At 32.9% G+C, this 72,089-nt stretch overlaps 4 protein-coding genes across 5 annotated transcripts; 1 reads left to right on the forward strand and 3 right to left on the reverse strand.

Moving 5' to 3' along the window:
• Positions 1 to 7,932: 7,932 nt before the first annotated feature.
• Positions 7,933 to 10,447, reverse strand: LOC112005560 (ATP-dependent DNA helicase Q-like 2). Its single transcript, XM_065771701.1, has 4 exons — positions 10,427 to 10,447; positions 9,786 to 9,864; positions 8,911 to 9,128; positions 7,933 to 8,392 (listed from the first exon to the last, which is right to left on the reverse strand). Exons 1-4 carry the CDS (start codon positions 10,445 to 10,447, stop codon positions 8,129 to 8,131), a joined length of 582 nt encoding a protein of 193 aa, XP_065627773.1. The 3' UTR covers positions 7,933 to 8,128.
• Positions 10,448 to 14,675: 4,228 nt separating this feature from the next.
• On the reverse strand, positions 14,676 to 35,978 carry LOC112015664 (ATP-dependent DNA helicase Q-like 2). Of its 2 annotated transcripts, none has more exons than XM_065771659.1 (16): positions 35,821 to 35,978; positions 35,461 to 35,548; positions 33,518 to 33,738; positions 30,264 to 30,410; positions 29,945 to 30,160; positions 29,056 to 29,160; positions 28,832 to 28,936; positions 28,617 to 28,739; positions 23,954 to 24,042; positions 21,269 to 21,305; positions 21,156 to 21,189; positions 17,542 to 17,594; positions 17,383 to 17,460; positions 17,233 to 17,298; positions 14,945 to 15,011; positions 14,676 to 14,842 (listed from the first exon to the last, which is right to left on the reverse strand). In XM_065771659.1, exons 2-16 carry the CDS (start codon positions 35,522 to 35,524, stop codon positions 14,691 to 14,693), a joined length of 1,557 nt encoding a protein of 518 aa, XP_065627731.1. In that variant the 5' UTR covers positions 35,525 to 35,548; positions 35,821 to 35,978; the 3' UTR covers positions 14,676 to 14,690. The 2 variants fall into 2 exon arrangements, with proteins under 2 accessions (XP_065627731.1, XP_065627732.1); XM_065771660.1 differs by having other exon boundaries at positions 14,744 to 14,842; positions 17,387 to 17,460; positions 35,821 to 35,977.
• Positions 35,979 to 38,922: 2,944 nt separating this feature from the next.
• LOC112015663 (urea-proton symporter DUR3) lies at positions 38,923 to 45,366 on the forward strand. The gene is made up of 9 exons (XM_024048097.2): positions 38,923 to 39,222; positions 41,745 to 41,852; positions 41,937 to 42,032; positions 42,147 to 42,229; positions 42,368 to 42,588; positions 42,704 to 42,966; positions 43,075 to 43,313; positions 43,744 to 44,393; positions 44,824 to 45,366. Exons 1-9 carry the CDS (start codon positions 39,043 to 39,045, stop codon positions 45,093 to 45,095), a joined length of 2,112 nt encoding a protein of 703 aa, XP_023903865.2. The 5' UTR covers positions 38,923 to 39,042; the 3' UTR covers positions 45,096 to 45,366.
• Positions 45,367 to 47,382: 2,016 nt separating this feature from the next.
• On the reverse strand, positions 47,383 to 49,976 carry LOC112025219 (acyl-CoA-binding protein). Its single transcript, XM_024057878.2, has 4 exons — positions 49,844 to 49,976; positions 47,935 to 48,052; positions 47,767 to 47,829; positions 47,383 to 47,669 (listed from the first exon to the last, which is right to left on the reverse strand). The coding sequence occupies exons 1-4, from the start codon at positions 49,853 to 49,855 to the stop codon at positions 47,590 to 47,592; spliced, it is 273 nt and encodes a 90-aa protein (XP_023913646.1). The 5' UTR covers positions 49,856 to 49,976; the 3' UTR covers positions 47,383 to 47,589.
• Positions 49,977 to 72,089: the final 22,113 nt, after the last annotated feature.

Consider the following 72,089-nt stretch of genomic DNA (forward strand, 5'->3'; position numbering starts at 1 on the left):
AATATTTGCTTTTTTATTTAAATTTAAAAAAATTATTTGTGTGCATATTAGAGAAAGGCCACATTTCTACCATTTAATTATGCTAGAAGAAAGCATGCCCCAAATTAAAAAAAAAAAAAAAAAAAAAAAAAAAAAAAAAAAAAAAAAAAAGAGAGAGAAGCAAACTTGCCCCGTTTAAAGCAAAGCTCAATCATCCCCAGTTAAAAACAAACAGCAGTCATACACAATTTATTCAACCAAAAAAAAAAAAAATCATGCCCATTAAAAAAATAAATAAATAAAATAAGCAACCAAAAGGTAAGAAAATTGGTAGTTGACCCCTTTGACTTAAGCTATTCAATGTATTCATTTGAAGAGATCTAATTTTAGTGGGCTAGAGTAGAAAATTTTGGACCTACCTTTTCCTCCCACTTTTCATTATGAATTAAACAACGGAAAACATGTGTTTTCCATTAATCACATTTCCTCCCAACCAAGCATAGTGTAATGCTCCTTTTGGTGAATAAGAAAGGGGAAACCAAAAAAAGGGATGGAAGAAAAAAAGATGTAAAATCCTTAGAATGGATACAGTGGAAAAGAGGAGAAAATAGAAATTTGAGAGAGTTACTAAGGGACCACCACATCTTTCACATTTTGTTAAATTTAAAAAAAAAAATTGACAAATGAAATAAAAATATTTAAATCTTAAACGCCACTGTTAAAAACACAAATAAATGTTAGTTGAACTTCCATCTAATTTTTTAAAAATAATAAAGGAAAATGTTACCCTTTATGTAAAACTACTTTTATAGACTCATAATATATTGTTAGCTTATAATTAATAGGGATAAAAGGGAAAAATAATTTATTATAATTATTCTTTCTTTTTGTTTTATTTCCCTTTATGTACTGACTTTAGCAATTTGTTCAATAAAATTATACTTAGTCCCCTTTAACAATGGCATTGATCCTTTTAAATGCCATAAAAAAAAGAAGTCTAAAATCTAAAACATAATTAACAAGCTTAAAAAAATTAGCCCAACAACAAAAATGACGAATAGCAAAACTAAAAATAATTAAGCTCAATCAACTAATTTTACTCAAAATAAACAACCTGAACATTTAAAAATAAAAAAACAAAATAAATTTATATATATATATATATATATATATTTTCATCCTTCCATTTTTGTATCTTATATACCAACCAAATATAATACAAATGCTTTTTTAATCCTCCCAACTTTTTCTATTGTTCCATTTTTACTTTTCTCAATCAAACATAGCTTTATGATCACAAGGATAATGTGGACACATACATGTAAATTCAACTAACAGGGCTTGATATATAACAAAGATGGTTGGACGTCAGCACTAACTAACCCTATGTTTGGTTTGAAGGAAGAAAATGAAAGGGAAGAGAAAATAAATTAGGGGAAAGGAAAAAATGTGGGCCAAAGTGATAGTTTTCTTAACAAATTTAGTTCATTTCCTTTTCTATCATACTATCCAAACAGCAGAAAGAATTTAATTTCTCTTCCTTTCCCTCATTTTCCTCTCAAACCAAACAAGAGAGAAATATTTTGACAAAAGAATTCTACACTTACTGATATGTGAAATTGTTTAATACTAGTAAGTAAAAACTAATAATAATAAAAACTTAGAGAGAGAGAGAGAGAGAGAGAGAGTAAATGAGAAAAGTTGTAATATTGGGTTGGGCGGTTGACACTGACAAATAATAGCTTTGTAGTGGTTCTTAAAGGTAGCCTTTGCAGCACGCATTCCAGACTTTGTGAAAATGTCCCTTCAGCTATTCGAAAGTCACTTTCTATTTTCAGCAAGCCATCTGTTTTTGGTCTTTTTCCTAATATTTCTTTCTCATATATTCTCACCCCGAATTTGCTTATAATAATAACTAATTGCTAATTCGTGCAATGCACGGGAGCTTACATATTTATAAAGTAAACTAAAATAATTTTATAAAATTTTAAATTAGTTAAGAAACTACACTATTGCATGATTTGTTCTTGTATGACTTCAATTTGTGTTACAATTTGATGAATAAGTCATTGCTTAAACATGAAATTGCTTACAAAAATTTTTTTAGAAAATTTCAAATACTGCAAAAAAATAACTCAAAAATTCAGATATTAAAACTTCTAAAAGAATAAAAAATATTAAAGAATTAGATGATTTTTCACTTCTTAGAAATTATTGAAACAACACAATATATATATATATATAACTAAACAATAAAAAAATATAAAAGAAAGATGGGTTACATTCAAAAGAATAATTTCAATTATTGTAAATTTTTTTATTTTGTAAAAAATAGCTAAAAAGAGTTTGATGGTTTATGTATAAGGGTGGCAAAATAAGCTCAAACCCATTTGTCTGCCCACAAACCCACCCAATTATTAGTTGAGTTAAATAAGCATCAACCCAATTAGACTCAGTAATTATTGAATTTTAACTAAAAACTCATTGAAGCTCATTTAACCCAAAAACAGTATAACCAAATTCAACCCAGCCCTTCTCATAAAAAATATTTAAAAAAAAAAGAATAAAACATAATTTTTAATAATAAAAAATCTGGACTAAACAAATGAAAATTAAACATCCTGTGATTTTCTTGATAACCAAACAGAGTCCAACTATTTAAGAAATTTAAGAGAACATTTGAAACTCAAATATACAAATTCTCTTTCCCTTTTCTAGAATTTTCTCCCCAACCAAACAAAATATTACTCACAAATAAAAAATAATTAAAAAGAAGAAGAAGAAGAAGAATAAAACGTAGTTTATAATAATTAAAAAAAATTGGACTAAACGAATGAAAATTAACCATCCTATGATTTTCTCGATAACCAAACAGAGTCGAAATATTAAAGAAATACGTTAAGAGAACATTTGAAACTCAAAATCCAATTCTCTTCATCTTTTCCAGCATTTTCTCCATAGCCAAACAGAATATTATTCCATGGAATATGATGCGGTGTTCGGTACAATACACCGCCGGAGGCTAAATTGGATCCCAGTGCTCCAAATGCAGAAGTACCACTCCATTGCCAATGTTGCGGTCAAGCTCTGGTGAGTCGTGGCCCCGAAGAAAAAATACGATACGATCAATGAACAAGATCACGCGGACTCGACCGCCAAGGCCGAGACGAAGAAGAGCAAGGAGGTGAAGGTGGCGAAATTGGATGAGCAAGATCAGAAAGTCGAAGGGGAGGAGCAGAGTGAGAAAATTGACGAGAAAGTGACAGAAAATTAAAATGGTGATGTGTCATTAAAAAAATGCAAACTAAAATATTTTGGTACTTTGGTCCTTTTCACTTTAGGAGGCATTTTGGTAATTTTGATAATTGTGTGGATTGGGGTTTACCCATTATAATTGGGTTAGGTTGGGTTTGGGTTAGAAGCAATTAGTTAAATGGATTTTAATGGGTGAATGAGTTTTATATGCCCAACTTAATTATGCTCACCCCAAACCCACCCATTTGACACCCCTATTTATGTACGAAAATGACTATTTAAAGAAGTTGCAGTAGAATTGTTTTATCATCCAAAGAAGTTGAACTTATCAATAATTGATGATTTTTATATTTATCCAAATAAAGCCACGTGTAGGATAATCTTAATATAGGATTTATTCAATTTTTTTTTTTTAATCAATGTATGAGTTTGAGTTTAAGTTAGACTTGTTAGAGAGATAGAATTTCACTCTTTGTTAAGTTTGAACTAAACAAAAAAAAAAATTTTAAAAAAAATGATAATGATAAGTTTGAGTTTAAAATATTTAAATAAAATGATAATTTTATTTAAATATTATGCTGACGTGAAAAATTGTAAGAGATTTAGAGGCATTGGTTTTATACATAATATATATATATATATATATAGATAATAATAATAATAATTACCTCTTTATTATCTTATTTAATTATTTCTTTCTTTCTTATTAGTCCTCACGTGCATAGATTCCCATGCTAAGTTTTGAGTAACGAAGACTCTTCAACAGAGATTGGTGTAGTTGATGATGAGGGTTCCAACATTAAAGTTCAGAGTTGTACAAATATCAATGGCTTTGGGCCTACTTCTTCTTCTTCTTCTTCTTCTTCTTCGTAGTACTTTAATTTAAAGTTTTGGTCATTCTGTTTTGATATATTGGGTACCCCGTGAGAATTATTGTAACCTAGGATGCTTGTAAATTTATCCTCCTCAAATCTTATCACGTGGCAATGTCTTCCATCCTGATGCTTGGCTTGTGACTATTTGATTGCTTTTCTCTCTAGGTGGCTGAATTACAAATTGACATCACATGCAATTTTTAGGATATTGCACCAAATTGATTTACTCTTATTTCTCTTACCAAATATTTTACTTCTTCACTTTTTAATTTTAATTTTTCAACTTTTTCTATTTGAAGGTTGCGATTGAAAATTGTCTTTTTTTTTTTTTTTTTACTCTTAATTTCTATCATTAAAAATTATTACATATGGCGCAACACCTGGTAGTGTAAGTTATGATTAACCAACCTGCACGGCACACCTTTTGGTACTTCAGTAGGTCGAGTTCTTTGACAGTGACTTCTTTTGACTGAAATCTATTTCTTAAATAAATTATACTCATATCCTTTAACCTTTTTATGTTGCATTGCAAAACGCCTTGTTTTCTCCTGTCATGTGTTAACCGACTTGAAGTTAATTGTAGCTGGTCATTTGATTCTTTGGTCTGGCATAACAACGCATTGTAGAAAATTACTAGACCTCAATTTGCAATATATGTTTCCTGCATGTTTGATCTTTTAAGACTTGCAGTTGTGGTGGACATATGAAAGAGTCTTTATTCTTGTAGCATAATCTGTTGATGGCTTCTGTGTATCTGTTTGTCTGTGCAAAGAGATGTGCTTCAAAGGTTTGAGATTTTTTTGTTTTGTTTTTTTTCTAGCGTTGGGTATATGACATTACTAAATTTGCTAAAATGAAAATTCATGAGTGTAAGTCCCACTACCCTAAAGTTTAACAAGGTGTCAGGGTATTTTTTAAGGGATGACGAAATCTGACACGACCTGTGAACCCAACACGACTAACCCACTTATAAACAGGTCATGAGTTGAGGATAAATGGGTTCGGGTCATATTCGGGTTGACATGGCTAACTTGTTTAATAAATGAGTCATGTTCATATTCAACATGCGAACCCGTCTGACCTGTTTGACCCGTTTAGCTTATAAAGTTATTAGTCATTTTGATATTATTGCTTAATTTATGGTTGTTTTTATATGTTTATTACTATATTTATGATTGTAATTGTATTTTAATTTTAGATATATGGGAATTGATGAAAATTATATAAATTAGATATGACCTATTAATCAAATAGATTATTAAACAAATTATTAAACGGGTCATTTGTATTGATCTTTATATGACTTGTTAATTAAATGAATTAAACGTGTTAGGTCAGGTTGACTTGTTTAATAAATAGGCCGTATTCAGGTTGAGAGTTCCTAACACATTTACTAAACAAGTTGGATTGAGTCAACCCATATAAACGAATACTCATGACTCGATATGACACGAACTCAACTTGCGAACACGAATTGCCTCCCCTAATATTTTTCCCATACAAGCTACATGGATGCCCCTATGTGGATCTTACATGTTGGATGCTCTAAATTGATGCACTGTAAGCTCAAATTTTATTGCAGGCCCAATCCATTATAGTCTATCCTTTCTTGATTTGCAGGTTATTTCTTAGTCTATAGCCCACTTAGACCAGTTCTTTAATCACGTTCTCATCATTAGGAAGAAATTTAGTTAGGTTGTACTTATACTCAAACTTTAGATTTTGTTATATTTGATAACCCACCACCTATGGTGGTTCCTTTGCATGTTTTTAACATACTTATTTTTTNTGCCAAGTAGCTTTTTTTTTTTTCCTAATAAGCAAATCAATAAAGTCAAATTTTCTTTTCATGTATGTTACAATTTGTTTACTAAGAAATCACTTTTCCACGAGTTCACATATGAAAGGATAAATAATTCACTAGTTTGATATGTATATGCAACAACTTACTATTGATATAGTGATTTCTATCTCATAATATATATATATATATATATAACTTGAAATGATATATAACATACTCTCATGCGTGGTATCAAAAAAAAAAAAAAAAAAAAAAAAACACCACTCTCATGCATTGCAAACAGGTCTCTCGTTGCAAAGTATCTAGAGGAAGCAGACAAACTACAAAGATACAACAAGTATCAATTTGGCTTTCAAAAGGTAGACTTTGACTACTACTTACTCTGCTACTTAATCATTACATAAAGTAAAAAATTCATTTTAAAAGAAATCTACTGCAATGTGTTTCCCTGACATCTATATCTGAATACCATCATGGCAAAAATTGAAAAAATACTGTGTAAAGCAGCTTGCAATAGTCTGCATGTTTAGATTATTCATTGCTCCATCTCTAGTGTTGAAAATTTTTATTGTCCCTTCTGTAACTCCAATGGCAACTGAAATATTTGCATTTAATGGTATAACTATTAGCAAAAAAAAAAAAAAAAAAAAAGTTCAAAAGGAGAGAGAGAGAGAGAGAGAGAGAGAGAGAGAAATACCTAGGAGAGAAATGATCATTAGACCCTAGAGTAGACGAAACCAATTAGGACCCACCTCCGATATCAGTGCTTAGAAGTCAGAAGGGCACCATGAGATTGACGGCCCAAGCCTCTGGATCCAACAGCTAGAATGGAGTAGTTGTGAGGTTTGATTGGGATTTGACTCCAAAGGATGGGAGTAGGAGATGTTAGCTGTTTTGGTTTATCATTTAAAGGGTGAGATCGTGATGGTTATGGATGGTTGGGATTGGATTTGGGGGGGAGGAGTCAGTGTTGTTTTGTGATTGGATTGATTTCTCCACACCATACCCATGAAAGAGTTGCTCCTTGACTAATTGTGCGTTTGGCATTAGCTTAAAAAACCAGTTTTTTTTTTTTTTTTTTTTACTATTCACCTTTCCTAATCATAGGGATGCATGTTAATCATTTGAACTTGATTTGTCTATTAACTTTTAATCTGATGGTTCGAATGAATCACATGACACAGGTTTGATCATTATGGACTTCAAGATTTATTTTATATGAATGTTTAGGATATCTGACAATCAAAATTACAATTTTACCATCAAGATGTGCAACTACAGTTTTGCCCTTGATGAGGTCAAACAAATGTTGCAAAATGAAGTACCTACATAGCATTACAAATTGTAGTGAGGAATTATTAATTTTGGAAAAAAAAAGGATACATAATGATAAATACCAAAAATTATACATCATTAGACCAAATATTTTCACTAATTTAAGAACTTGAAGCCCCTTTTAAATAACTTTAACAAGATATATCAACTTATGAGTAATCACATTAAAACATAATAATATAATTCTATTTTTTTTAAACTGATTAGAAACTAATATTTATGTAATTTACTTCATAATTTAAAGAATTTCAATTATTCTCGCATATTTGCACAAGCAACAACTACTTGTTACCAAGAGCCTTGTAGTCTTGTAGATTAATTGACACCTCTAGCGGTTTTCATTGAAGACATTTAGGATTCAAATTCCTCAAACCTCATTGTAACTTTGAGCTTATAAATCATGATCTTCCCATAATTGTAAAATAATAAAATTAAATTAAACTATTTTTCCATATTCTAGATCGTTCGACCTGTCACACAATTGGCTGAAAACAATAAAAAAAGTAAAAGTAAAAACTTCCAATGGCTCTAGAAAATTTATTTTAAGAAGTGGAAAGTATATAACAGCTTTTCTTTTTCTTTTTTTTTTCATATAGTTTGTCAAACTCGACACCACATACCCATCTCCTCCCTTTCTAAATTATAAGTTAAAAATTAAATTAAATTTTCACCAAGGAACTCAACTTTAACAACAATCAAGATCACCTCACGGTCTCAAATAAATATTCAAGTTATAAACATCCATGAGAGAGTGTACATAGTCCTACGGTAGGACTCCTACCTCTCCAAAAGGGGTGGTGAAGGAATGAGGCAATGACAAAATCGCCACTTCAATTTCTAAATTATTGATCCTCTTTCAATTTATAAAATACTGATCCTATCATGCTTCGTCATCACTGCTTTCAATGACAACGAGATCCTTTTTGGTTTTCCTCCGTTTGGTGCCTCTATTTTGACTTCCTCGCCCTCCATTTAACTCATCAGTCTGATCCTTTTTGGTTTTCTGCCGTTTGGTGCCTCTATTTTGACTGCCTTGCCCTTCATTTAACTCATCAGTCTGAACACAATCGCGGTACTTCTCAATTTGTTCAAGAATTCTACTTCCATACTTCTCTGTCTTCAATTTCCCAATGATTTTCTCCAACTGTAAGAAAATTTTGATATGTTATGACTGTGATTTCAGTAGAAGAAAAGAAATGAACAATTCAGTTCCGAAGCTTGAGAATTCAAAATTGCTACAGGTTCCTATTAATACACATAATTTTTTTTTTTTTTTTTTAAAGTTTAGATTCACATTAATCCAAAAACTTTAGATTCACAAATATTTTCCCCAGACCTTAATTTTCACATTTGTGTCACATCACAGTTATCATATTTGTACTAAATTTTCACAATCAAGGGTGATGATCAAATTTTGAAAGATCTCTGAACAAAAAATATTGTGAAAATTGCATTTACATGATATTTCTGATACTACATATTTACATTTCGCACAATGCGTTTGAACCCCCACCCCCCTTTTCCTTAGTTCAAATGAATATGTTATTCTGGCTTTCATAACCATATTAGATGCACAAGCCACAAGATCAACAAACCAAGACATTATTGAAACAAACTCATAGAAGGATTAGTACTCAAAACCAATTGGACTAGTGAACTTGCCTGTTCCAATGAATTTGGCTTCTGCGCACTTATCATGCTGATTTGTTGAGTAGACAGGACAGAATGAGGGAATATTTTCCCATGGATCGCAGACACTTCTTTCCGAAGCTCATCAAGCTTGAACTCCAAAACAGAGGATGAAAGATTGCGTTTGGCTGATTTCAGACTAGCTGTATTCTTCTCTCCACTAGAAATTTCAAGTTTCACATTTTTCTTTCCTACATGCATTAGACAAAAAGTAAGCAATGCACTTAGGCCTATTATAAAAAATTTCCTTCTTTGAAAAATATTACTGAGACAAGTAGATAATGGTGGACTGAAAGAGAAAATAAGTTAAAAATAAACGACAGCAGTAATCCAATTGAGCTCATTCAGGAATGTAAGGAGAAACAGCAATATATATATATATATATGTTCAAGATGTATCATTTTAAGGGAATACGTCCATAAACAGCTCAGACAGGGAGCAATCCGATCTAATTATTATATTTTCAAGAGTCTACCTTGCTGAATGTTTCTCACAAATTGAAGAATCAATCCAAGAACGATAAATATAGCAACTCAATCTGAAGATTTATGATTTGAACCATTAGAAAGGCACCTACTGCCATGGAATATCCTATTAGTTCAGGTAAGTCCTGCTGACTTAAAAACATCAAGAGAGAGTGGAAGTACCAAATGGAGTACACAATGAAAAAGATGCTAACAGGTGAGGTTCATAACAAGAATACCCCCGTTGAACTTATGGCTACCTTCTGCAAATAACTGTTGTAAATATCATGAAAGGGGTTTGAAGTAACAGAATTCATAGTCTATCAATTCCAGAAATTTAACTGCTTATAAGCAAGCATTTTCTTTCAAAATGAAACCCTTACCATGTAAGACTTGCTTGGCAAATGGCCCTAATGTTACGTAAGCATTTGTGGCATAAGCTGTATGCTGAAATTCTTCTTTCTACATCAAGAATACATTGGTTCCATATAAAATACTGATAAATGCAGAGTTGAAATAAGAGCAAATTTTCAATTGGTCAACTGAAAGAACAGAGTTTTAAAGGCAGATTTTATCATATTACAGATCTTTTAGATACAGATAATTGGACAACAATTCTGTATTATAGACCAAAAATAGCCCAGTTTTTTTTCAATAAGTGATGTAAATTTTATTCAAATCATAAAAAAGAATCACTCAAGTATACACGACGTATACAGCTGGGGATCATAACAATCAAGTACATAAGTTACAAAAATCCATTAAATCATAGATTGAAAAAATAGAATGGCTTCCTACGATGGACATCCAATTAGACAGCATTACCAAAAATAGCCCAGTTACAAGTTAGCATTCCACACCGGCACACCCCTTTGATTTTTAAAAGACCAAGGTAGGAAGAATCTGGTTAAAAATGCAAAGCGCTCACAAGCTTGTCACAAACACTTGGCTTAAGGCTTGGCTATACTTGTTTAATATAGAAGTAGCCCAACCTAACCAAGGTTCAATTCAAAAGCTCACAAACCCAGATATCATTCAAACACATTTATTTTTGCATGTGTCTGTGTATTTGTGCACATCTGTGTCTTAAGAAAGTAAGCAGGTCTTTTTGTGTGTTACACTCTCTGCTGCTCATCTTTGTGGGTTCAAATGTCTGTTAATGATTTTTTTATTTTTAATTTTTCATGCCGTGGCTAGCTTTCTGTTTATAGAAAAAATTTAGACGTATGAAATGAACATTAAAATTCCTGATATTTTATGCTCAATAATTAAAACATGCAGAGCTATTAGGGTGACATTTATAGACTTTGACATCTAGCATGATGGAAATTAATTTTATTAATTTCTTTTGCCACGTTGGGCAAACTAGTGAATTTGCTATACACCACCCACAGAGGTGCTTTAGTGGTAGGAAGCCCTCCAACTCATCAACTTGTGAGTCCGAGGTTGAGATTTCAAGCATTGGCACTCCCCATTAATTGAGAGGATGGTCCCACGCCATTCATGAGTAGGGTTCAAGTGAAAAAAAAAAAGGATCAAATACTTATTGGTTGCATCTTTTGAAGATGGGACTGTGCAAGAGTCAGATTTCCAGCTGGGATGAAGTGTGGTTTGAATTATCTATAAGGCAAAGGATTAAAGACCATCAGTAGGGTGGTTTTGCTACTACCATCTATCAGATTTGGCTCCAAAGAAATAATAGTATGATTCTCTTAGAGAGGACTGTATTGTCAAGAATATTAGGGATGTTGTAAGGTTTAGAATTAGTGGTAGTGGGGAACTGGAAATTCAAAAACTCCCTGCAGAACAGGGCGTTATGTGCCGTGTTGACTGTGGAGGATTCCTAGATCTATTCTTTATAAGTCACTTAGGAATGAGGATGGCTCCTCTTGCACTATACCTATAAAAATATGCAGTAGCAGGCGGGTATGGGCCCAGCAACTAGATGGGCTTCTCGAAAAAGATTCTCTGCAATTTACATCATGAATTGGTTTTATTGCTAATGCCTAACACTATGTTCCTTCTATAGTTTTAGCCACTTTTAGGTATTAGTAACCATATTTTGAAAGATGTCTTATAAAGCAATGGTCAATGCTCCTAATATTTCTTTCAGGATTGTTTTGATGAATCATAACCGATACATGAAGCTCTCCTCCTTTTGTTCTTCAAAATTCATGTCATTTTTATTAATCCTTACATTGTATCTTTTTTCTTTCTTTCTTATTTTAATGCACTGCTTGAAGCCAATACTTTCTGTCTATCATATGGTAATTTATCGGATTACAAATTCCCTAGGTTCTGAACTGAAGAGAGAGGAAACAGAACAACTTGTCATAAAGCTTATATTAGATCGTATATTGGTAAGAATCTCCTCTCTTGACCTTATATATATTTTAAAATCTTATAACTTTTCTTGATGAACTGCTAAAAGCTGTGCAGAAAGTTGCGAAAAATTTATTTGTTAATTACATTCAATGTGCTACAAAATGTGCAAAATTACCATGTTCTGAAAGAGGAGAAAAAAATAGTTTGAACAAAATAGACCTACTAGTTGATTATGGCATTATATGTTACAGTCCTTTCTGCACACATTGTGCACAACTGATAGGATTTCCAATACATAAATCGAATTTCACATTTTTCTAATGAATAATTTTACATTAGAATTTGAAGCAGTAGTGAATAACCATTTGCAATATGGGTGTCAGTAGAGAATGTTTTTCATCTGTCTGCACAATCATTAGGGTTTTTTTTTTTTTTTTTTTTTTTTTTTTTTTTTTTTTTTAAGTAAAAAAAGAGAGCTAACTGGTGAGTTCACTGCCCCAGGCCCACTTGAACCCTACTCATGAATGGCGTGGGACCATCCTCTCAATTAATGGGGAGTGCCAATGCTTGAAATCTCAACCTCGGACTCACAAGTTGATGAGTTGGAGGGCTTCCTACCACTAAAGCACCTCTGTGGGTGGTGTATAGCAAATTCACTAGTTTGCCCAACGTGGCAAAAGAAATTAATAAAATTAATTTCCATCATGCTAGATGTCAAAGTCTATAAATGTCACCCTAATAGCTCTGCATGTTTTAATTATTGAGCATAAAATATCAGGAATTTTAATGTTCATTTCATACGTCTAAATTTTTTCTATAAACAGAAAGCTAGCCACGGCATGAAAAATTAAAAATAAAAAAATCATTAACAGACATTTGAACCCACAAAGATGAGCAGCAGAGAGTGTAACACACAAAAAGACCTGCTTACTTTCTTAAGACACAGATGTGCACNTTGATTAACAAAGAAAAAAAAAAAGACACTATTTGATTAAAAGGAAAAAAAAAAAAAAACTCATTGAAAGACATTGAAACCATAGCTTCCTTGAGATACAGGAGGAAAAAAAAAAAAAAAAAAAGGAACCACGTTAAGCACACAGACAGTGGAGTGAGAGGGGCAGATTTGGTGTTTTCCCTCTTACCCTACTCCTCAGTTTCTCTCCTAAATCACCCCAAATTGGGGAGATAAGATTTTGGTGGGCCCAGAGAGAAAATACCTAGCCCCACCAAGATCTCTCCAATTTTCCACCCCAACCAAACAACCCAAAAAACCCTTTTCTCTCCCCTATTTTCTATCCTCCCTGTTTTCACCCCAACCAAATGGACCCTAAGTCTATCCAGGAGTCTTTATCATCTGTTCCAGGCCGGAGAAAAACATTCCATCAGAATGATTATCTTGGCGCTGGGTTTTTTTTTTTAACCAAATAGTAAAGAAAAATAATATAATATAATATGAATGATGTGTTGATTTTTATAAGATATTATTATATTAAATTTTTTTTTATATTGAACCATTTTTTAAATTTTCGAAGATCAAATCAAAATTTATTAAATTTGAAACCAAAATCGACCCTATAATTTACACAAGAAATAAAAGCACAAAAAGGTGGAGACATATGTTACAAACGGGGAAATGGGATGACAAGTACAAGTAAATATATCTTTATGCAGCATAGTAGGAAGAGCATCACAATCAAAAAGTGGATTGGGACTTGGTTGCTAAGGACTATACACTAGAAATAGTTTTTTGGGAATAGTGGCAGGAGGAGAGAATGGAGGCAAGGGACATGTGGAGGAGAATTATCAAAACTAGAAGAATAATATAAGGTCAACTCAAGAAGAGTGACATCAACGATAAAAAATGATGGCAAAGTGTAAGGGAATAACACTTGTATCCCTTCTAAGTACAAGAATACCTAGGAAAAATACATTAAGAGATCTAGGATCAAGTTTATCAACTCCTGGACCTAAGATGTGAAAATAGAAAATACACCCAAAAAGCTTAGGAGATAAATGGAACAAGACTTTACCAGAAGACAAGATAACATGAGGGATATAAGCACCAAAGCCAACAGAAGGCATGCAATTGATAAGATAATAGGCTGTCGGCACTGCATCACTCCAATATGGTTTTGGAACGCTAGCATGGAATAAAAGTGCAAAGGTATTCTCCAAAAAATGTCTCAACTTACAGTTTTGCACACCATTTTATTGTATGTAAAAAAAATAAATGAATTATGCATTAAATGCTGTGACCATCAAGAAATTGAGAAAAAATTTCTATCAAATATAAAGATACAAATCGAAGTATCAAACAAAAATTACAAAATACCTAAAGCCCAAATATGATGGGACACTTTTATTTATTTATTTATTTTTATATATAAGTAAAACTAAATTTCATTAAAGAAAAACAGGCATAGCCCAAGTGCACAAGACGTATACAAAGAGAATATGATGGACTCTTATTGCCTTTTTGGAACCCAAATATCTGATGTACTATGTGAAAAAAATTATTGACACAACTCACTCTTAGACACAAAGGAGAACCTATGATGCTTCCTGAATTAAAACGCTTCGCATTGCATGTATGCAACTTGATGACATGAAGGAACTAACAGCTTCAGGATCTAAAGAGAAGGATGACTGAGAAGACAACGATGCTAAAGAGAAGAAATGGATGAAGAAAGGGTACTTGAACAGGAAGAGTTGCATAAATCAAGATAATAAAGTCCGCCACCAATCTAACCATCATCTAACCGTGAGAGATCATAAAAGATGCAATATGAAGGTAAGAATATTGCAACACAAGCTTACTTACAAAAATGAGACTAAATGGAAATTAAGGAAAATATAGGACTGAAGATCATGAAAAAGTGGAAGTAAAATTAATAGTGTCCAAACCAGAAACATTAGTGGCAGAGCCATCTACCAAAGTAGTGCAAAAAATACTAGTTAGATGCTCAAGATAAAGAAACCCAACAAAGAAATAATACAGGAATATCTTGAGCCATAAAAGAATAGTTAGATGTTATTTTAAACAAAGGTTTGTGAAACATACGAGTGACATCCACTTCCTTCACGTCACTTGAGAATGCACAATTGTCACACATCCCTGAGACAATTTTAATTAAGTTTTACATTATTTAAGAATCTGAAAAACCCAGATGACAGAAGAAAAGCAATTATGGTAGAAAAAACTAACTCCAAACAGTACCATTGCAATCCTGTAATGGCTCAGCAAAATGCCGGAAAAAGGCACTCCGACGGCACTGTCTTTTAGACTGCAACAAAAATGAAAGCTACTTAAAATATATTTCACATGTAGTTAACCATGTATCTGGTATAAATTCAGATGCATTAATGGTGCAAGGCTAGGGATTCTTTTTTAATAATTGTAAGGCTAGGAATATTAATAAACTTTAAAACAGCTAGTAGGACAACAAAGACAAGAAAAGGCTCAAGGTTCTGGTTTGCCTATCACATATGGATGATAATGGCTTGGTCTTCAAAGGTAGACTTGGCCATATACTTTTATATAAAAGTAATATACAAAAAAATAAAATTTTGAAAAAGATCTAATTTTGCTGTCAATCCAGTTCAATTGCAAGAATAACAAATACGCTTGATCATAAGCGTTTAAACTTCATCCAGCTTCAAAACGTTACTAAACATAGAATCAACAATGAACTAGAAGCAAATCTTAAGCTAAATTAATCATTAACAAAGTAAATTATTGTTTGAAATACAATTTTGGTCTTTGAACAATGTACTAGATTCCATTTCTGTTCCTCAACCATTGATTGTGTCAACTCAGTCCTTAATGCATTGAGAGCCCTTGTTTTGTCTTGCCATCATTATGTGAACAGTAGTTGTCAACACTGCATAACTTTTTCCCATCTTTCCTTGTGTTTCTAACAGCTAATATGATACTTTAGGCCACCATAAGGCTCAAAAAGAAAAATCAGACAAGAGCTCTGCGACACGCACTTGGCTTACTTAGGACTGCTAACTAATGTGGAATCACATGTATGTCACATGGTGCCATCTTTACTGAATAAATGAACCATGTTAAGGCTTGGCATGCCACGTCAATAATAAAATCACAGGTGGGGAAAAAAATGACTACCTCATCAACAATTCTCCTTCACAGTCACAGCAAGACACGGCAAGGACAACAATGAAATGATTTCAAAACATCACAAACAAATTGACACAATAAATAGTTCAGAGATGAAAATGAAACCTAACATGAAATTCAAGGACTAAGGCTGCGGTTTTTTTTGGCTGAAAAGGATTTCAGGAAATCATTTTACACCAGCCTATGTCTTTGGTAAGCACAGAAAATTGGGTCAAACGGAAATCAATTTCTGTGTTGATTGTAAAATAAACCTAGCAAGCCGGAAATGAATTTCAAGTTTTATTTTACCTTCAAATAATTTCCACCCCAGGAAAATAAAAGAGAGAGAAATAGCAAGAAGACCGAGCACCAGAAGCAACCCCAAATCACACCACCCCCCCAACCCCAGATCGCACCGGTCTCGTCGCACCCCAGCACCAGCGAGATCGCACCTATTGTCGCCGCTAGAAGCTCATCAGTGCCGCCATCTAGATTGTCACCACCCAAGACCGAGCTCGTTCTCGACACACCGATCTTGTTCTCCCTCTTGCTCAACAACGCCGATCTGGCCGCCGCCATCCTCCATACACTTTAATCTCTCTCTTTCCCGATCTATCTCTCTGTCCCTCACTCTGTCACTCTTTCTCCCTCCGATCTCACTCTTTCTTCCTCTCCCTCAATGTTTTTATTTTGATTTTTGGTTGTGTTAAGTGTATATTTTGGTTGTGTTAAGTGTATATTTTGAAATTTTCTGTAACAAAATTTGTTTGGATGTTAAGAAAATGTGAAAATTTTGTAGGAAAATAGCATTTTTAGAATGTTACCAAGCACCAAAAATTGTTTTCCGGACTATTTTCCATTGCAGAACCAAACACCCGAATTTCATTTTCCTTATGGGAATTCACTTTCCCCTGCATTTATTTTACACTCGGAATTCGATTTACATTGAACCAAACGCAGCCTAAATCATATTTTAACCTAACTCAAGTGACACTTCCCACAACAATGAGATGGAGGGTAAAGTTTTGGGTGCACATCTACCCTACCAGTAAAAGAAAATAGTATCATTAAAAGCAGAAATCATAAAACTGTTCCAACCAATAACTGGTTATAGCTTTTTAGTCAGATTGATCTTTAAATAAACAGTAAAACTTAAGCAAATTTTGAATCATTTGGCTGTGGATTAAAAAAAGTAAGATGTGCTTTTTTTATATAAGTAAAAGATTTATTAGAAAAGGATAAAATAAAGACAAGTATATGTATACAAGCCCTTTTCAAAATAAAGCATGCATTCAATTGAACAAAGTTAACAAAATAAAGGTTAATTTAATGCTGTTCAGAAACTAAAAACAAGCAAAATCTTTATGACAATAAGAGAACAGTACCTGACAATATCGTGCAATGTCATAGAGATTCTGCAATCCAGAATTCTCATAGAACACCATAGAACTCTGTTAAGAGAATTTCAAATTCATAGATTACAGATTAGTTGACCAAAGTATATAAAAAAACACAGAATGTCAAAGGAAATCTACCTGCCTAGGAACATCACCAGGCCTGAAGTAGAGTAAGCATTCAGAAGGGAGTCCATCTCGTCCAGCTCGGCCACTTTCCTGCGGTAAGAGAGGTTACAGAGAGAATAGAGCATTTCGGAACAAGGTGAACATAGTTGGATAAAGAAAAAAACAAAAAACCTGATAGTATGTCTCCATTGATTTACTCAGGCTGTGATGGATGACAAACCTCACTACAAGCAGCAATGACGAATTAAATACCACAACTACATTACATGTACACTAATGAAAAATTTATATGTGAATCGTACGGGATTATTGAAATATAAATATGAACAGTAGGTAAAATATAAAGAAAAGGAAGTAAAACATAACTCGCAATGGCACTCCCCATTTTTCATGAAACAAGTTGAGCAAAATGCCTAAGCCCTTCATAAGTGGCACCTTGTCCAAGGGCTCATCAATTGGCTCAAGGCCTAATTAGCAGGTTGGTTCTCAAGAAATGGAAAGAGCTACTAATTTCATAACACAATAACTAGTGTAAAGAAAGGGCTCACTCTCCAAATGATCCTACCATAAACTTATGATTGATAGTTATAGGTACATCCCATCTATTACAAGATTTTGGGAACTGATAGTTGGTCTGAGTTTTGTCTCCAACAAAGGGAAGCCCCTGGTCCATCAATAGGATCAGTTTCATACATGATTACCAGCAAGTCTTCTTTTTCTTGTGTTGGAAGGGGAGGGAGAGAGGGGGAGTGATTGATTAGAATGTAAGTTTTCCATATATACAAGCACAACAACAACAACAACAGCAGCAGCAAAGTCTTAGTCCCAAATTTTTTAATACATACAAGTAAGATCTTAAAAAAGAGACAACATCAGAGATTAAAGTAACCTGAGACTGCATCTCTTATGAAAAATCCAGTTCAACGTATATAGGCTTCCTGATAAATAAGCGTCATTCTTTTCCTTTTTCTCCTCAGAAGTGACATGCAAGATAAAATTTACAACCCTGGTCGCAAATGCAAAAAGTTGATAATGAATTGACATATGGGCTATACACCCTACAACCCTAACTCCATATTCTTTTTATTTTATGTCATAATTTCTTTAAAAATAAAAAAGTCTCCCTCCATCTCTTATATCACTAAAGCCCTATATACTCCTTCAAGTATGCAACTGAAATTTTTGAATAAGTATACTCTCTTGCCTCTGCAAGATGCATGCATGAAACTGCCTCAGTAATGCTCCCACTCTCTCTTTTAAACAAATGGAAGTCCTTCCGGAATGTGATTGAAGCAGCTGATATCTGGGCATGGTGATGAAAGAAATAAAACTGAGTCAACGTACGCTGTTTATCTCTATGAGGTGAGCAAGGTCCATAAGGCTTTCTTGGGGAGTTATGGTTTTTTATTAAGTTGACTTCAGTAGGCAAAAGGTTGATGAAAAGTTGGAACCATGTTGCAGAAAATTAAGGATAGCAGCTATTTTTCAGGATTAAGGTTGTTAGTTTTTTAAGGTTAGAAATTATTACAGTTGTAGCAGGGATTATCTAGTAGTGAAGCAAGGACTGACAGTGAGTTGAAATAAATTCAGCACTGCAGATAATTAAAACTTGTAAGAAGATGAGAAAGAATATTAATTTTCTAGACCTCACAACCTACAAACCCTTCAGCATCATTGAAGGATCATGGCTACATCATACAATCTGTCAACAGCTTAAAAGCTTCTGAATTATTATTAAACTAATCTCCTATGAGTGAGAGAGTTGCACAGAAATTACACACAACTCATTGTTAGCAATACAAACATGAAAACATAAACTTTTCCGTATAACCAATAGACACCCACATAAAGGCATATTACTAGACTAAAATACATTAAAGGAATAAGATCCTTGGGCAACTGATACAGATAATGTCCAGCAAATCCTGAATATACCAATCTACTCTTAAAAGATCGTACCCAATGCAAAAAAATCCCACTTTTGTGAGGACTGAGGGAGGTGATTGGTGGGCAGCCTTACTTCCAACGTTTTTTGAAGAGGCTGATTCTTACCCGAACCCACAATTGGTCACTTTATGTAGAAGGCACTTGCCATCACATCACACCAAATTCCATCTTTGTTTGAGGTTAACAATTGGTCACTTTATAGCTTCTTCTTCTTTTGTTAATAGATAAGGAATAATTTTACTAATAAAAATTATGTTTTATTATTCAACTCCATCTTTGTTTGAGTATTATACACTTATATAAATCCTATATCCTAACTTTTCCTAATTCAAGCCATAATTGAATTGAACCAAATTCCACACAAAAACTCAATAAGACTTATTTATTTGTAAAAATAAAACCCAAGGCCTACAAATATGGCCCATACCCAAAAATTTCCCAACTCTAGAAAAATCAAACTAAATATAAACTAAATACCATAGACACTTATTCTTGAACTTTTTCATTTGGAATTATGGGTTTAGATTGAGGAAAAGCCAAGATATTACTAAAATAAGTTGTCATGATGTACTATGCAGTGGATTTTTGATGTAGGACTCTAATGCAATACATGGAAGATGTTGACGTGGCATGGTGATGTGGCACAAGGGAGTGACATGGCACAAGGCCAGCAAAGCCTAGGGGATGAATTTCACATGTTCCATGTGGTTAAAATTGGTGCAGGGAATGTGATGGGTTGTTGATTGAATTTGAGAATGAGAGTTGCTTAGAACAAATTGATAGGTAGTTAGGCACCTCTACAAAGAACATTGAGTTCTCAAGGAAAAGCTCTCAAAGGCTTATTTTCATTCACCAACAAAAACCTCTTTACAATACTTATACATGAATATTTATAGCCTACGGGTTAATTATAGGCAATGACATCATCTATAACTAACTCACATTTATCACATGCTAGAATACAATTGTAACATATTAATCATATGCTATATTTAATATAGCACATGGCTTCTACTTCTAACAACTTCCTAAAATCTAGCATGCGTGTGTGCCTCTAACTAATTTTCCTTCCAATTTTCAAAAACTACAATAAATTTGGCACCTGCAGATTTAGCTACAAAAACCACATGGGGCATGTGAAATACAGCCCTTAGGCTTTGCTAGCCTTGTGCCATGTCACTCCTTAGTGCCTTGTCACCATGCCAGGTCAACATCTTCCATGTATTGCATTAGTCCTATATCAATTTCTTATAAGCCAATACATAACAGTATTACAAGATATAAAGAGGACACCAAAAGGGTTGAGCAAACTTATCCAAGATTGTGACGTGTTTTAAATGAGTAAAATCCGGGAAAAAATGTTTTAACTTGTGAGACCAGTTGATCAAAAGAGAAGGGAAGTATTTGATCACATAAAGTCAATAAATCATCAGCAAGTGGAACTGAACCCAAACTGAACGTGCTAAAAGGACATCTTGAGGCCAAAATGGCTTGATGTGGTAATAAAAACATGATTACAAATGAATAAACTCTAGCCATGCCCAATTGGCCTTACATATAGCCAGATGGTAAAAGAATACTGTGGGAATTATGGCTCTGTTGACTCATTTTTGCAATGCAACTAGTGTACCCGCTGTGAATGTGAGAGCATGAATGTATGTATGTGCATTTGGAGATATACATGGTAACAAATGGTGGACTATAGATCATTCTCAAACTTCAAGTCAAATTTTTGTGGTATTTTAGTTTCATGAACTAATTAAACTCATCATTAGTAGTGCAATGAGATAATCAGTAGTAGGATATCCCAGAGAAACAGGCAATTCAAAAATACTAACCATCTGGTTTGTTGATTCCCATACCAAATGCAACCTGGAAATGCAAGTGAAGGTATTAAAATGGTAAACCGACATTAAGCAAATAAAGATCTGAGAATTGCAGTCATACTTACTGTACCAACGATAACTTGCAACTTGTTATTGCTCCACCTGTGTTATAAAACATATTAAAAAGACTCAGAATGTCAATGTTTGAAAGAAAAGGCAGCATCACAAAAATATTTAAAGTGTTCACCAATCGGAATAAGCCAACAAAATCCATTTCTATCTTAACTTCCAAAAAATAATATACTTATTAAAGAGAGACCCACGCAAAAACAAAATTATCCAATCCATGAAAGGAACTATGGTTGATGGGGAACCTAACTGGCAGCCACCTTTGAAGATTTATAAGAGGTGAGGAAAGACTGATTCCAGGGTTCAAGCATTAATTTGGGATGTTTTGGGATAGTGGAGATCTCTCTTGGGACCTTGCTTAGTCTAAGTCGAATTGAGTCTTATTTTATTGTTTATTTGAGCTGGATCAATTTTAATTAAGTTCAACCGGAATAAGGGCAAACTAGTAATTTCCAAATTTTCTTCACCAAAGCACGAGTCTTATATTATGTTTTGAGTTCTTTTTCTATTTGGTTCTAACTTCTCCTTAAGTATTTTTATTTGCTATTTGAAGTCCTGGTCTCTTTAGGTTATTTATAAAGGCTTTATTGTAATCATTTACACTCATAGAGAGAGTGAATTTTAAAAGAATTATGACAAGTTATTTTACACTTTTCCTTTGAGAGTGCTTGTTTAGGGTTTATCTTTCTTTGTTTCTCATTCTATTCACTCTTTTAAACCAAACAACAACCGACTCATTCAAGATCCAATCTTTTTATTAATTAGCCCAACCCACGCCATTAAATATCAAAGTCTATTTAAGAACGAGCCCTTCAAGATTTGATCAGAAACCTTAATTTAGTACTGAATTTTTAAAGATTCTACATCGATTGTCCTCTTATTATACTGTCTAATATTATGCAAATGACAGCCTAGATACTGAGTAATTATAGTCTGAACAAAATGCAAGACTATCTTGCACATAAATAAGCTGCTAATGGTTACAGGCTTGCAACCAAACTTTTGATGTGCTTGCCCTCTGAATTAAAATTATACCTAGTCGTCAACATGAGATTTTAATCCCTCAAATACCAAAGATTGGACTGCACTGAAGCCTGCAGACAAAATGATACTTGATATACTATTTTTCCCTTCAAATGGAGGTCCATTGAAACTTCTATAGCACAAACTATGCAGACAAGACGCAATTTACACCATGGAAAATTCAAAACTGTTTAACTTTAAACTGCAAGACTTGGGTGCACAAGATAGAGCTCACAATTGATTCACAACCCCACCCCACATCACCCTACCCCAATCCCCAGTTTTATCCTGCCAAGACAAAGACATTCAATTCCACACAAGGAGTTTTCTGGGAAGTAAGAAATTTAAAATAAAGGTGAAACTGTCCCACAACTAGCTGCAGAATACTCAATTAATACATTGCAAATTTTTTTTAAAAAAAAATTTGGATTGGTAACGTACACACCCACCTGATGGGTCTTAAGCGCCCATTTGGTTCAGCTATTTGGACCCAAAATGCATGATGGCATTTTCAAATAGTGAATTTTAGTATTTGGCATCGTTTTCACAACCTGCGTTTTGGGACTGAAAAGGTGTTTTTTCGTGTTTTTGCATTGGACCCTTGGAGTAAAAATACCAAAACGCAAGCTAAACAAGTCTCTTTACTGTTGGATATTTATTGTCTTCTTCTGAAACTGCCCTTACTTTTTTTTTTTTTAAATCCAATTTTAACCTCCATTTAAACGGCAAAAACAACTCCTTTTCTGCCTTTGTAAGAGAATCTCAAATCCTCTGTATTTGTCAATGACCATTTAAGCAAAGATTTCTTTGTCAATCACAAGGTAGCTGGTGAGTCTATTTCCCTTTCTTCTTCATAGATGCACAGCACAATAGATCAACCATAGAGGAGTGTGTTGGTACCATGATGGGGAGAAGCAGACTGCAAGAGGGAGAGCACGATGGCAACAGAAGATGATGAGAGAGTGAGAGAAAAACAGGGATGGAGATCTATTACATCTATAAAGGAAAGAAGAAATAAGGCAGGAGAAAAATTGAAGAAGAAAGAACGAAGAAGGTAGGAGAAGAAAAGAAGATTCTAGAAAATTGGTGAAGAAAACATGTGGAAGAGAATAAAATGGAGAAGATTGGAGGAGATTACTTAAAAAAAAAAAAAAAAAAAAAAAAGTGCTGGTTTGGTGGAGAGTGACGTGGTGTGTGTTTAATTTAAAACAATGTTAAGACCACAAAATTACATACTTTTGTCACAACTTGTCACATGACAAGTTGTGAGTAGTGGAGGTGTGGATCCACATTGACCCACCACTTTTTCTTCACTGCTCACAACTCACCACAACATGTGACAAGTTGTGGCAAAAGTTGTATAACTTTTGGTGGTCTTAGCATTTTTCTTAACAAAAACCTTTGTTGATAGACCTAATGAAATTAGGAAAAATTTACTTAGGATTGGAAAACCTCCCAACCCAATCTATGTACACCCCTAATCATTTTGTGCTCCATGATGATGAAAAATTAAAGAATTAATTACTATTGCAATTCACATGACCTCACCCTCCACCTTACTTTTACAAGAGGAGGAGGAGTAATTCACAACATTGTAATTCACTTAAGACTTAACACATTGTAATTCACAACATTTTATGTTAAAACAATGACTTTACCGCATATGTACTTTCTCACGAGCATTTGCATCCATATCTGCATGATAATAATCAGCTGAAATTCCTCTCTCTCGTAGCTCCTTTGCAATCTGCAACTCTCGACGGCATACGAAAGACATAAATAATCTATTTTCAGTCAAATAACTCAAAGCTGCAGTTTCATATTGATGACATAAGGACTGACATATATTCATGCATAATGCAAAATGTAAACATATTTCTCTGAAATAAAAATAAAATAATTATAAAAATATAAAATAAAATAAAAATCTTACACTAACTTATCAGAACCCAACCAGTTTGGAATGTAGTGATGCTGTGAGTTTATTTGGACAATGGGACATTAAAAAAAATTGGCACTTTTTTTTTATATATAATCCATTAAAATAAATAAATAAGTAAAGCAAAGGGATGCTAACGAAATACATGGGGTGTATGCAAGGAGCAAAGCAAAAACATATAATAAATAAATAAAAAAGGTACAACAAAAATTAATGAAAGCTCAAGGAATCCAAGAACTCAAGAAAGTCTGCAATAGAAGACGTAAGAGATGTCGAAGTCCATTCATTTACGGTCTACAAAAATAAGTATTTCAGCTTCAACAATAGTAGGATTTAGGGATGAAACAAAAAAGATAATCTAAGATTTAGATTGTTGCTCCAGGGCTGCGAACAGTTACCCATGAAAAGTGTTTTGGCTCTCTATAAGCATTGTTGGGGATATTTGATGGATGGGTGGTTTAGGGTTTGGAATTTTGGATTTTAGGATTTAAAAGGTTACAAACCAATGTGTGTTTGCAAGGTTTTAAGTTATTGGGTATTTAAGATAGGAAAAGAAAAACAGTAAACTTCTAGGGATCACGCCTAGGATTTCCTAGGCATCACACCTTCGAGAAGGTTGTATCAAACAATGCTTCATGGCCTCTAAAAATTTAGAAACTTAATCCTCTTTCTAAATAGAAAGCATTACATCCATATGACAGATGACCAATACCTACTCCACTCCTAGTGGGACATGAGAATTAGACTCCTTGGGCTTTTACTAGTAAGCCCAAACTAAATAACTAAACTCAAAATAAGACTATTAGGACAACCCATCTCTAAAAACCAAAAAATTATACACTGGTCATAACACCTACAATAAAATTAAAATAATATTAGCTTGCTACTTGCGTCATTCTCTCCTGGTAGAGAAAACTTGCCCTCGAGTTTTAAAGTGTTGAAGTAAGAGAAATCTTGGTTTCTTGAAGTACATCCTTGACATTAAATAAAATGATCAAATTTCAATTTCCTTTTATTTCTTAATCTTAACTAGCAATGATGATAATGATACACTCACTAATCTACTTAAACCATTAAACTTTTCAGTATGACAAAATCAATATCTTGAAAAAGTTAGTGCAGGCAACAGAACCTTCTTTGATATGCAACATGAACTGGGAAAAACACGCTTCAGCCTCCATATTCTTTGCCTTTCCCTTGCGTTTTTTATAATCTTGTTTCTTCAATTTCAACTTCATTAGCAGCTTCCACCTCTTTAGAGTCTTTGTTTCATTAAAAGATCTTTAGTTGCAAATTTGACTATATTGAGAATGGCAATTGAGACTAATTTCCAAACTTCCAATCCTTGAACAAATGGCATGATGCAGGCAAAGGAAAGCCAATCTCAGTTTTATATTTATTTGATTTTGTGTCGGGAAATTTTGTAATTTCCTAAATTCTAGACATGGGCTGTACTTAAAGTCCATTAGGTCTTATTTTGGGTTTTATTTAAGTTTAATTATTTAGTTGGGCTTAGTAGAAAAGGCCCAAGGAGTACAAGTGTTATTAGGGTTTTAAGAAATCCTATTTCAACTAGGAAAAGGTATTAGACCTCTATTTAAAGGGTTGTAACGCTTTCTACTGGTGGAGGAAAAATATATTTTCAGACTTTAGAGCTAAGAAGCTTTGTCTACAGTTACGGACGGTTAGAGTTCATGTGATGCCAAGGAATTTAACTTTTCTTCATTTTTTCTGTTCACAGCCACCCAAATCTTGATTTTTCTCCTTTGTTTCATCCCCAAACGGACAAACCCTACTAATCCTTGTGCCTTCAAAAACCTATAACCCCTATTATTTTCCAGCCTTTTCCCCACCAAAACCTAACCGTAAACCCTCAAACCCAATTGCCAGATCTGCCCCAGGTGTTCTAAATCTAATTTTGTTTGCCCCCTTGTCCTACGTCATGGCACCTTAGACATTGATCATTTTATCATGTTTTCTTTGATTGTGACTTTAAGTTCCTACTGTTTGTTTACATGCATCTTCAGCTCAAAACGTCCAATGTTACTCACAAGATAACTTGTACATTTGACAAAGTTTAAGGAGAACTCATGCATATGACATAAGGACTTCAATAAATCTTTCAAAGAGAAATTAGTACTATCCTGGGATGGCTTAGTTGGAACTTGAGGAATTTCTCTAGGCTGGTCAGCTGCTGGTTTGGTAGCTTCTGTTGCTACAACAGAAATTTTAGGGAAATGTTCTTTGCCTAAACTTCTCTTTGTCAAATTCAAGGAATCTATGAAATCCAAGAAGCCCTCAATCAAAAAATCCATGGCCAGCAAAGTCAAATCAAATAAATTCTACACTGCTAATAATTTCAACTTCGTGCACTTAATTTGTGCCCCTCCAAATACATTGTTTCTTCTAGAACTGAAAAAATTCTCATCATATTGAATATCGTAGACAACATCTCCCAAGCTATAGCACAATGTAAAAATAAATGACTGACATCCTCCCATGGCTTTTACACATGAAGCACCACTCCATAAAAATAATTCCCCGCTTCCTTAAATTATAAATTGTCAAGACTCTCTCTAGAGTTGCACACCAAGAAAAGAAAGCAACCCTCGACAGAACATGGCTTTCCAAATACATTTTCATGGGAACTCTTCCTGTCACCCCCTCAATACACAGTATAACTCTTCATTTGAAAACTTTGTTCATTGAAGGGGTCCGCACTAGCTTGTCAACATTCCCATTCTAGACCTTTGTGATGTAAAGATCCTCCAGCATCTGTTCCACTAGATCCACTTCCCAATCATGTACTACACAGAAACATTGGGGTCCAATAACACTCATCATTTTGGATTTCTACATGATAGGCCACTCCAGCATCTCTATCTCTTGCAATGTGAAACAAAGTGGGATATCTCCCCTTAAGGGTAGTCTAAGGGTAGTCTTCCCCTCCATACATCAAGCCAAAACCTACTTTGGGTTCCATTTCTAGCATCAAATCTAATAAACCGTTCAAATTGAGTCCAACCACTCCTAATATGCATCCACAATACCACCACCAATAGCCTCCTAACCTCACATGTATGCCATAACTCACTACCGGACCAATACTTTATCTCTATTAGCCATCTCCAAAATACTGTATCTTCGAACACATATAGCCACAACCGTTAGCCAATAAGGCTTGATTAAATAGCGTTAACTTCTTAATTCCCAAACCCCAAGATAAAAAGGAGTAGAACAATTATTCTCATTATCCAAGTGAAATTCAAATTCATCCCCCAACCCACCCCAGAGGAAATCCCTTTGGAATTTTTCCATCCAATTTGCCATGCCCGCGAGTAAAAGGGTAAAGAGTAAGAAATAAGTGGGAAGGCTAGATAACATACTCTTAATGAGAGTGAGCCGACACCCTTTAGACAGGTACATTCTTTTCTACCCAACCAACCTCATTTTGCATACATTCTAAGATGGATCCCAAATAGTTCTTGCTTTGAAAGCAGCACACAAGGGTAATCCTAGATATTTTGTTAGGAGAGAAGATATACCACACCCAAGAATTCCTGCCAAATCCTCAATATTGTGTACCTCCCCAACTGGCACTATTTTTGATTTTCCAAATTATTCCACAAGCCTAACTGCCTCAAAACAAATGAGAATGCACCTCAAAAGGCAAATATGTGGCACTATTTTTATTTTTCTAATATTTATATAAGAAAAAACTTATTTGGAATATGATATTCTAACTCAAATTTAGATGGAAATAATTGAAAAAGTTCAAAAAAGATAAAATGCAATTATTTATTATTATTTTTTTATGAAAAGGAGAAAAGCAAATTCATAACACACAATTAAGAATATAAAAAATTAAAAATAGCTCTACCCTTAAATTAGAGGAATATAATTAATTTTTTGTCTAATCACTAAAGCAAAAGGTTCAAATTTTTAATTATTTTAAAGTTATGTGCTTTCTCTTTCTAACTTGTAATATTATTGAAGTCAATCCCTAAATATACATGGACCATATCACCATAAGATAATTTCTTGCAAAATGTTTCAAAATGTAATGCGCATCATCAGTTAGTACTAGTTAGCTGTGGGAGAAAAAAAAAGGTATCTTGAACTTGTATTTAATAAAATTTAAACAATTAAATTTTCTTAAATTTTGTTGAAAACACAATCCTTTCAAGATTTCATTATTTGTATTTGTTTTACCATTATTTTTAACAATTGTGGCAATAAAAAATCTTACATGAGCAACTTGCACAAAAGCATCTAAAACACCTCCTAATCTGATATAAAACAGGTAAGAAACAATTTCAAATCAAGTTATAACGGTTAATGAACACAATACTGGAAGGGAAGAAAAGGTAGAAGACACAGACCTGTTCACATTCCTTTCTAGAAAAGCAATAAACTATCCCAGACTCATTATTTGAATAAGATTCTTGGATGAATTCGGCAATTTCATCAATCACCACCTTACCAACTGATGACTTTTGCCGCACCTATAGTTCAAGACAATATGATATGTCATAAATTATTAATACAGAAATATTGAAGGCAACATATAAACAAACACACCCACTAAAAACTATACCATATAAAAGAGATTCGGCCTATTGACTGTGCTGACAAATTTAATACATTTTGGAATGTGCAGCATATCCATCAGATCAGTTTGGACCTTCTGTGTCGCAGTTGCCTGAAAAACATATGACAAAGACATAAACTTACATAAACAATGGCATATTAGAAATTGAAACTTTGGATGTTTTTCTTTAATGACGACAAAAAAAAAAAGAAGAAACAATGAAGACATACAGTCAAAGCAACCAAAGGAACATTGGGAAACTGAGTCTTGAGGATGCCAAGATTCTTATAGTCAGGTCGAAAGTCATGACCCCACTGACTACAACAATGTGCCTCCTGCAAAGTAAACCATATAATACACAACAAAGAGTTGCACAGTTTAGAATATATATGACTTAGAAAACACCATGGTAAAGGTGTAATATCAAAAAAGGGTTTGACCTTGTAGTCTTTTGTCAAATTTTGAAGCATTGGTATTACAAGATAAACTTTACTATATGTTAAAAATGGGAATACTAAGAATGTCTATCTTATGATGTAGAATATGTTACACACAATTAATATAATCAACCCACCATCAACTAATTTTACAATTTAAAGAAAATTGAATCAAACTATTGCCTTCCACATACTTGGATTAAGTGGAGGAATATAAATAATGTTTTACTTCTCCACTTATAGTGCTCATCCAAATATGCATATGCATACATACTAAGACACAAACACATATACATGTACACATTAGAAGCTTTGTTATGCCATAAAAGGATATACCTTCGCTTTTATGTTTTATATTGTCTATGGTTTAGCGGACACAGTTCTTGCGGGCAGGGTCATGTATCAGGGGTTTACAGTTTACTCAACGGGGTGTGTGCACGAAGTGGCCTTGCCTTGAAGCTTGTCATAAAAAAAAAATTCTATAGATTATACCCCAGCCTATGATGGATCAATTTTCTAGAAAATAGTACTACCTCTAGTGTAAGTCATCCAAGTCCATAAGGAACACGCTAATGTAGCAAACCGCCAAATCTACAACTTTTGACAGTCAGGAAAAAGATGGAAACAATATGCCTTGTCTAGAATCAAATCAGAAGATCATGTTGAAAAACCATTAACTTACATCAACTGCAAGTAGAGAGAGACGGCCAGCATGATGACACTTCTCAAGTTTTGACATAAATCTTTTACTCTTTGATATCTTTTCTGGTGTGACATACAATATTTTGAGATCTCCTTCACCCTTTTCAAGCGCCCTGTATATGAACTTCTCATCTTCCTTGCTAGTAGTTGACGTTAACATATATGCTGGAATGCCTAAAGCAGTCAAACCCATCACCTGGAGTAGCAGTTGCAAAAGATGCTCTTATAGCTGTACAGGAGTTTTTCCAGTAGCAGTAGCAGAATCAGTAGAAAGCAGAATAATATATATTAACAGGCACCTGATCCTGTATTAAAGAAAGCAAAGGACTGACAACAAGAGCAACTCCATCACGAAGAACAGCTGGAAGCTGGTAACACAGGCTTTTGCCACCACCTGCAGCCATAATCACTAGAACATCTCTTCCTCTCAAGATTGAATTAATGATCTGGTATCAATTGACAATCAATTAATAAAAAATCAACACATAAAGATGGAAGAACATGCACTGATATTCTTCACTTCAGAAATTCATTAGAATGCATAATACTGCTATGAAATAAATAAAGAAAGAAAGAAAGAAAGAAAACAAACATCAGTGGAATTTTGAAGTAAACAATTATCAGAGTTAAGAAATTAGCATATAAAAACTGTAGAAGCGAAGAGGTATGGGCAATACCAGTGACAGTTTAAAAAGAAATTGTGATAGCATCATATCAATATTAGAGACACTATCAATAAAAGGAGATATGACCCACTTTGTATATTTGTTTCTTTTTTAACAATGTAAGAATTATTACGCACAGACTCACTTCAGTTCATCTGTAGTTAAGACAAGGGAGAGATATCTGTGGCTTAAGCTCACCAACGCTAATTGTAGGCAGTCCCTACTCTTTAAATTAGACCTACACCACATCGCAGTGCATTCTCCCACTTCTACCAATGTTTCCATGTTACAGCTCTAGAAATTTATTTTAATTTTTCTCCCTTTGTTTCGTTTTTCCTTTTCACTTTTTGTTAAAGGCAAGATCGTTCTTGTGCACTTGGGTGTCTTTCTAAAATTTCAAATCCTTTCAAACTCAAAAAGCTTTCAGAGGGGAGATGTAAGAAAGCAATCAGGAGCTTCTATACCTGATGCTGCCGTGGAAGACTAATTTGTCATGTGTGAAGTCTAATTGAAGCATACAGTTTTAAAAGTCTAGTTACAAGTATACAAGGCATTAAACAGTTTTAACTTGGGATATTATTTTAATCTATCTAATAAATGTTTTTGATTTAGGTTATTAATTTAATCTATCTAAAAAATTTGGGTTTATTTAACGACTTATGGTCAGCTTTGTATTCATGGGCAAACCACAATTCCAACAACTCCTTCAAATCAAGAGTATTTTGTTAATTTAATTGAGTTTAGGATTTAGTAGAAGATTCTAAGTATCTTAGTTTTATTTCTTTGAGCCCAAGTTAACCTTTCATTACCATATTAGGGCTTTGTTTACCAATCAAAATAGGAATTCTATTAAAAAGAACTTAAGATTGAAAGAGTCTATATAAGGGTGGTGTTGTTGTATGCAAATAAGAGGGTGAATGTTAATATCAAGTGCTTTCAGTATCGAAGCATGTCAGCCTTATTTTGTTCTTTTTCTCCTTTTCTTTTCTCTTTGATATTTTGTCACTATTCACATCATTCATCAATGTTAATACAAACTGTTCTTGCTAAGTTTCCTGTGTGGCATCAATGCTTATAAAAGTAATATATATAAAGACTACTGTTCATAGATTGTGGATAGATTCGATTGAGTTTCTTCCAACCTCTTTTGCAGCCCTAAATCAATTCTTTCCATTCCCTACTAAAACCTAAGTCATTCTTGAATTGTAACCCTTCTTTCTAAATGTTCTAAACCCTAATCCACAATTCCCATAACCCTAAGCCTACCACAAACACACATAAGACAAATTGTCCAATTTGTTTCTTCCACCAATCACTTAACAAAATTCCTTGTTTCAAATAATAGTGACTAACTCAGAACTAAAGTCCAGTTTAAGCTTTTTTCTCAAGGCTATGAAGGAACAAGAAAAACACTAAAATCATTTGAATGAGAAGGTGATTTCAGTGGATGCAAAATTAGAAGAATTATCGAATATACAGGAAAATTTGGATAAGTTCCAGCTTCTATTCTGGAAAAAATATTTGATAGAACAGCCAATTCTCAAGAAATTACATATTTTACATTAGGCCCAAGTTTATCCCCATGTTGGAAAATATCGCACACATTGCCCTTTCAAAATCTTATGGGTTTAGCCCTACCGATTAGCTTCCAGAACTACCTCAATCAGGTAGTGGTTCAATGCATCAAAGAGTTACATTAAAGAGAGAGACTCAACCTTACAATTCACCACAAGTCCATTTCAAGAACGGCCAAAAGTATATACAACAAGGACAAAGAAGACCACAGAAAAGCAAGGTGATTATGAAGTTGATCAACAAAATGTCAAGACCATGGAAGATAATAATGTTATTCTATAGGTCAAATCAAGAAGAATTTTAGGTTGGAAAACCTTCCAACCATTGATTTCATCATTTCAAATGAATCTAATGATAGGTAAGGGGAAAAAAAGTGTTATCCTATTGATGGGATGCTGCAAGGTTTAGTTATGATTTTATACTTCAACACTTTAAAACTCAAGGCTGACTTGTTTCCAGCCCAAGGAGAATGTTGTAGCCATAGAAGACTAGTTTTTGATCTTTTGGAATTTTGTCCATTCAAGATTTATTTTATATTTTATTTAATAAGTAATAGATTTTTTTGCAATGAAATTAACTCATGACTAATACAAAACACAAATTAGCCTAAAGAATTGCTAGCAAAGAATAACAAGTAGAAAGAAATCGAATGAGCAAACTCTCCAAAGGTACCACTATTATTGAGGTCCATGACAGTTGAATATCCACAGTCATCCAAGAAAGAAAGCTTCAACTGCACTACCACATCATCAAAAGTACAAGAGTTTCGCTCCCTCCACAAAAAGTCTTTTTTTTTTTAAGTTGTGTTTTTTAGCTTAAGGGGCTCTTAAAGCTCTTTAGAATAATTGCCAAATGTGTGGAAAAGTTTACAAAATAGCTTATAAGGTTTCTCCTTTTAAACTCAATACTAGACGGGTTAATTATGTCATTGTTCATGTCGCTATTCATGCTACAATTCACATGAGATGTTCATAAATTGTGGGTAGATTCAATTTCGGTTTCTTCTCATGCCTTTTGTAACCCAAAATCAAATCTTTTCCATTACCTATTGACCCTAGTCATTATTAAACCATAACCCTTTCTAAACCTTAAATCCACAATTCTCCTAACCCCTATCACAATCACTCATGGACAAATCCTATGTTAATACCATCCACTTCTACAGAAGAAATGCTGAATACAAAAATCAGGGGGCCACTAAAAGAAGTCTGAATTAGGATTACCCTTTTTTTCACTCAAAAATAAATAGGATCATAGAAGTTGCAGAACACAAACTATGTAACAAAAATACATCTGCCCAAAAGGGAACTGACCTCCCTTTGATTTGCACGATATGCAGATATGCCAAAAACATTGAACCTGATGTCATCAGCTTCAGAATCCCACTCAAATGGCCCAGACCAGTTTTCAACAGTAGAAGAAGCACCATCTGTAACAGGGTCTCCTAATCCTTTACATGCTTCCAACAGGGCCTTTAGTTCAGACTGTCTATCATACAACTTCTCTTGCTGCTCAAGCAACATATTTACTTGGTCTGAAAAATAACAGAGATCAAACCCACAATGTAACATCAAGATACTAGAAAAAGTACTATATCAGTAATAATCAGCAGATATAAGGAATCAATCCATGCACAATGAGATGAATGACATTCTTTGAGAAAATTAAGGGAATATTTTGGCAACTATCTACGAAAGATGCTCTTGTGATGCGTATCTTACTTTTGTTCTCTATACTCGATTTGAGTGTCATGGTTCTTATGCAGAAAATGTTGGGATTTGTTTGCTAAGAGTGTAAAGTATTGTTTAAAAAACTGTACATAACCTGATAGTGAAAATAAGTCATTTTAGGCTAAAAAAAACAGACCCTAACTACCATGTGAGTTGAACTTACTAGGCAGATAAGAATTGCACCACAAAGCCTATGGGCATAAGAGAATTATTTAACAAGATACTCTCTCTCTCTCTCTCTCTCTCTCTCTCTCTCTCTACCCTTTTTGATAAATAATTATTTTAAGGGCCAAATTGGAAGATAATCTTTTTCCGTTTGATAAATGATTATTTTAAGGACCATAAACAACATACTCAAGCCTCATTGAATGTCATACCTGAACACAATTGCTAAAGAAAATAAAATCACTTTTGTCAGCAGCCTCCTTTAATTTGATAAAGGACCAAAATATGACCCCAAAAGCCATTTCAGGATTGAAGTAGCAGAAAATTTTTGATTGCAATGATTACATATATCTTGCTTATTATCAAATTTTCATATATTCCAAAACAAGCAACAACATGCTGTAGTCCCAAATTTTTTGGAGTCAGTTATAGGTCCTCAACATATTAATCAAGGTCGGCCACTTGTATTCTTTTCCACCATTCTATTCTATCCGAAGTCATACTATCTACTACTTTAATTGACATGTCCTTTGGTACTACTTCTAATATTATTTTTTGGCCTTCCTCAACCTTTCTTTGTTCTCTCAACTTGAATCAACTAAATCTTTTTCACCAAAGTAATAATCACTCTCCTCTGAAAATGACCAAACTATCTCAAAAGACTCTCCCTCGTCTTTTCATAAATAAGGCTTCCCCTATCTTTAAGCAAATATCCTTATTTAGAATCCTATCTTTCCATGTATTTCTACTCATCTTAACATTTTCATTTCAACTAAATTCATTTCATGAATATTGCTTCTTAACAGTTTTCTCCCTTAGCATCCCCAATTAAAAAATAATAATAATAATTAAAAAAAAAAAACTAATTTATGTGCAAGTACTTGAAGTACAAACATGGAGACTTAGCCAAAATGCAATATCAGGCCGAAGTGAATGCGAGCACCATTAATGTACTCTCCTTAGAAGATTTTTGAAATCCAGCACAATTTGAAGAATAAACAAGCAAAATGGGGTTGTGGCGATCTTCTTCAACTCAATATAGTTGTCCTCAATTTAATAATCCTACTCCTCGGCAACCTCATTTGCAATTAAATATCTTCTTCATAACTACTGTGTTTCACTAAATTAAACTTTCACAAAACTTACCCTATAGCCCATAACTTTTTTTTTTAATCTAAGAAGAAATTACACTTTAAATTTCTACATATCAGTTCCTTGTGATTTGTGAATTCAGGACGGGATTCGACAATATATTAAGATGCAAACTAACAATATATATATATATATGGGAACAAAAGTGAGAGAGGCAATTGTGAATCAAAATTCTGGAGGCAATAATAAAATAAAGAAAAGAAAGGAACCTTGGACATCTTGAATCTCAACCTCTACTTGAAGCAGCTCCGCTAATATCTCACCGGTGTCCATTCCCAATGGGCAAAAATAGCAACCCTAAGAGTCCAAGATTTCAATTATGAATTAAAAAAAAAAAAAAAAAAGTTTTTCATGAAAATACAAACTAACATCCATAAAATTATTAACAAATTATCAACGAAAGAAAAGATACAAAAATATATTGCTTTTGACGATTTTCATTGTCAATGCGTTCAGATTTTTGTTTGTTAAAAATAAGAAATGGTAATCCTATATAATCATAGCGGTAGAAGCAGTCCACCGCTCCAGCAAACATAAGGAAACTGAAAGAGAGAGAGAGAGAGAGAGACCAGAGAGGAGTAAGCAGGGCGGTGGCTTCGATGAGTGGCAAGCTCCGACTGTTAATTTGGTGGCACAGTCCCGATTTTTTATCTTTTTCAAATTTGAAATTTGAAATCAATCCATCCTGGGGTTGAAAAGCCAGGTCTAGTTAGTTTTTGTTGGAATATTTATGCCCAAAAATTTTGTATATTTTAGCATAATGATATATTTTTTCTAATTTACACCGCTATTTTTCAAAAGTATTCATGTTAAATTACCTATCTTATATTATATATTTCATTAAAATATTTATTTTTATCAATTTCTTTTTATTCTCTCGAATCATCTATTTCTTTCTCTCTCTTGTGTATATGATAAACAAATATTAGAAAAATAGACGTGGATGTGAATAGTAATTATGTATATTTATATGGTTATAATAACAACAATTTAAATTTATACAATGTTACATAAACTAATGAGAGTAATTTTTGGAGTTGTATATGCAAAATTTACTCATTACCGTATTATATATAGGGAAAATTATTATATACTCCTAGAGTATCATAAATGCGTACTTCATTTTCTCACATGAAAGATGGATCTCACTAATTAAATTCATAATAAGACCTTCCATTTATGTAAGAAGAGGAAGTACGCATTTATGATACTCCAAAAATACCTAATAATTTTCCTATACATGGACTAATGTGCGAGCTCTAATTAGATCAAGAATTATGTTGAGTTTAAGGAGATGAGGGAAAGGGAAGAGAAATGATTTTTTTTTTTTTTTTTTTGTTAGAAGAAAAGAGTTGAGAGAAAAAAAAGTGGAGAGACATTGTTTTTTTAGGTGCTACGAATTTTTCATTTTCCATAAGAAAACCCTTTGGGGTGACCCACAAAATGCTAGTTAAGAGTTTTAATCAAAATAACTCATAGATTTCATGAGCTATTAAAAACCTCAACTTATCTATTTGGCAGTACTGTGGGAGACTTCCAAATTATTGTCTAAGTTGTGCAGGTTTTGAATAAAATCTTAAAATGTATCAGGTATATAGTTCTATACTTAACAATTTATTACCTATTTAAATAAATAGTTTATACCCCCAATTACCCAATACAATAATTTTCCCATGAAATAAGCTAGTTTGTTTTCACACGTGTTTGAGAAGTAATGAAACTCGAAGCTTATTAGAGTTTTTAGCTTATTTTTCATACTACTTGTGAGTTTCATTGAACTTTTTGATACTATTTATAGGTCTCACTGTACTATTTAGCTAATTTTTTGCTTTTTTTTTACAGTATTTTTAACAAAAAGTTTTCAGTTTCACCTAAAATAACCCAAAACTTGCACCACAAATCCGACCTCTTATTCTGCACAAAAAAACTTGACTTGAAGCTATTGTATTTTTGCGAGAAATAAGTGTGGCATGTTTTTGCACAGAAAACTATCCTAGAGGTGTTTTGGGCTCAAGAACTTGCTCCAAAACTCCAAACTCTTTTTTCTTGTGAAAAGTTTGGCTCAAAGATATGGTATTTTTATACACAATAAGATTGACTTTTTTTTTTTTTTTGGGTGATAAACAAGATCTACTTGTTATTGCACAAAAGCAATCCCCTAGGTGTTTTGGGCTTAAAAACTTGCACCAAAACTCCAACCACTTATTTGAAGGTGAAAACTTGAACCGAAAGTAAGCCCAACTTGTTTTTGCACGAAAGTAGTGTTTTGGCGCAGAAACTTATTACACTAAGCACCTGACAGGATCTGAATTATATTTTTTTGTTTGTAATGTAGTGGGGCTTGTGGCTTTTTTATAAGAGAGTTTGCAATATGCATATGATCGGCCAGGTCACCATATTCGATGGATGTGCAATTTGATAGGTGCACCAAAGCACCGTCTATAAAAAACAAGAAAGAAGTATACAAAAATACGCTGCCGTTCTCCAAAGTCAGAAAAGAAAATTAAAAAGTTTGAAAATCAGTGCCATAGATACCTCCAAGTCAGAAATATGGAAATTAAAAGGTTTGACAATCAGTGCGATAGATAGTAAGACAGGAAAAATATATCCAACCCAATAATATATAGATGGTGGTGATGATGATGATGGGGAGAGATACCAAGAGTGATATTCATGCCTTCATAGCTTCACTTGCCATCACGACAAGCAAGGACCAGCAGAGAGCAGTACCGGTAAACTGTAAAAGCCGGTACTTCCCAGCAACTTGGAAGCACTCAGAATTATTAAAAGAAACTAAAAAAAAAGAAAAAAACACCCACTAGCAGTATTATCTTATTGGATTTTTTTTAGAGTTTCAACATGAGAGACTTTACAATTAGCTAACTAGAACTCACGCCTAATTGGATTTTGTTAACTTGGAATTTAATGACTTCTGTGGAAGCAACAAATATAAATAAATAAACAAATAACTTTTTAATTGGCTCATGTGTCATAAAAAAAAAATACATTTTTTTACCGTAAACTATCATATTAATTATACTAGAACTATAAAATTGCACAATCAGTTAACTCTAATGAAATGTAGCATTGAAAAACCAATTTATCAATCAACTGTAGGGAGCAAAAAATTGGTCTTTTTAAATTTTTAATGTTAATTCTCATCATATTTGACACTAAAACAAAAGGTAGGGGACATTGAAACAAAGTTATAATTTTGGAAAATCAATCGTACATTTCAATAATTCAAAATGTTAAGTATAATTAGGGTGATAATTTATGATAGAAAAATGATATTTGTCCATTTTAATAAAAAGAATAAAGTTATGACTACAATATTTTCACAACAATATGACAATAATCCTAGGTAACAAACGGTTAATAGTAGCTAACAAGATGACTTCAGTGATGAATCAATACAAGTACCATTAAAAACTTGTTATCTTAGTTTTGATGTAAAAATATTGTTGTCTCGTCACTCTTTTAATAAAAAACTCAACCTTAACCAATTGAAAAATGCTAAAATTACAATTTTTGTCATAATTTATTCACGTGACAAGTCGTGAACCGCGAAATTATAAACCCACGTAAGCCTATCAGTTTTAATACACCACTCTTAACTTGCCACTTAGCAAATTGCAGCAAAAGTTGCTTTACTAGTATTAATCTAGCCGATCCAATGCTATAACTCTTCAGTTTTCGGACACTTTTCGTTGACCAGACCCTATCTTATATAAACTGCTTACTGCCGTTAGCTTCTCCACCTTCTTCTGCATCTTCTTCTTCCAATATCTATGTCTCAGTCACAGTGTCCACCGCTGGGATTCTCAAGCAACTATTACCATGTCTCTGAAAGTGGCAGTTGTGTCAGACAGAGCAGTTTCTTTGAAGGGAAACCAGTGCTTGGTCAAGGTGTGGGATACTCTGTTATTCTTGGTTTTGGTGCCTTCTTCGCTTTTTTCACATCTTTCCTGGTGAGTTCAACTAACTCCCTTTATCTTTCTACTTTGTTTTTGGGCTCAAATATATGTAGTTATTATCTATCTATCGTATTCTTCTTAATTTGAAGTGTACGCTCGTCATGCTATATAGTCTTTAATAGGCACTAATTAGTTTAACTTAATTGATTGGCCTACCCAGCAGAAACAGACAAAGCCACAAACTACTCCATTAAAATTTATGCTAGGAGTGATAAAGTCATACTTTATACTAATAGCTCAAGCTGAATCAAACAGTTGCTAAAAGGAATGTCCAATACTTTTTGTCAACAACAATCTGGTAGTTCATGTATTGAATTTTATTATAATCTCCTTTCAGTTTTTTTTTTTTAATAATTCTTTTGGGTTTCTTCAAATTATGAGCTGAAGTTTTGTCCTATCTCTCAAATTAGGTTGCTAATTTTTATATATAATAACATAAAGTATTCGAATTTATCAACAACAAAAAAAGTATTCAAACATAAGTTTTTTTGTAGTGACTCTTGTTGTAACTTATCAGTTATATACAGCACCCAAAATCTTTATAAGCATTCTGGTGAACTCTGAACCTCTTTCTTTCCGTTCCAATGACATACTGTAATGAACTAAGATCAACTGATTTAATTTGAGATAGTTACCCTCTAAGAAGAAAAGTAGAAAGGGAAAATTGAGAGAGAATTTTAGAAAGAAAGTGAGAAATTTGCATCTTATTACATCAATGCTAAAAATGCTATGGATTATGAGTATTTAACCAAGTTGCTTGCTAATCTTATTAGCCAATAACCAACAAACAACTTGTAACCAACTTGGCTCCACCTCTTGCAATCTTGCTACTAACTAACTTGACTCTTCTTAATTACAAGGCTAACTATGTGATTACAAGAATTACATCTATAAATCTATTGTACATGTTTGGGTTCATTACACACTAGGATTTCAAACCAATCAATGTGCAAGAACATCTCAAGGTATTTTGGAGGCAATCATACTGCTATGTTGTCAATCTTGGTATCTGGGAATATCAAATTAACAACATAGAGTGAATGTCAAGAAGAAGACTATCTGATTTAGCATGATTCCAAATTAAATCAGTTTCCATCTTTGATACTGCTGACAGCATAGCATGGTTGTTATGTCAATTTCAGATTAATATACTACGTTTCATTTATAGTGCTGTCAAAAAGGACCCATGAGATTGAATTGCCATGCCATAGCAAAGTTTGAGTCCAATTCCCTATCATGGAAAGATCTAGTCTTGTAATCAGTAATCTTAGTTTCAGAAAATTTTCTACCGACTCCAAGAGCCATCCATTGGTTCCTTAAGCATCTAGAAGCTTTTTCCCACTGATTCTCCTAAATCTTTGTTTATACTTGACATATTGGTAATAAATCATAGTCCTAATTACCTCTGGATATACTTCAAAATAAAATTTATTGTTTCAAATGGAGAGATCATAATTAGCCTCTGTAGGAAATTTCTAAGGATACGCTAATGTTCAGCCAAAATATTTTTCTTTTAATCTCCTTTTCTATTTCCTTTACATCAGTAGCCCTGTTTTTCTTTCTGTTTTTTCTTAATTTAATTCAAAGTTATTGTAGGTGTTTCAAGGAATTAGATATTGGATTCATTACTTGGTTTCTGGGGCAACATTTGATATTTTGGGATGTGGATCACATAGTCCATCATTTGCTGTTTGATGCTGTCAATAGATGATGAAATGTGGAAACTGTTATTTTCTTACATCTTTCTTAAATAAGAAGATCCTTTTCATTGATTCAATTCTAATATCCTTTTGTTCTCTAGAACTTCTTTACTTACTTTACTAGAGTCCTGTTGATTACACCTCCTTAGTTTTGTAAAGGAAAATTTTGACAATACCTAAACATAATGGATTTCTGATTATGGTCTTATTAGATCTGGTAGTATGAACTAAGATCAACTGCAGCATACGTCTTGATATGACAAGCTAAGAATGGAGATCAATTAATTTTCGCATCTGACACAAAGTTTTTGTTTTTTGAATCCTGCGGTGCAAGTAACAAGATTTCAACTGTATATGTTTTCATGCAAAAAAGGAAAGTAAAAGTCAAAAATTTAGCATCACATTAACTAAGAGCCAATGTTTTCATGTCTTACAAAGACTATTCCAAGGATAAGTTCTCTAACAAAAAATCTTCCTTTTAACCTCTTTTCTTTTTCTTTTTCCTCTATGTAAGTAGAACAGATTTATTTTTACTTTTTGTTAATTTCTTCTTCCATTAGCAAAATCCAAAGGTGTTTATAGGAGTTGGATATAGCAGTTGAGCCCTTGAATGATACATGTTTGTGGGGAGTATGGTCTGTCCACTTTCTTTCTTAGAAACAGATATACATAGAAGCCTATGAGCTATGATTATTATCAGCCATCATTTTTTTTTTTAAATTCATCATTGAAGCTTAAAAACTAAAAATAGCATTATGACTATCATAGTTTTTATTAATTTATCATTCATGACTATATTTTTACCTGTGGGGTCAGGTATGGCTGGAGAAGCGTTATGTTGGGTCCCGCCATACATCTGAATGGTTCAACACTGCAGGGCGAAACATTAATACAGGACTTATTGCTAGTGTGATTGTATCTCAGGTAATCTTTATATCACTGCCTAGTTGACATTTACATTGACCTCATAGTCTGCTGACATAAACTTTTAATGGAGAACTTGTAAAGTGGACATGGGCTGCTACGATCTTGCAAAGTTCCAATGTAGCTTGGGAGTATGGTGTTAGTGGGCCTTTCTGGTATGCTAGTGGGGCTACCATCCAGGCACGTTCACACAAATTTTTTCCCCTATGAACTACTTGAATTTCTTTAAATTTTTGTCATAATGGGGAAAGCAACGCCAACATTTGTAATTCGTTTTAATATTTTTTTGGACAGGTGCTCTTGTTTGGTATAATGGCGATAGAGATCAAAAGAAAGGCTCCTCATGCTCACACTGTTTGTGAAATTGTAAAAGCTCGGTGTGTTTTATACTTTTTGACAAACCAATGAATTTTGATAATGCTTGTGACAAACCCATCTATATGATATTATTATTTCATCCTTAGCTAAAGTCTTTTCTGCTAGCTGGTTTAATGACAATCTTCGTCTAATTTCAGTTGGGGGACAGCCGCGCACATTGTCTTTCTTGCCTTCTGCTTTTTGACAAATATTATTGTAACCGCCATGTTGCTCCTTGGTGGTTCTGCTGTTGTAAATGCACTTACTGGAGTGAACATATATGCTGCTAGTTTTCTGATTCCACTTGGAGTAATTGTCTACACACTAGCTGGAGGGCTAAAAGCAACTTTTTTGGCTAGCTATATACATTCTGTTATAGGTACTAGAGTATTTTGTTAAATTTCGCTCGTGAAGTTTGATTTTTTTTTTTATTAAAAAAAATTTATATTATGGTTTTAGCCTGATCTTTGTTTTGTTTATTTATTTCACTTCAGTACATGTTGTTTTAGTTGTCTTTGTTTACCTGGTTTACACGGGGAGTGGTGAACTTGGTAGTCCCAGTGAAATATATAACCGTCTGGTTGAGGTAGCAAGCAAATCAAGAATATGCGAGCAGCCAGTTTCCCATTATGGGCAATCTTGTGGTCCTGTTAGTGGGAATTACAAAGGAGCTTATGTGACAATGTTGAGCTCAGGCGGGCTAGTTTTTGGAATTATCAACATTATTGGCAACTTTGGCACTGTGTTTGTTGACAATGTAAGATTACTTCTTACTGGATGCAAATCCATTTCCTTATGTTTCCATTTTGGAATTTAGGCTATGCTTTCACACCAAATACTAATACCTCAAATAAGAAAATTTTAGGGATATTGGGTGAGTGCTATTGCTGCAAGACCTTCATCAACTCATAAGGGCTATTTGTTGGGTGGCCTAGTCTGGTTTGCGGTGCCATTCTCACTGGCAACATCACTGGGTTTGGGAGCACTGGCCCTTGATCTACCAATCACAGAAAGTGAGGCAAGCCATGGACTTGTTCCTCCAGCTACTGCTATAGCTTTGATGGGGAAAGGAGGATCTGTGCTTCTTCTTACTATGCTTTTCATGTAAGTTGCAGTCAGTATTAGCTTGGTTTTTGATATGTTGGGGAACTGAAAAGGGTCATTTTCATCTTCCGATAGAGATGACATGTATTTCCCAAGAAAATCTTAAAATGCTGAGACGGTTTTTCTTTTTATACTTTCTGCTGTTTGCAAAATTCAAAATTATTGTCATTCTTTTATTCATTTATTTAAGCTTCATATTGTTTGAGCCCAATCTGTTATGATCCATATTTTTTGAGTTTTCAAATTGTTGAAAAGTAGTGTTCATATGATATGCAATGTGTTAAATGTCTTAAAAGTAACCACTAAAATCTTCAAGATGCTTTGATACAAAAGAAGCACCGCAGGCTTCATTACTGTTTTAATATTATAATACCTTGGGGGATGTGAAATGCTAAATGGTTAGCATTTTCTTTTTATCTTAATGGTTCAGGGCAGTGACATCTGCTGGTTCTTCCGAGCTAATAGCTGTATCTTCTTTATGCACATATGATATTTATCGCACTTACATAAATCCAGAAGCAGATGGGAAGAAAATACTCAAGGTGTCGAGGGGTGTTGTTCTCGTCTTCGGCTGTTTTATGGGATTGCTGGCAGTAATACTGAACAAGGCTGGAGTTTCTTTGGGTTGGATGTATCTTGCCACGGGAGTGCTGATTGGTTCAGCAGTTCTTCCAATTGCTTTCATGCTTCTGTGGAGAAAAGCAAATGCCATTGGTGCCATCCTTGGTACAGTGAGTGGTTGTGTTCTTGGAATAATCACTTGGTTGTCAGTTGCAAGAATTGAGTATGGCTGGGTAAATCTTGACACAACTGGTCGAAATGCACCAATGCTTGCTGGAAACATTGTCTCTATATTAACTGGAGGAGCTGTTCACGTTGTTTGTAGCATTTTGTGGCCTCAAAACTATGACTGGGATACTACTAAGCAGATCACAGTGGTTGAAAAGGAAACAAGTGAGCTGCCAGCAGAAGAGTTCAATAAGGAAAAACTGAAGAGAGCTAAAGCATGGGTAGTGAAATGGGGTATTGGTTTTACTGTCGTGATTGTTGTATTGTGGCCCCTTCTGTCTCTTCCAATAGGTAAATTCTATTAACGACATGTGAATGCCTTATGAAATTGTAACTGTTTTTACTTAGAGTAATGCTTTTGAAGCAAAGACTAGTTCTTTCAAAACAAATAGTAACTATAAGAATAAAAAGTCAGTATGATAACCAAATTTATACTACATATTGACATAATCTCACCTTCTTAAATAAATAAAAAAATGCATCTAATTTGCACTTCTAAGTAGACAATAGAAAAGTTATGCACACTACAAATACATACACAGTTTTGAATATTTGATAATATTATATCGTGTGCTAGATGTTTGTCAAATGCTCAAAGAAAATGAGAAACCCAGTTTCAAGATATATATATATATATATATTAATTAGAATGATTTTGTTACCATGTTATGACCAAAACATGATATTCTCCAAAACTGAATCCTCCTTTCTATTAATGCAGGAGTATTTACTAAGGGCTACTTCACATTCTGGGCAGTGATTGCAATAGCATGGGGCACCATTGGTTCGGTGGTAATTATTGGTTTACCACTAATAGAAAGCAGGAAAACAATCCAGAGAGTCTTTATGGGCATGTTTACAAATGACAGGCTCATGGAAAAGGTTGAGGAAATGAATTTCAAGCTGCAAACAATCATACTGGCTATACCTGATGCAGAGAACATTTACCTGCTTGAGAAAGAGAAGGCTAAGAAAAAAGTCGCAACAGAGTAACACACTCTCTCCATCTACATACCTGCCTAAGCAACTTCTTTTAGTTCAACATGAATCTTTGAGACTGCAATTTATACATGACATTTGATCAGGATTTCATAATGACCAAGGTGATGTAATTAAAGTTAGAAACTTTAATCATATGGGGTTGAGTTGCGTAGAGAATGTTATAGGAAAACAACTCTTCACACTCTTGGAAAAAGTCTTTGCTCTAGGCTGTTCTTAGCATTCAAATTAAAACTGATTATAAATGCAATGGCCTTTCCTACTACATGCTGTTGGTTGAGTCAGCTTGTTTCTGATCATTTCCAAAACCATATACAGTTTAATAGATTTGAAGAGAATTTTTCAAATTTGAATTACAAAAATATGCTAATAGATTCACCAATTAAGGGCATTTAAATCTTTGTTTGGAAACATATGAACATTCAAACATAAATTAGCATATTTTTGAACATTAGACAAAATGTTTGAACATTAGACAGTGTTCAAATAACAAGTGCATTAATTCAGGTTCTTACTTCCATTTGAACATTAGACAGAGTTCAAATGGCTTCCATAACCAAGTTATTACAAAAAATGGAATTAAGCACCTGAATTTTAAAAAAATAAAATAAAAGCTTCAAATTTTCAAAAATTCATGTCTTAAACTCTGAGCATGACTGAATAAATTTTCTTGGAAATCATTCTCTTGCTTTTTGGAATAGAAAATTGTGACATCAAAAAGCAGTGAACTCCAAATCTTTCTGCCAAAAAAAGAAAAGAAAAAACAAATTTTAGAAGATATGCGATTATAAAAAAAATCATTGCTTTGCTAAATCTACTAAGCCCACCTCATCTTCTCACTTACCAAACATCTTAAATCACCTCAAAGAATGCATTCATTCCCTTTATGCATCTTGCATCTATAGTATTTTTGCCCTAGTGGATCTCTGAATCTTGGGTTACTAATTGGTGGGAAACTAGGCAATCCAATATAATTTTTTTCGAATTATATTCAGGAAAAGAGCATTCTTAACCAAAAAAAAAAAATCATAGAATTAAAGGAATTCTCACTCTTGGGAAAATAATAAAAGAAATACTTGGGAACACATTTAGAAAAGCTTTGAATTGGAATCTATAATGAAACAATCAAATTGATCAAGATGCACAATAAAGAATGTATCATACCATTTTTGCACTTTTCAACAAATATAATTTGTTTCGTTATTTTAAGTGATTATTCTACGAAAAATTTCTATATAACTTAAGCGGCATAATCAAAGGTTTTTACATTCTTTTAGTAACTGGTTTATGTATAGGATTCCATTCGCCCCACGGTTGAGAACTAATGGTTGGATATGTTTACAAGGATTTTGGATTTGCTCATAATGATCAAATTCTTGTTTCTATTTTTCCGGTTATTCTAGATACAAATTTTAAACATTGGTGTGGATTGTCTTTTCAGCACAAAAACAATGAAAACCACATATAAAATCCAATCATACTAAAAATTTATAAATAAATAAAAAAACCAAACCAAACTCTTTTTTATTTTTCAAAAGATGAAGTGGAAAGCGCTTGGGAAATGTGTATGATTTTTAGAAACTGTGGATATTGTGGTTTGATAAGATGACTGACAGTGCGAAGTTGATTTTTAATTTTTTAATTTTATGAAATCATAGAAGTTTTGATTTGCGTAGTAAAAATAACTAATAAGTAACTTTTATTAATTTTTTTTTTTGTTTTAATTAAAAAAAACTAGTCTTACGAGATTTGCCTTTTTGTTACATAATCTAAGGTTACTTTTATTTTTTTATTATTATTTTTTTAATATTATCTATTTTAGTATATGATTTTTTTTTTTATTAATCTGTGTGCAACTGACATAGTAATAGTGAGACCTAAAGATGGAATCCTCATTCGAAGCTCCATGTAGACTTCTCCAGTCTCACCACTGAAGTCCAATGTTTCCAGTCAGTAACTTGTAATGCAAACAATGTTCCACTATACATGCCTTCTAGCATGCATCTTTCTGTTCCAGAGTCCAATGATGGTTTCCTCTAAATTCACAGATCATGCAGAGTGTATAGCTTTGTGCCAAAAAGATTTTACAAGGACAAACATGTATATATTTATAGATCGACAAGGTAATTCCCCTTGCTTTGAGAGTGAAGAAAATTACTGTAGGAAAATGATCTAAGAGCTCTATGCTGCCCAACCTGAACAGCCCACCCATTTATGTATATTCAAGCAGAAACAAAACAGCTCGAGCTAAACCAAAGCTTTGTTAAAGCAGGAACTGTAGTGAGTTTCAAGGATTTGACCAGACATAATTTATAATCAAAAGAAACATACTTAGTACTAGTACAATTGCCATAACCACATCTAGTAGAAGTACCTCATAAACCTGATTCATTCACTCCATTCAGAAATAACTCATTACCAGTTTGAAAACTACAGATCATTATTTTCCATTCAATTTAAACATTTGAACACAGACATCAACAAGATATCAAGCAGATGCGGCAGCTTCTTCCTGCAACTGTTTCACCTTGGTGATATAATCACTCATCGCTTCATCCTTGGATTTCCCTGGAAGAGAAAACGTTCAAATTTTCTTAGTATAGGCCACAATAACACAGAGCAACTAAACTAACTAAATTGTTGCCACTGATCAGTAAACTGTTACCTTCAACAGCCTTCCAGGCATCCCATTTTGCTCTGTCCCTCATGTTGAATATTCCAGGACGGCCTGCAAATCAGATACAAAAGGCCATGACTTTTTTTTATAATGCAACAAGAGTACAGAGACTGACAATGAGTTAAAATGAGCATACAATTTGGCTCAGGTACTTACTGGTGTTCACTGGTCCAACAGTGGCTTGCTTGTAGAGACCGTAGAGAATAAGCTTGTTCTCATTTGTTGTATTCTCTGGCAGGGTCTTGGCTTTCTCTGCATGCTCTTCAAATTCCTCCTGCAATAACCCCAGTGTGGTCAGACTAGTGCCGTTTGATGCATGAATGTCAAGAGAGATGAATGAAACAGAAGTCCACCCATTAACAATGCCAAGCATAATAAAAAACCTGAAATTCCAAAACTAGATACCAATGTATTGTCCCTAATGCAACCAAGTAAGAAGAGGGTATCCCTTGACTTAACGCTAATGTTGTTTAGCAGACACAAATGGTTCTTTTTGGCATCCTAGCTTCAAGTCTAAAATCCAGGAGCAGATTAGTGCATTTAGCTAGCCCAAATATAGCCAGCTTTTTTAGGCCTTTTGAGCTTATTTTCGCGCATCCCACACCAAATAACAAAACTTTTCCTCCTCTTATTTGAGTAGTCCCAGCAAATAAGCAATCGCCAAAGCACATTCAAACGTCCACTTACTAGTAGCACACATGTGATTCAGTATTTCTTGTTTTTGTAAAATTGTTGTATTAAACTGCTTGCGCCACATTTTTCTTGGCAAGAGGTAATGTTCAACTTTGGAATTATGTGCCCAAAGTAATTCCATACTAGATTATTGGGGTGGCTTTGTTGGGCATATGATTCTAAGGTTACAACCACATGCTATTTGACAAGACAAGCATAAAATCAAATCACACCAATTGTAGATCTGGGAGGCATCGTCAGACAAATTATCCTATCTACCTCAGTCCATCTGCATATCTGTAACCACTGCAAAAGTGCAGATTGAAATCCGGTGCAATAGCTAGGCAATTACCATCTCATGTGAGATGTAAAATTTGTTGTTAACCATTTTAACATTTTTAACCTTTTACTTTTACCCTATTATCTTTTACTTCTCACATGGAGATGACACAAATCCATTAAGTGCACACAAAATGTTACATAATATATAAAAGGGCTAAATCATGTTTTCAAAAAAAGATTTTAGTTATAATTGCGAAATCATGAAATAAAAAACATGATTTCAGCCAACGTGACATTGTGTATCCCGTACACACCATGTAACTATCACTACTCTATATAAAAGGTAGTACATGTGCACAAAAGTCCCACTTTTGCGGGGTCGGGGAATGGGAAGGTCATGGTAGGCAGCCTTAACCCCCAATTTTCTAGGAGAGCTGATTTCCGGACTTGAACTTGCAACATGTTGCTTTTGGTGGAAGACACTCGCCATCGCACCAGATTATAAAAATCAATTTAAGTGTCAAATTTTCTAAACCCATATTTATTCCTTCCTTTTCTTTTTATTAATACCTGAAAACAAATTGAATGCCAATTGCAATGATACCATCCAGATCTGAATTAATTCCTACCACACCCATAACTATTATTCAAAAGAAAAGCAATACCATATAAAAAAAAAATGAAATTAAAAAAAAAAAAAAAAAAAAAAACCCCCAATAGAGATAACCCACTTGAGAATCATGAATGTCTGATAACTTTGCCAATCAAGAGAATAAATTGACCAACACATAAATTTAAAATAAAAATAAAAAATAAAAAATAAAAAAAGACAGATTTCTAAAGTATAAGGAATAACAAGACTCTGGTTAGCATGGGTACTGAAAATTAATCAACAAAACAACAGATCTGAGAAATTAGAACATAACAAGTGAGATTTGCAACAGATCTGAAGTATGAAAAGAATAATCAAATCAAATCAATTTAATGTAGTAAAGAGCAAGTAAGAAAGAGCAGTAATCAAACATAGATTTTGATACAAAGAGAGAAAAACGATGCTTATACAAACAAACTAATATCTAACAATCGTTTAAGGAAAAGGGTTTCCACAAACCTTGAGACCCATGTTGCTTCTTTTCCTTATGCTTTTGCTTTTGCTTTTTTTTACTTGCAGTACTGGTTCTAGTTTTATAGACTTGTTAAGGTCTCATAGAGATTAACGAAATCTAAACGTAAGGTTAGCATTTATATTACGCGGAATGGTGGGTGTGCCTTCCGCTCTGTCGTACTTATGTGTAAGTCAGTGTGACAGATAATGTTAGTTACTATGCGGCTCCCACACCACACCCTCCCACGCTCTCATTGGTCGTTAGCATATTCCTTTTCCACGATTTTGATGCGCACGAGGTTTTGGTTATATTAAGATTTAGAATAGCCACGTTTAAAATATTTTTACAACATTAAAAATTATAAGTGGTTAGTTATTAGTAGTTTTAATTTGAACTTTTATTATAATTACTTTTTGCCCTACCACTAATAATTTGTAATAATCTATTACTTAAAATTTATTGTGAAAATATTATGAACATAGCATTTCTCTTTTTACTATAATTTCATAATATTTCTTTTTTAGGGAAGTTAACTAATGCTTTAAAAATGTTGATTTCTTCTCAAAAATAAAAATGTTGATTTTTAAAAAAAAAATTATTTTTTTTACAATTTTTAAATATTTTTCATAAAAATATTATCAAACATTTCCTAAAATGGTCTGTCAATAAATGCCCTAAAGACACACATTAATTGGACTTATAAAGTTTACTTTTTGTTTATTTATTTTGAGTTTAATGTAATTTTTCAATTTGAATTTATCTATTGTTAGTGATGTTACGTGAAGAGATTTTTAAGAAACTAAAATTTAGGATTTTAAATGAAGTAAAAGGCTAGGTTTAGTGAGTGCTAATTTTTAGGAAAAAAAAAAGCTTTTTATTTATTTATTTTGAGTTTAATGTAATTTTTCAATTTGAATTTATCTATTGTTAGTGATGTTACACATTAAGAGATTTTTAAGAAACTAAAATTGAGGATTTCAAATGGAGTAAACGGGTGAGTTTAGTGTGTGCTAATTTTTAGGAAAAAATATATTAAATGTGAATGAGATATATTTAAATAAAGAGTGTGCTTCTTATAATAATAATAATAAAAAATAGAGAGTGTGTTAATTTTTAGGAAAAAAGTTTATGTAGTAGTTTTTTATTTTTTATTTTTTTAATTTTGTTGAGTTACAATTTTAACCATATTTTTTATTTTTAAAGAATAAGAATTATATAATTAGATTAGGGGTATCTTTTACATTTTTTGAAGTCATAACTAACTTTCTGAATCCTCTTAATATATAGAGATTAAAAAAAAAAAAAAAGAAGCTAAAGATACAAAATTTATTATAAACTTTTTTACAAACTGTTGATGTGGCGAATAGTTATTGATAAATAAAAAAAGTAATATTAGTGGTGGGTCTAGATGAAAACCAGTAAAAAGTTGGCTACATCAACAGTTTGTAAAAATGTTGTAAAATAGTTTGTGTCTGTAACATTACTCATTAAAAAAGGTGATGTTAACTAGTGGACTTAGATAAGAAATAATAACATTCTGCCACTTAAACATGATTTGAAATTGTAATCCCCTAACACTACTCTTGCATTAAATATTAAATATCTCTTCTTCTTCTTTTTTTTCGTAATTTCGAGGGTTATCAAACAATCTCAATAGACCCTAAAAAAATGAAAAATTGAACTCAATTTTTTTTTTCGATTATTTTCTCGTTTGCATGTAGATGAAAATTTTGTTAAATACATAGAATCTTATAAATGAAGGGATTTACATTCCCATTATTTAAAATCCCATCATTTATACATTTTCTTATTTAGTTATAAGATTTATAGAAAATTTTAAATGATGAGAATTTGTATATAAAATAAAAAATACAAGTATTAAAACTAAAACTAAAACCAAGGTTTTCAAACCTGGACCGTTCATTGAACCGTAAAAGGGAGAGGTTCAAGGTTTTTGACATCCAACCGAGGTTGAATCGGGGTCGAACCGTGATGATGGCATAATTAATTAAAGCCTAAATATAAATATTAAATTTATAAAACTAGCGAAATTGACTAACATATCTATATATGTGAGGGAAATTTAATGATTTTCAAAAATATATTTAATAATTAAAAAAGAAAGTTAATAAAATAAAATAATAACCATGAAAACATTAAAATTTATGATTAATTTTTGAAGTAAAGTTGAATATCTTTGAAAGATTTTAATTATAATTTTTTTATATTCCTTGAAAGAGATGAATAATTTAATTAAGTAGAGTAGAATTGTGTTAAGTTGTTTTTATAAAAAAAGAAAAAAAAAATTGCATTAAGTTTACTTCAAGTATTTTTTTTTGTTATTGTTGAGCACCAACTTGCAAGTTTGGCTGAGTGGTTAGGCTCTAGCTGCATATTTGACCGTGCCTAGGTTCTAAAATTTTTTCTTATTTAAGTGGCATGCTTGAACCGAGGTTGGACTGCCAGCTTCTTGAAGCTTAAAAAACCGGATTTCTATTCGGTTCCCGATTAACCCGGTCGGACTGCCCGGTCCGGTCCGGGTTTGAAAACAATGACTAAAACTAGAAAATTGTGTTAAAATGCAACAATAAATATAAATTTTCTTCCCATTTATGTGAGATTTTGTCTAGGAGATTTACTCGTTTAGTTAGATTTCATCATTGTTTCTAGTTGTCGCCACCCCACTTCTCTCAAAAAAAAAAAAAAAAAACTTTCCTATTGATGCATTTATGCTAAATAAGAAAATGGTGTTGGCATAATCTGATGATGGTGGTGGCAACAATGTTCCCTCATCAAGTAGTTTTTTCATCTTAGGATCCGTTTGAATAGAACTTATTTTACTGAAACTGAAAACTGAAAATACTGTAGCAAAATAATTTTTAAATGTATGAATAGTGTTGTGGGACCTATTTTTAATGAAAAAGTTGCTGAAAAGTGAAATTTGTGAGACCCGTGAACAGTGCACGGGTGCACTGTTCACTGCTAAAAAATCAACAATATGTAGCTGAACCAAAAAAAAAAAAAAAAAAAATAAAAGCACTGTTTGTTTGTTTGTTTTTGTTTTTTTTTTTTTTTTTTCAAAATTTCAATTGATGGTTTCAATGTTTTATATACTTCTATGGTTTGAAGAATACTTCTTTAATGATTAAAAAAAAATAAAGATTAGTGGTGCTAGCATTGTAGAATTCAACAAGTCATGGATTATAGAGCGCCTCTATGCACAAATTTACTAATCTATTGTTTGGTTTGTTATCCGCTCATCCAATAACACCCTTGATATCCCTGCTTCAGGAGGTACAAATCAATGCAAAAAACTTGACGAGCTAAAACTTTGAAAGTTGCTTCATTCTACTCTCTTCAAATATTATGATTATTTGCTGGTGATATTTCCGCTTTATGGTGTTTTTAAAACAAGATTGCTTTTGAAGCAATTTGTATCTATGTTAATGGTGTATATACTGAGAATTTTCATACTAATGGTATGGAAGATTTATATAAAATCATGACTAACTTTTGTTGAGGGTTGCAAAAGTAGGAAATGAAAATTATGAGATTCTTCTTTGTAGATAACCATTTGTTCCTGAAGTGAGAAGCCAACAATTCATTGGAAACCAGGTAGTACCATCCTCATAAAATATTCAACAGACTTCTCAATTCAACCATAGAACCCTTAAGTATCCCATCCTCAAATGTTTTCCCTTCTCTTGAGATGCTATATAAAATGTCTCAAAAATCTGCACTACACACTGTTTTGAATAACTTTCTGCATTGTTTTTAAATAACGTTTTCTAAACCAATTTTCTGTTTCATATGTCAAGTTCTATAAAAGGAACAATGTGAGTTTGTTTGTGTTGGTTGAAAAATTTTGATTTTTTAGAGATAGTGAGTGATTTCATTTCATTCATCAACTGATTAGTACCAAACTATTTCTCAGAAACTTTGCCACAACAATATATTAGTAAAAAAATTGTAGTTTATTCCTCTCTTTATTTGTTTGCATTGATTGAAAATTTCTAGAATTTTTATCATAAAATTTATGGAATTTTTAGGATAAAATTTTTGGAACACACTAGAATTTCAATCTCTATCTCTCTTCTTCTAATTTTTAGATTCTCCTTCCCGGCCTCAATATCAGACCATTCTTTTTCGGTAATTGGGTGAGATTACCTGCAAATTTGAATTAGGTTTATAATTTTTCCTATTCTTTTTCCTTTTAAAAAAAATCGATGAATTAGAGATGTTGATCAAGTGTGTTGTGATGGTTGTAATGTTTGGGCGCATGCCGAGTATGAGAATATTTCCAGCAAGCTTTTCAAAGTGTGCTTAATACACTTGATTTATGAATTGTGATGTCAATTTCTGTTCCTGTCATATATGTGTTTACTCACTAACTTGTGTATGATTTAAAGGATCTAGAGAATGTAGATTACTATTGCGCAGATTGTAAAGCAAAGTCTAATTATGAGTTATTAGCTTTAGAATGCCAACCAAATGTAAAGTATGTCTGTCCTATTTTTGTGTATGTGTGCAATTCTTTTCCCTCCAATTGACTTTCGAGGCAATTGTATATTTGACTTTGTAGACTAAGGAGTTTATCATCAGGTTAGGTCTTTAGAAAATAGTGGACAAAATGTTCTACTTGAGAAGGTAGCTGTGGTGTGCAATGGCATGGAAGGAACATATATTCCAAACATTCACATGTAAGCCTTGAACTCATTTTTAAATATTACATGTACGTTGACATATTTTTCTTTAATATTCTTGTAGGACCTTTATGCAATCCTTTCTCACCACCACATTCATTTTCTTCTTATGCAATCATTTTAGCAACTTTCTGTTTGTTTTGTTGAAGGATTCATTAAGATGCTTCTTTATTATATTATTTCCCCCCCATCTTAGAGTTATGTGCAAGTGCAGTTCATGTGGGTCAAAGAAGTATACACCTAGAAGATCAAATTCTACCTGAATTGCTATTAGGAATTTTCATTTTCTGGGTTTCATTACTTTTTTATTTTTCAATTAGGTGGCACTCTCTATATCTATGTAAAGAGGTCAGTATTTTCTTTTAAGCCTTTGTGTTTTTGTCAATCTTGACATCGACTTGGACAATTCCATTAAGACAAAGAAACCAATGATGTTTCATAGTTATCAGAAGGACAAGATCAAGGACTCATGTTGAAGGTCGAGCAAGTTTGGATTGTAGCTGTTGACTCAGGCAAAGAGGCAGTGTATCAGAACAGAGCAATGGAAGAATTGTAGCTGTGACTATATAAACGACAGTGTTTCTATTTCAAAAACTATATTACCTGTACTTTAGGATTAGTTTAATTCATAGCTATTATTTATATACACATGTATTAATTTGATTGGTTGTAGAGGCTAGATCCGTATATTGCGGAGTTAGTAAGAAGTTAGTTACTCTCAGACTTTGTATAAATACTTGATGTACTTTCATTTTCTTTCAATGCAATATAGAATTCTCTCATCAAATTCTCATAATAGTTACTTTGTTGTCTCAAATGACATAGTGCCTCAATGAAAGAGCTAGAAGGATGCTCTAAAATATTGGCACCTGAAAAGCTCAAAATTCCACTTTTTACAATTTTGAGTCCAACCTTAGGAACTAACTCTAGCAGCCATGGTACGACTCCACCGTGCAAGTTAACCCTATCCTCTAAGAACTTTCCTGTGTATCGTACGAGTTAGCGACTAGTTATCATATAAAACTATTACAAGTTACAAATTTTCCAATAAAAAAATGGTAACAACTCCCATAAAATAATAATAATAATAATAATAATAATAATAATAACAATGGTAACAACTCCCATAAAATAATAATAATAATAATAACATTGGTAACAACAGCAGCATCAATAATATCAATTACAAGTAACAAATTTCACGGGAATACTCAATTCAGTGCGAAGCCAAATTATGTTTCCAACATGATTTTCGAATATGCAAAATGTATTTGGTATTTTCATTGGTGTACCATCATTCATAGCATAGTATATGCGTCTAAAATTTACTGCATTGGCAAGCCAATCGGCCTAAGGCTTTTAGTGACACTATAGTCTGTAGATTGGCCAAATCCAAATTCGCCACTATCAAAAAAGTGTAATTCCCAGTGGCCCAACTAATCACAGGGAAAAAATTGAGGCTTTGTTAATTTATTAAAGGAATAGAACATGTGAAATCCTAGCCCAAATTGAAATAAGGAGTAGGCTGGGTTAGATATTAAAAGGGCCCATTTGTAGATTTCAGTAGAATCAGTAGCCGTAGCAAATGAATGACACGTTTTCTTATTAATCTTTTTCCACTTCAGAGTTCAGAACTAGTTTCATTTGGACCGGGCTTTTAAGTAGCTAATATAGTTTAAGTCCAGGTAAAACATTTTATTGGGCCTGCTACTAGAGGTTCTTCCTCAATTACATTCAGCCCCACAATAGAACACTGGTTCATTTTTCTATTGTTTTTGTTTTTGTTTTTCTCTCAATTTTATCTCTTTGGTGTCAAACTTTTATTGTTGATGCTGTGGTCACCTCAAAGAAGTCAAAAGTGACGCCGTTTCGATGCTAGGCATGTAATGTAAGTCAATTGGTTAAGACCTTTGTGCACAGGGGCAGTGTATTGAAAAAAGATGGTAAAAAGTAATTGAAAATTTTAAGGAGTTAATGGCGCAAATTTAAGAGCATTACATATGGATTGCTTCTGTCAAAAGTTTGGAGTCGCAACCAAAAATATTTAGACTCTGAGATGTAATTGGTCACTTATGTCTAATTGATTTTATTTTAATTAATAAAATTGGGTATCGAACCAACTTTGAAGCCCATGAGGAGGGATGGAGGAAATTGAAAATATGATAGAAAACAAAGTTAGCCCATGTCTAGGAGATATACTAAACACCTACACTCTCAATGCTCCCTACACTCTCAAGCCAAGTATTATTTTACCACTCGCCAAAACTGTAGCTGTTGTGTTGAACTCCTAATGGGAAAACTCAACTCTTAAGGGCCAACAAGAAATCTCTGAAAAACTTATTTTCCTGGATATGCAAATCTTGTCCGCTTTCTCTGCGGATTTAAAGCTCAATCCTTTGGTGATGATGTTTTCCCTCCCACACTTGCCTGCCGCATCATCTTTGCAAAGATAGTCAATCACACAATAAAGTATAAAAAATTCTACATGTTTTGATGCATTATTCACATAAAGTTATTCTACAGCTTAAATTTAGATATACTAAGGCACATCTATTTAAACATATGGTCTGCTGAAAAGCACTCAAACAACCACTATTTGTTTAAATTAACCTAAGGGGAGAGAGGGGGGGGGGGGGGAGGGGGGGGGAATTGCCCAAGTAAAAACAGAGTATATTGCAAGATACAATCAGCATAATGTACTTTATTTTTATTTTTATTAGAAGCAAAAAAAGGGAGGGGGGGGGTCTTTATGGTCATATTACACTCCCGGGCAGGGAGCCAGTGGCCTCGGTCAGGGAGCCCGTAGTCAGGGGCCCATTCTGTACCACTATGCGGGAGTCACCTCACATTTTTGTGAGTATACCTCACCACTAAGTTTACCCACCAATGAAAGCCTGCGAGCAGCGGGACTTGAACTTAAGTGTGTTGCACAAAGTGTCCGAGCCTTACCCACTCAACCAAGCTCTCGTTGGCCAGCATAACATACTATGAGTACATGAAGCATACTTTTTCTCCTTTACATTGAAATCAACAAAATAGTGATTTTAATAAACTCATTAAATACCAGAATATGTTATTTGAATGTTGGAAGGGATAGTGACCAATATAACACTAAAATATTGCCAATCCCAATATCAGCCAAACTTGGAGAAATTTGTGTGCAAGTGAAAACCAAAAAAGTCTAACCTAGTCAATCCAAGGTATATCCACACCAGCTAAATACACAAGCTTTCCTCCTCTAACATAAAGAGGGTCAAAAGTCAAAAACTTAAAAACCAACCCCGGACATCTATTTAAACACAATATACAAGTAAATTCTCATCCATTCCAAAACCTGACCACTCAAATAATTGGATATTATGGGTATAACTGTAGGAATTAGGATTCTACAGTATATTTCTTGTGTAGTTTTGGTGGTTAAATATTTTTTCTGGAGATTACAAGTGGAAACTGAGTAGGTAGAGCATTTCAATGCTGTGTTAGTACGCAGTTCCAAGAATACATTGTGCTAAGTGGAAATTGAGGTAGTGTTTGGTATATATCATGTCGCGCAGAACATAGAAATGAACTAACCTAGGATTACAAGATATATATATATCTAGTAGCACCTAAGATATCAGCATGCATTTCAACTCCTTTTTGTCATTTTGATTTAATTTTGCTTGAAATTCCCCAAACTAACTCTGCCTCTTAGTCTTCAATAGTTCTGTGAGATCAATAAATGTTGAAACCAAAAAAGTAGAAAAACAATTAATGAACATATTGAATTTTTCTTATTAGCTTAACAATCATATATATTGTAACTTTTGTGTTTTGGGTTCGTAACACACTGACACTTCTCTATTAGCATTTTTTATTAACAAGTAAAAGATACCACTTGTATATTAACTAATTTAGTTCTCATCAATGGATTGTAGTTAATTAATAAAATCTCTTTGTTGTTGAGTAATAGACCTAGGTTCGAATCCTTGCCTACACCAAAAAGAGACCTATTGATATATTTTTATCTAATCATAAAGAATAATTATTATAGAGTAGACACTGTAAATTCAAATCCTGTTGTATTTTTTAAAACAAAAACAAATACTCCATTCCTGCTACTCACTAGCTTCTTCACCGCGACTCACGAATTATCCAACAAAATACCTCAATAAACAATCCCATTATCCCCCATTCCAATCACATTCTCTTTTGCCAATCCATTGGTGGCCATCTCAATCTCCTTTAAACTGAACCTGCAACCCCTCCAAACATCCTCAGCCATTGGCAAGTACCTAGCAACCTCTTCCAAATCAGTGACATCACATTTTTTTACTGACCCTGTCCAACGTTTCTGACTAGACCATGGATCAGACAACAACACTGGGTGTCCCTTACCGCTTCTACTGTTACTATTGTTCATCTCAATCTCGTACATGTTACGTGAGAGTAGTCTCCTATCAAGGGACGATAGGCTGGAACTATGGTAAGGATGATTCTTGGAAGCTATAGGATTTGACATACAAAATTTGGCTTTGTAAGACTTTCTTCTTCGAAGATAACAAATGAAATATAGACATACAATGATACCACTGAGAACAACAAAGAATATTGCAATGATAACAAGTATCAAAGCCCATAATGGAAGGTTAAAGAATGAGGTATGGTGTGAAAGCTTTCTTTTAACAATGTCAAAGAACATGATTAGAGAGAGAAAATAAAGAGAATAATGGGATTCTAATTAATGTGGAAATATAAGAGAGCTTAGTTTTTTTTTTTTTTTTTTTTTTTTTTTTTTTTTTTTTTGAAATATTAAGGTAAAAATATCAGAAGAGTTTGTGTTAGCTAGAACTCTTTTGGGATAGATAGAATTGAAATTTCAAATAACAAACTAACCGGCGAGAGTAGGGGGAAATCTGGGTGACAAAAGTGTTGTGGGAGTCCATTCACATAAAGCAATCAGTGACTTTCATTGATATATATATATATATATATATAGTTTATGCTAGGAACTATTAGAGCATCCACATCAGGTGTGGTAAATGTGCCAAATGCCAAATATTTGTCACATTTACCACACCAAACAACAAAAAACACCAAATATGAGATGTGCCAAATCTCATAATTTTTGGCAACATGTGAACAGTACCGTTGCAAATTTGGCAACGGTACTGTTCACATATGGTATATGGGATAATAATTTTTTATTCTCTTTCTCTCTCCTCTCTCTTCCCTTTATCTTTCTGTTCTCTCTCACTGCCTCTGTTCTCTCTCAAAATCAACCGATTCCCTCTTTTCTCTTCACATTTGGTGAGATTTTTTTTTGTTCTTTAATTTCAGATCAGTTTGACGGTGACCATTATCACCGGAGGCGCAAGCGGCATGGGTTCCCTCTCACCGATTCCCCCTTTTCTCTTCACCGGAGAGCGCAAGCGGCATGGGCGAGAATCGCAGAGTCGCCGCTCACGTGGTGGCCACGGCTCGCGAGTTCGTCGTTCACGGCGCACAAGCCTCGTCATCGCCGACGTCCAAAGACGAGAAAGGGCCATCGTCATCGTCGTCATCATCGCTTTGTAATCGGCGTGGGTTTGTGGGTTGTGGCTGATTTTGTGACTTCGGATTCTGATCGGCGTGGGTTCTCTGGGTTGTGGTGGGTTTGTGTGTGTGTTTTGCTTGGTGTTTTGCTCGCCGGCGTGATGGGTTTGCCTCTCCGTCTTTCTTCTTTCTTCTCACCGATCTGGGTTTGTGGGTTGTGGCTGTCTTCTTCTTCTTCTTTTTTATTTTTTTTTTTTTTTTTTTTTTTTTTTTTTTTTTTTTTTTTCCGTGTGGTGGATTTTGGTTGCCACAGTGGAGGTTGATGCTGGTAGTGCTGTGGCGGAGGTTGCTATGACTGTTGCTGCTGTTGGATTGTGTGGAGGATGTTTTTATATTATTTTAAAGTATTGTATATATTATTTTAAATGAAGTGGTAAAAATATAGAACATCTGATAAATGAGGTGTTGTAAAATGATGTGGCAAAATAATAAAGTAGGCTTTTAATGTGGTAAAATGGCATAATTTTTAGAACATCTGATACGGATGCTCTAAAGTTAGCATTTTCAAACATGTAACTAATAGATTAATATATATTAATTATAAAAAATTATAAAAAGTTAATTCAAATATTATATTAATTATCTTGTTTGAAGTGAAAATACCAACTACATACATCGCTACGCTACCAAACCGACATATCAAGTTAGTTTTTTTGTGGGTTGCTGGACTAGGTTGAGTTGGATAGGAATTTTATTTTGAGTCTCAGCAGGTGACCTATAGAATAGGCAAGGTGGTCACCTAAGACCTCCAAGTAAAAAAAAAAACGCTTCCAAATTTTAACCAATAGAGTTATTTATGTCATTATAATAATATTAATTAATCTAAATATTAGTCAATAAAGAAACTAATATATTTTTTATTAATTGAAAAACAAGAAAAAGAGAGAGAGAAATATTATGTTCACAACATTTTTCACAACAAATTCTAAATGGCAGGTTGTTAGAGGTTGTTATTAGTGGGCAAAAAAGTAATTTCAATAGTGGGTTTAAATTAGAACAAATAATAACTTAATGTCTAGGATTTGTGGTGAAAATATCAAGAATGTAACACTTCTAAAAAAAAAAAAAGCAATACATAAAAAATTTTACAATATTTTTCACAACAATTAAGTTGAAAAACTTTTACTAGTTCTTATTTAAGTTCACCACTAACATCACATTTTTACCTACCACTATCAATATGTCATATCAATAAGTGTGAGTAGAGGTGTGCAGAAAACCCACCTACCAACCCGCCAAACCCGACCCGACCCGACCCGACGGGTTGGGTCAGTTTTTAAGGCTTGGTGGGTTGGGTTACAAAAAAATTTTTATAGCGGGTTGGGTTGGGTTTGGGTTATAAAATTACAAACCCGGCAAACTCGACCTGACCCACCCATATTTAATATATATTTAAAATATATTATATATTTAATAATTTTTTTTTAAATTAGCTATAGGGCACTTATATATATATATATATATATATTTAATAATTAAAAAAAAAAAAAAACCAGTTGTAGAGCAACACTTCCTCGATTCCTCCTACTAATACTAATTGAATATATATATATATATATATATAATTAATAATTTTTTAAAATAACCAGTTCTTCCTATCCTATATAAAAGCCAATTAGTTCACACAAACCTAATAAATTACTATTGTTGTTTAGTCATTAGTGTTGTTTGCCTTTAAGGAGTTACATTGATACTAATCTTTAGATTTTTTTAATATATTAATATTTATATTTTTTTTCACTCATGTAATAATATAAAATAAATTGTCAAACCATGGGTTCAACCCACCCATGTATTATATATTAATAATTTTTTAAAATACGTTCTCACATAGCCAATTAGTCACCAATAATAAATTACTATTGTTGTTTAGTCATTATTGTTGTTTGCCTTTAAGGAGTTACATTGATACTAATCTTTAGGTTTTTTAATATATTAATATTTATTTTTTTTTACTCAATTTAATAATAATAATAATTTGTAAACTCATGGTTCAACCCGACCCAACCCGACCCATGTGGGTTGGGTTGGGTTGAATTTTTTTTGACAAATCATGGTAGGTTGGGTCAAAAAATCTCTCAACCCGACCATACACACCCCAAGTGTGAGAAGTTTTGACAATTTTTTTTTGTGTCTATAGACTTTCTTACTCAAAAAAAAAAAAAAAAAAAAAAAAATCTACATGGTTCATGTTAATTAGTAATATTGCATATAAAACAAGAATATAGAGTTTAAGCAATATTAAATTTTTAAAAGAATCATATTTAAATATATAAAATTTCCTCAAAAAATATTTAAATATACTAGCCTTATCACACGCTCTTCACATATGCGAAGAAGATTTTTTTTTTTTTTTTTCGAGTTTAATGTCATAATTTTCAATTTGAATTTGTCTATTGTTAGTAAGGTTATAGGGGAATGGATTTTTAAGAAGCTAAAATTTACGATTTTGAAACGGAGTAAATGTTTGTGAGAGATATATTTATATAGAGAGTGTGTGCTAATTTTTAGAAAAAAAAAAATGTTTCCAGGGTAGTTTTTTGTTTTTAAATTTTTTTTGAATTACAATTTTAACCCTATTTTTTATTTTTTAGGAATAAAGATTATCTAATTAGATTAGGAGTATATTTGATATTTTTTGAAGTCATAACTAACTTTCCAAATCTTTTTAATATATAGAGATAAAAGGCCTCAATTCATTTTTTCGCCTTAGGCCCTCAAAAGCATCAAGCCACCCCTGAGTCTTAGGTTGGGTTGGGATCGAGTTGATAATTTTTTCAACCAATCAAATCCAACCCANATGGTTCATGTTAATTAGTAATATTGCATATAAAACAAGAATATAGAGTTTAAGCAATATTAAATTTTTAAAAGAATCATATTTAAATATATAAAATTTCCTCAAAAAATATTTAAATATACTAGCCTTATCACACGCTCTTCACATATGCGAAGAAGATTTTTTTTTTTTTTTTTCGAGTTTAATGTCATAATTTTCAATTTGAATTTGTCTATTGTTAGTAAGGTTATAGGGGAATGGATTTTTAAGAAGCTAAAATTTACGATTTTGAAACGGAGTAAATGTTTGTGAGAGATATATTTATATAGAGAGTGTGTGCTAATTTTTAGAAAAAAAAAAATGTTTCCAGGGTAGTTTTTTGTTTTTAAATTTTTTTTGAATTACAATTTTAACCCTATTTTTTATTTTTTAGGAATAAAGATTATCTAATTAGATTAGGAGTATATTTGATATTTTTTGAAGTCATAACTAACTTTCCAAATCTTTTTAATATATAGAGATAAAAGGCCTCAATTCATTTTTTCGCCTTAGGCCCTCAAAAGCATCAAGCCACCCCTGAGTCTTAGGTTGGGTTGGGATCGAGTTGATAATTTTTTCAACCAATCAAATCCAACCCAACCCATCAATATATAAGTTTATTTTTATTACTTTTTCAATTTTATGGTTTGATTTATTTTTTTATTTTGAGAATTATCAAATAATTAAATGCAACTTGTTACTTTATGGTTTGACGATACTTTAGAGCATAAGTTGAACATCATTTATTATAATATTTGCATTAGTTTCTAAAAAAAAAATAGTAGTTAATTATTTGGACAAAATTTAGATACAGTACTTTAGGTGCTGTTCCTTAGATTTCCTCTTAATATTCAGCCATATGGCTACTTAATTAAAAAATATGCTTCTATTCCATAAGAAAAAATCCACATGGCAGAATCTTAAAAGGGGAACCTAAGGAACAGCACCTAAGTCCTGTACATAAGTCTTGCTCTAATTATTTTACTTATAATTTATTTTTTTAAACAAATATAATGGATTGATTTAGTAAATGTTAGGGATTATATATATATATATATATAGGAGATCTTAAAATAAAATTATTTTTATTCTAGCAAATTTATCCATAAGATTGATTAACGCTAAAGATAGCACCAAAAATGGCTGCCACATTTTTGGTTATTGCAATAGTGTTCTTCACCCATTTTCCTTCATTAACCAACTCATGTTTTGGCCAAAGTATGCCGAAACACCATAAAGGGTTTTTTTAATCCATTTAGAATTATTTACATTAAAATATGATAATAATATATGTCTCATACATAATATAATGAAAAACACATATTAACAAAGCCCCCCACTACTGCTACTCAGGTTAGTTGGTCACCCCCACCACCCTCAGTCTTCAAAGTGAACTTTGATGGTGCAATCTTCAATGATTCAAGCAATGCATGTATTGGTATGGTTATCCGAAACAATCTAGGTCTGGTCATTGCTTCTTTATCAAAGAAAGTCCCCCTCCCCCCTTTGATGGCAGATGTAGAAACTATGGCTACTATTTGAGCTTAGGCCTTTGCTCAAGATATTGGCCTATCTTCCATTAATCTTAAGGGAGATTCGAAAGTGGTCATGACTCATGACAGCTCTAGAGGGTAATGACAACTCATTTTCCTCTTTTGGCCTCTTGATTACTTATGCTATCTTGTATACAGTTACCTTTAATCATATTTCTTTTTCTCATACCTGTAGACAAGGTAATTCTGTTGTGCATAACCTAGCTAAGCATGCAAGACATGTCAATAGTTCAGCTGTGTGGATGGAAGATGTTACTCCACACCTAAATGATGTACTTCTAGTTGACTATGGCCAATTTCCTCTTTTTAATATAATTCGAATTTTCTTCTAAAAAAAAAAAAACCATAACATGAAATTGCACATGCACCAATTTGTATTTCATAGGCATAAAAAAATAAAAATAAAAATATATAAAAAAAATCTAAACTTAGAAAGACTAAGATCATAATCCCACTTCTTTAAATTTTTTTTTAATTTTTACATACAAGTTAAAATCTAGAAAAATATGTATACTCTTATCCCTTATTATTATTATTTTTTTTTTGACTTTTTAGAACTTTTTTCTTTACATGTTAGGTTTCAAAAACATATTTTGTAGCTCAAATTTGGGTTATGGGTATAATTTTTTTAATAGTTTCGCTTTTATTTATATCGCATAGTAAAAAAATGCACCCATGGAATGAACGTGCAAATTATTTAATTTTTAAATAAAGTTTATGTTTAACAACTTGTTTATGTTTAGGATTAAGAAAAGGTTTGTGAAGGGCAAGGTGCTCTAAAGGTATAAATAATTAAAACTGTCTCCTTTCACTCAAGACATGAGTACTATGACTCTAGATACTCTTCATTTGAAAATGCATGCTTTGTGCAAATTCATTAAGTTTTGCAAATAATTATTTGTTAGGTAATATTGATATAATTTTTTAATAATAGAATTTTATAGTTTTGTGTTACTGGTAAAAGTTAATTAGTTTTGTTCACAAAATTTAAGCAAACCTAAATTATCTAAATGATCACTTTCCTTATAAAATTTATAAGGTAAGGAGAATCATCACCACTTAAAGATAATAAAAATGAAAATTTTTGTCACACTAGGTATAATTTTTCCTTTTTCTAAAAAAAATGTACAATTTTCCTTTTGTTCAAAAATATTGTTAATGTTGAACGTTTAATGTATTAACTTATTTGCATTAAAATTATTCTATATTGGCAGTCAAACTTTCTATATTTTGAATATCATAATAATAATAATTATATCACCATCTAATAAGATGAATTAAACTCCATTTAATACTTAGTATTCTCAAAAAAAAAAAAAAAAACCGCCATTTAGTACGACTAGATGTGAGGTTTAGTGATCTGGGTTGGTTTAGCAATTAACTGTCTAATGAAATGCCTCTCTGTGAGCTGTGTATTTTAATGCATGAGTTTTTGGCTTAGATTTTGACCATGTAACACTTACTCAAGTTGGTTTAATTTGATTGAGTTATTAGACATAGATAGCATTTTCAGAAAGAATGACTTCAGGCAGTTGCATTTTAATTGTCCATATAAGAAGTTTGAAGGTGAGCTAGAGGCAATGCAACCTAGAGTTCCTGCCACTCAAAGGGACTTTTAAAAACCTGAAACTTTTAACTTTAAGAAGGTTATTGTTAGAAGTAATTAAACTGAACTTTAAACATGTATTGCAGTGTAAAAAGAAAGTTTGGCCTCCAATGTCGGCCACCTCCTAGTATACATTAAGATAGGAGACTCCATTTTTAAGGGCAATTTTATTTCTTTAATTTGCAAGTGTTTCTTCACTCTAAACTTGATGAGTATAGATGCTAATCTTTAATTTGAATGACTGAATTATACTAATAACAAACTAAAGCAATTTGCTACCATAAGCTTTACTCTTCGCAATGCGCCTCATTGTTGTTGTTGTCCTTTGATGGGTGTTCCTTAAACACCTTTTAGATTTTAGTCACCAATGCATTACAACACGTATATACTATGACCAGTGTAAAGTTCGTTTGGATTGCACAACACAACTGAAATATAGGGGAATGTGAACATTTTCATTCTATTATGAGCATTGAGAATACAAAATTATTAACACACAACATGCAGTCATAGTAAAGTTTGAAACGTTACCTTTCCCTGCTACAAGTTTATCCTCTTCATTCGCCGCCACCTCTTGCTCCGCCGCCAATTCACCGGCTCCGTTGCTCGTATCCGCTGCTACTTCAATAAAGGAAGGGCCCATGAGTGTCCAAGCCTCCCCTAAAAAAGCCCTAAGCTTTTGCAGAGCCTTGACCCTTGTATTCAAATTCATCAACCTCGTCGCCGTTTTGGCATCTTGAAGTGCCGCCTCCAAATCGTTCTTCCACCGAGTCAACTCTGCGTTGTCCCCAACCAACTCAAGCTTCGTCCCTGATTTCCCCAAATTACCGATTCTGCCCCTCCACACTCTCTTCACCGCCTTGAAGTATTTCCCATTGCTTCCCTCCGAAGCCAAGTACATCACCGTGCACTCCACCGCCGCCACGAAATACGCCACCTTCAACGACTCTCTGATCTCCACACCGTCATTTCGATCCATCTCTTTGATCAGTTCCAGCGCTTGGAGCGTCGTCTCGGTGACCGTTGCGTCGGATATCTCGGATTGGATTGTGCGGAGGAGGACGGCCTTCTTGAACCGAGTGTCTTCGGCGGCGGAGGAGGAGAGTGGGAGGACTTGGAGGAGGTTCTTGATGACGTGGTCTTGCACCGTCGTGCTTCGCATTAGGAATTCGAAAATCCACGGGAAATGTCTGTGTCCATTATGATGTGACCATGACCATGGCCATTTCAATAATGATGCTGATTCAAAGTGATAAGTTTTAAGAGAATTTTGAAAGGTTAGGGCTTTGCTGCCATCGAAGTCTAACCGGTAAAGCTTTGCTCTTTGAAGTTTGAACTTTTTTCAACGTGCAACTAGGCCAAAATTGGAATCTAATTTCATTTTTTAAATAATATAGTTAGTAGGCAATGTTTTTAAACTATATTTTTTACTAGCATCTCGAGTCTAAGAGACTCAATTTTGGCTTATAAATCGAGTCTCAAAAACTTGATTTCCATTGTCTGATCACATCTGATGTGGTATCTTTTTCCACATAACGACTATTTGGAAATCAAGTCTCTAAGACTTGATTTATAAACGAAAAAAATTTTAAAAAAATTTTAAGTCTCAAGTCTTTCATGTACAAGCTGAAATACCCAAAAAAAAAAAAAAAAAAACAATCAGATCAGAGAGAGAGAGAAAGAATCTAAGCTCACCTCACTAGCGCTAGGTCGCGCGGCCTGGGTCTCGATCCGATCCAGCCAAATAAACCACAGTAGAGAGAGGGAGTGAGACGGATCTGGTTGTGGATGTTACAAATCTGGTGGTTGCGGTGGTGTTTTTGTTTCTTGGATTGAAGCATGAGAAAGACTGAGAGAGAAGGAATGAGACAAGAAGAAGAAGAAAGAGAAGAGAGTAGCCTTTTTAGCTTTCTTTTCTTCTTCAGCTTCATTTTTTTTTTTTTTTTTTTTACTTCCCAGCAACTCCAAAACACTCTCTACACTTTGACTAGGTGCGAGTTGTGTTTGGGTACAAATCTCCTCTCAAGCTATGATAATGGGAGAGGGATGGAGAAGAGACTACAATGATTTCTCACAAAGGATGAGTAGCTCTCTCTCAAAATATGGGTGTGTGTGTTTTTGAAAACCTCTCTAGGGTTTTTCTCTCTGAATAGCCTCTAATACATTTGTGGGTAATGAGGGTATATATAGTATGGGTGAAGGGTAAGAGAGTCACTTTTAAAAAACCTCCAGGCAGAATGTTTCGCGACTGTCTCGCGGGAAGGCCTTACCCGCGAGACAATCGTGAAAATGACATCCTGGCACGACTCTTCAGCTTCAAGCCATGTGCTTCTCACATGGCTCTTTCGCGAGTTAGCTTCCAGCGACACACCCGCGAGATCCACTGATCTTCAATAAAGCTTGAGTCTTCACCAACTTGATACTAAACCCAATACAATTAAATCCCACAAGATACAAGGAAATGAATTAAAGTAATTACAACACATTTTGTCATGGAATAAAGCCAATATAAAACATAGTTGTAAATCACAACTTTACAATAGGCATAAAAAAAAATTTAAAAAAAAAAAAATCTAAACTTAGAAAGACTAAGATCATAATCCCACTTCTTTAAATTTTTTTTAATTTTTTTTAATTTTTACATACAAGTTAAAATCTAGAAAAATATGTATACTCTTATCCCTTATAATTATTTTTTTTTTTTTGACTTTTTAGAACTTTTTTCTTTACATGTTAGGTTTCAAAAACACATTTTGTAGCTCAAATTTGGGTTATGGGTATAATTTTTTTAATATTTTCTCTTTTATTTATGTCACATAGTAAAAAAATGCACTCATAGAATGAACATGCAAATTATTTAATTTTTAAATAAAGTCTATGTTTAACAACTTGTTTATGTTTAGGATTAAGAAAAGGTTTGTGGAGGGCAAGGTGCTCTAAAGGTATAAATAATTAAAACTCTCCTTTCACTCTAAGCATGAGTACTATGACTCTAGATACTCTTCATTTGAAAAGACATGCTTTGTGAAAATTCATTTAAGTTTTGCAAATAATTATTAGTCAGCTAATATTGATATAATTTTTTAATAATAGAATTTTATAGTTTTTGTGTTACTGGTAAAAGTTAATTAGTTTTGTTCACAAAATTTAAGCAAACCTAAATTATCTAAATGGTCACTTTCTTTATAAAATTTATAAGGTAAGGAGAATCACCACCACTTAAAGATAATAAAAATGACAATTTTTGTCACACTAGGTATAATTTTTCCTTTTTCTAAAAAACATGTATAATTTTCCTTTTGTTCAAAAATATTGTTAATGTTGAACGTTTAATGTTAACTTATTTGCATCAAAATTATTCCATATTGGCAGTCAAACTTTCTATATTTTAAATATCATAATAATAATTATATCACCATCTAATAAGATGAATTAAACTCCATTAATACGACTAGATGTAAAAGTTTAAATTTTGTGGAGTATGAGTTGAACATCATTTAAATAAAATAAAAGCAATAGCAATTTTATTGATACTGAAGTAATTGGCTATACCCAATAATCTTAGTTGAATTATAATCATTACGTCAGGCAACCCGAGCATTAATGTTTGTTTGATCCTTGACCTATAGAATACACTAAAATATAAAACAGAATTGTGCAGACATGCAAAAAAATTGATGTTTAAAATAAAATATTGCTAAGTACATTAGGTTACAACACATTAAAATTTAATACTAATTCTATGTTTCAAATATATATGTATACTCTAACATACTTCTTTTTTTTTTTTTTGTAGAACTTTTTTCTTTGCATGTAGATTTCAAAAAAAAGATTTGTAATTTAAAATTTTATTATGGCTACAAAAATATTGATATTTTCTCTTTTATGTGTATTGCATGGTAAAAGCACACATGGAATGAAGGTATAATAATAATAATAATAATAACAACAACAATAATAATAATAAAATCTGATTTCTTAAATAACATTTGTGTTGAACAACATGTTTATGTTTATGTTTAGGAAAATGTATGCCTAGGTAAACTTAGTTAATACTCTCCCCTTCACGCTAACAATATAAGGGCTATGACTCTAGATAGTCCTCACTTGAAATGGCATACCTTAGGTAAATTCAAAAATATTTTGTAAGTTGTTAATTACAAGTTCATATTTTGTAGTTATTGGTGAATAATATAATTTTATAGTTTAGTGTTACTCGTAAAAGTTTAAATAATTTTGTTCACAAAAATTTAAGCAAATCTAAATTATTCAAATAGAAGAATTACTATCAATGATAACAAAAAATGACAATGTTTGTCACTTTAGGTATATTCTTCCTTTTGTTTTAAATATTGTTAATGTTGAACATTTAATATGTCAACTTATTTAAATTTCAGTTAGTCTATACAAGTTTAGAACCCGTGTCTATGTACGAGTACAATTAAAAAAAATGCTCACCATACATATAAGTTTCTGCCTAATAGATAATGACTGTTTATAGTATTATGTAAAAAGCTGATAAATTTAAATTATTTTTAGCTAGACAAACAAACGACATTGGAAAGCGTAATCTTTCAAACTCTCTCTTCTTCTAATTTTAGATATATAATTAGATATATATGATTGGATTTCTTATGGTTCATCTATAGTACACTTCTCGTATTTTGCACTGAATTAACTCACATGACACAAAAATTTAAAAAAAAAAAAATTAATGAGACACATGACACAAAATTAAACTCCAATTGAAATCCAATTTAGATTCTAATTAGATGTTATCTCATCTTTGGCTTTAAATGTGCGTGTGTGTGTGTTAGCATTCAAACTTGCTATATTTTAAATATCATAAAAATAATTATATCACCATATTTTTTATGAATGCTAATTATAATTATATTGTGAACTACACACAAAACAATAAAGTGGCAAGCACCACAACAAAATGATAATAATACTAATAATAATAGAGTCCGAATTTGGTAAGAATGGGACGTAAAACTCATGTTTTATACCATCCAATAAGATATTGCCACATTAACTTTTTACTTAAAACTCAACATATCCTACCATATATAATAATATCTCAATAAACTCACAATCAAGTTGGATTTTCAAATGAGTATTAGAATTGATTGAGTGTGGTTATGCCTATTCTTTAATATGTAATATGATGACATGACATATTGGGATTAGAAGGGTAAAACTTGGGTTTAACACCACTGTCTTATAGAATTTAATCTCATAATAATAACAATGTGGTTAGGTGAACTCCAAGCCTATACCTAAGGACATTGCTAACCAAAATTCACTATTAATAATACCTCGAATTACAATCCACACATAAACTCTAAAAAAAACTCCCGAACATAAACTAATTCAGAACCCAATGCACACAAAGATGCCCTCACACACACAAAAAGTCTACACCACCACCTCTTTTATAAGGAATGTCACACCTCATTACTTCTTTTGTTTTCAACGTGGGACTAAAACTTTTAATATAATTGGGATCTCAAACTATTCTTCTAGTTGATGTGGGATTACAAAACCAATAATGAATTTATGGGGTAATTACAATTTATCACCCAAAATTATATCTCAAATTACATTTCACACCCCTAAACTTTCATAATACAAGTTAGCACCCTAAACTATAACTTGTGTCACACTTTGCACCTATTCATCAATTCTACTATTATCTTGGAAGAAAAACCAAAGTTTATGGTGCAAAGTGTAATCGAGAGTATAGTTTAGAGTGGTACAATGTAGTTTCTTATTTATTTTAAAGGGGTTGAGAAGAGGGGCAATTTGGTCTTTTCACTTGGTATAATCCAAGATAATGGTAGAATTTAAAATAGGGTGAAAAGTGTAACGTGGGTTATAGTTTAGGGATGCAAACCATGCATTTTGAAGGTTTAGGATGCAAAGTTTAATTGGGGTATAGTTTAGGGTGTTGAAATGTAATTTTCTCAGAATTTCTAAACTTCTCTATCTTGG

This window comes from Quercus suber, unplaced genomic scaffold (genome assembly GCF_002906115.3).
Source record: "Quercus suber isolate HL8 unplaced genomic scaffold, Cork oak 2.0 scaffold_47, whole genome shotgun sequence".
NCBI lineage: Eukaryota > Viridiplantae > Streptophyta > Magnoliopsida > Fagales > Fagaceae > Quercus > Quercus suber.

Bases quoted from the DNA above. Each gene is read 5' to 3' on its own strand.
- LOC112015664 (XM_065771659.1), bottom strand. From the start codon at position 35,524: ATGGACACCGGTGAGATATTAGCGGAGCTGCTTCAAGTAGAGGTTGAG. The intron at 33,739-35,460 runs GTTCCTTTCTTT...GTTATTTTTCAG, and splicing joins TGAGATTCAAGATGTCCAAG to ACCAAGTAAATATGTTGCTT. The intron at 29,161-29,944 runs GTAAGTTAATGG...TTTACTTTGCAG, and splicing joins TCTCTCTACTTGCAGTTGAT to GAGGCACATTGTTGTAGTCA.
- LOC112025219 (XM_024057878.2), bottom strand. The intron at 47,830-47,934 runs GTAAGTACCTGA...TCTGATTTGCAG, and splicing joins TGTTGGACCAGTGAACACCA to GCCGTCCTGGAATATTCAAC. The intron at 47,670-47,766 runs GTAACAGTTTAC...TTTCTCTTCCAG, and splicing joins TGCCTGGAAGGCTGTTGAAG to GGAAATCCAAGGATGAAGCG.
- LOC112005560 (XM_065771701.1), bottom strand. From the start codon at position 10,447: ATGTGTTTGAATGATATCTGG. The intron at 9,865-10,426 runs GTTTGTGAGCTT...TTCTTGATGTAG, and splicing joins TGTGTTTGAATGATATCTGG to AAAGAAGAATTTCAGCATAC. The intron at 9,129-9,785 runs GTAAGGGTTTCA...TAATGCATGTAG, and splicing joins TGCCAAGCAAGTCTTACATG to GAAAGAAAAATGTGAAACTT.
- LOC112015663 (XM_024048097.2), top strand. From the start codon at position 39,043: ATGTCTCAGTCACAGTGTCCACCGCTGGGATTCTCAAGCAACTATTAC. The intron at 42,230-42,367 runs GTGTGTTTTATA...GTCTAATTTCAG, and splicing joins TGTGAAATTGTAAAAGCTCG to TTGGGGGACAGCCGCGCACA. The intron at 42,967-43,074 runs GTAAGATTACTT...AGAAAATTTTAG, and splicing joins GCACTGTGTTTGTTGACAAT to GGATATTGGGTGAGTGCTAT.